The sequence below is a fragment of the Ischnura elegans genome, chromosome 9 (genome assembly GCF_921293095.1).
Source record: "Ischnura elegans chromosome 9, ioIscEleg1.1, whole genome shotgun sequence".
Classification (NCBI taxonomy): Eukaryota; Metazoa; Arthropoda; class Insecta; order Odonata; family Coenagrionidae; genus Ischnura; species Ischnura elegans.
The window spans coordinates 104,630,823-104,702,911 of record NC_060254.1 but is presented as its reverse complement, the minus strand read 5'-3'; the positions used below and the strand labels follow the sequence as shown (position 1 = coordinate 104,702,911).

At 39.7% G+C, this 72,089-nt stretch overlaps 2 protein-coding genes and 3 long non-coding RNA genes across 5 annotated transcripts; all 5 read left to right on the top strand.

Annotated features, from left to right (window-relative positions):
• The first annotated feature begins 9,457 nt into the window (after positions 1–9,457).
• Positions 9,458–16,940, top strand: LOC124165178. The gene is made up of 3 exons (XR_006866146.1): positions 9,458–9,704; positions 10,785–10,837; positions 16,859–16,940. It is a non-coding gene; the product is annotated as an uncharacterized LOC124165178 (long non-coding RNA).
• Positions 16,941–17,491: 551 nt separating this feature from the next.
• Positions 17,492–20,396, top strand: LOC124165025 (anoctamin-7-like). Its single transcript, XM_046542263.1, has 3 exons — positions 17,492–17,498; positions 19,584–19,804; positions 20,221–20,396. Exons 1-3 carry the CDS (start codon positions 17,492–17,494, stop codon positions 20,380–20,382), a joined length of 390 nt encoding a protein of 129 aa, XP_046398219.1. The 3' UTR covers positions 20,383–20,396.
• A 9,313-nt stretch (positions 20,397–29,709) lies between these two features.
• LOC124165177 lies at positions 29,710–32,832 on the top strand. Its single transcript, XR_006866145.1, has 3 exons — positions 29,710–29,779; positions 31,192–31,271; positions 32,755–32,832. It is a non-coding gene; the product is annotated as an uncharacterized LOC124165177 (long non-coding RNA).
• A 12,465-nt stretch (positions 32,833–45,297) lies between these two features.
• LOC124165024 (anoctamin-7-like) lies at positions 45,298–48,202 on the top strand. Its single transcript, XM_046542262.1, has 3 exons — positions 45,298–45,304; positions 47,390–47,610; positions 48,027–48,202. The coding sequence occupies exons 1-3, from the start codon at positions 45,298–45,300 to the stop codon at positions 48,186–48,188; spliced, it is 390 nt and encodes a 129-aa protein (XP_046398218.1). The 3' UTR covers positions 48,189–48,202.
• A 9,313-nt stretch (positions 48,203–57,515) lies between these two features.
• Positions 57,516–60,638, top strand: LOC124165176. The gene is made up of 3 exons (XR_006866144.1): positions 57,516–57,585; positions 58,998–59,077; positions 60,561–60,638. It is a non-coding gene; the product is annotated as an uncharacterized LOC124165176 (long non-coding RNA).
• Positions 60,639–72,089: the final 11,451 nt, after the last annotated feature.

Genomic DNA, 72,089 nt, shown 5'->3' with positions numbered 1-72,089 from the left:
CTTAATTAATGAGGTTCATGGATCAATGTTTTGGCAATGCCCAAGTTTGCTGTAAAATAATCTAACGATAATTTTTGTCGATGCCATAATTTGAGCCATTAGCATTTGTAACAACCCATCAGAATCACCTACTTCATTTTAGAAAATTAAATGTATAACAATATTTTAATAATAAATAAAGTGAAAACATCAGCCACTACGGAGGAGCAGCAGAAAGAGTGAAGAGGTAAAGAAAAAGCAGTTCTATCAAGTCAGTATTTGTGGTAAGTATTCATTGTTATGGCGGCTTGTCATACCCTCCGAAGAACAGAGGGATGTGTTCCAAACGCCGTCCTCAAAGTGCTACGGCAAGCAAGGTGCAATATTTGAAAAATCTCCGCCTCCACTAGCATTTGTACCCGGTTACACAGGGAGCAATTAGTTATGACTGATATAAATGTATAACTCTGGTTATCACAGCAACTAGACCCCAGAGTGTTACCTTAAGAAACAATTACATACATTCTCTTTTTCCTATTTTAAAATTCATTAAATGAATGCAAGTCAAATAGCTCTTAAAGAAATTCGCCGTTAGTGCAGGTTTCTAATTGTGAAATTTGTTTAAAAACGTAGCTCACGAAAAGAAGGGTTCGTGTCTAATTATAGATTTTATATCAATCGCCTGGTTTAAAAGATTCACTTTCCAACATCCGTTGAGTACGGTGATCCCCGCAGCCAGCAGCCGTCTCCGGACTGCTGGACTGGCGGATTCAATTTTATCTCCCTTTTTTTATTTTATCATAGGCGGTCGCTATTTATCTCTAAGCATCACGCCCGAAAGAATTCCATATATATCTGGGTAAATATTTCGGGGTAAGTCGATGATCATTTTGTATAATTGGGTAGTTTCCTTCATCAAAGAAAACGAAAGGCGTCGATTGCGATGCCTTACCCACCATTACTGTATTCATAATATACAAATTATTTGGTTTTAGAAATACCGGTTTAGACGAATGGCAAGGGTCAATTTTATCCTCATTTGAAAGAGGCCAGATTGGCGCCCATACGATGCCACTCCACGTAACGTCACAGTTTCTATACGAGTAGATAGGAGTTTTACAGCGTCTGAGGTTACAAATGCATGCATGAGGCACAGAGATCAGGGAAACATGTCTTAATAATCACCTTTTAAAACTGGCTAAGGTAGGACAGTTTTCCCCGTTTGATTAAGTATTAATAATCCTTATTTAAGCCAAGCGCCATCACCTAGCATGGTACTCTGCTACATGCTAGCATCCTGCGTCGTATCAGCGCTCAGAGCCTCGCCCCAAGGTCACCTCACTTGCGGCAGCGGGAACCAGAACGACGTCACACGGGAGTTTTCCCGGCATTCATGCTTACCCGTCGCGTTTTCGCGCGCTTGAAATTTTTCAATTTTCATTTAATCGCGAAAAATAGGTATCGTAATTTAAAAATCTAAAAGCGTGAAATACGGACTCAAGGAGTAATAATCTGAATAAAAAAACAATAGCAAACCACCCTATTTCTCATGGGAAGGACGTCGAAATTTGTGGAGTATATATGACAAGATTGTGTGAGGGTGCTTCCGTATAGTTGTTACCGTGGCTGTTCCCGTTATGCTTGAACTAACATCTCATATTAAAACGAATATTTAGGATGTGCTCTATAGAATCAACTGTATTACGCACGTTACCACGCCTAATTCCGATGTAACTGCGATGTCAATGGTCATGCACACAATCATATCAAACTAGACAAATTGTTATACTTTCAACCCCACGGACACATTTCCAATGCATAATGCTACCTACATCTTTGAAAGTCATTACGCCATGCATTCCAACTTGTTTGACGTTCTTTTTGCCAAATTACTCGTCCAAATAACAACGCAAATGTACTTGCACCGACAGTGATACAGTCTGCGCATTTATTGTCTAATTTACACGAGAATTAAAGTCACTTACACCGATATTACTCTATCAGAATATCCACATGCATCAGCACTCATGAAATAAAGTGGTATTATTTTATTAGAACCAAATACTTAATAAAAACCAACAGTATAACATATCACCATTCCCAACCGGAATGAGCTTCCTTCACCTATAGCCCACTCGACTTCTATCCTATCGGAAAGCCGTCCTTTAGTCGATAGGAAGCCAGTCTGAAACGCACGGATTGCCTGGCCGCTAGCAAGTGACGTAGAATCCGCGTCAAGTCTCCCGATTCGCTCGGAAGGGGAGACTCTGAAACATCCCCCAGCAGTTTTTTTCTATCATCCGAAGCCCAGTGTTGAGTTGCGAGGGTGTGCTTGGAACGGGGCGAGCGCGAGTTTTCAAGTTTTCTGTTCTTCTGCATGGAAAGTGAAAGGAAATCAAAGAGGAAAAAGAATATGAAGACCAATTTCTGAGAAAAGATAAAGCATATCTTTTGAGGGATGGTGGAAATGAAGTACTAGGAATAATGGTGAGTATATAAATCCGTTTTAAATGTGCTACATTATTAACAGTTTAAATATCTTTCGACACGTATTTTCATCCTCGTAAAATCTTTAAAAATGTAATGAAGCTAATAAATAGACTATCAAATTATTTTAACCATTTTGGTCATTTCAAACCTGCTACAAAAGATGTAATTTACACGGTAGAAGGAGAAACTGCTTTAAAGTAAGTACCTCTCGATAATGTATCGGCTATGACTATAATATATTAATTTTTTGGAACCAAGCATTGAAAATAAGATGAATATAGAGAATATACTGCACATTATCAGTTGGGTTCTAGGTTACACCATTTCCTTTTAAATTCTTGCTGACACTAACCAAGAATAAATATTTCACCGAGTAGGTAATATAACGTGCATATCTTCATTTCGTGTCTAAATATTTTCAAAAGTAACCGCTGTGTCATCAAAACACGATACGAAAAGTATCACGTTGGTTAATTTTTCTCGCATTTCCGGAAAATGTGTTCCTCGATAAATTACAACCGAGGGAAAAAACTACGGGAAGTTATTTTCTTATAAAAGATATTCTAACTATTGAAATTTACTATTACTAATTATTGCTTGAGTCACCGAAAATAAAGAATTTTAACTTGAAATTATATCACTGCAATATCATTAAGCAGGGGAAGATTTTTGGTCGCTGTAATACAGCGATGACGTCTTGATTACCAAATTTAATCGTTACATATCTCCTATTTGCGTAAATATGCTTGTTGTGTGCAAAAAATATATACATGAAATACATTAAACCTGCGAATCATTTTTACAAGTATAAGACAAGAAGACTTTAAGAAGTATAAGAAAATTTCATTTACATTTAATCTGGTATACTCCTCCACAGATGTCTTTAGGGTGTGTTCTTTCATTTTGACGAGGATATTCGAATCTGGTCATGATGCTGTGTTTTTGGAGGGCTGCCACTCCTCCACAATGCAGCGGCGGTGATTCCTACGTCGACCAAACATCACGAGCACTGAAATGCCGAGTCCAACCCTGTACAAAATAAACTCCTCCATTGTGGGGAGGTCTACCCTCCAATGAGGGTAAGGGAAGGATAGGTGTACCCTTCCTATAACTTTCAGCAACGGTACACGAAGGGTATTTTAGAACATTGGTGGGTAGGCCCTCTCCTTCCTGGAGTGTAAGGGAAGGGTTCTGCCAGCCTCAACGAAGGGTACAGGAAGGGTAGGACTAATATAAAAACTAAAAATCCATAAATTAACATGAAAATTTAAAAAAAATCGCTAAGCAACTAAATTAAACTAATGGGGATGAATTATAACAGTGATTTCTTAAATTATAAGACAGTAAACCTACATATTGGAGGCTGAAGAAGTAGTTCCTTAAGAACCTCGGCTATTGAAGTACTAGTTAGGAAAGGCTTCTCAACGGATCTTATACTACAAAATCTTAAGATGAGATTCGCACCCGAGTCTATGTGGAAGAAAGCTGTGACTTTTTCGTTTCAGAAAATAAGATCGGCATACGAATACCGAACATCACTCCCCCTATGTCCCATTGTCAGCCACACAAATAGGTTACATCCTAAAAATGTGAATGAAAGAACTTCTAACTGAGTGGCGTAACCAGGAATTTCGTTCGGGGGGGGGGGGTGTCCAAAACCGGGTGGGGAAATTTTTGAAAAACAGGATACTAAGTATTGGGTTTTCAACTAATTCAAACACTTTTCATAATTGAAAAAACTTCAATAGTTAAAGAAATATTTTTAAATTCATTATTTTTCAATATTTTGTTTTCTTTTATGAAGGAAAATGATTGTGTTTTTATATTTCGGGGGGCGGAGGGTACGATTCAAAGACTGCTTACGTTCTTGTACAGAACTCAATGCTCTTTAGCAGGTGAAAGTAGCTGAGGAGGCAATGTCGATATGTTTTCCTCAGTTATAAATGCTAAGTCCCAAGGAAGGGTAGACGAAGGATTTTTCTATCCTTCCCTTCCCCTTAATAGTGGGTAGGGCGTGTGTTGTGCAAGGGTAATTACCCACCATGAAGGCTACTACCCTTCCTTAACCCACCATGGTGGAGTTTATTTTTATCAGGGAAGAGCACAGAAGGCACGTAAAAAATAGACATTTCACCCAGTCAGCGGCGGCGGAACACCAATGGAGTGGACCGACGCACAATATTGGCTTTGACGATGCCTCTCTTTTGTACAAAGAAGGCCGCTACTACCCGAGAATAATCAGGGAGGCAATTGAGATCGCCAAAACAACGAAGAACTTCAACCGTGAAGACGGCTACAATCTCGCCAGCGCGTGGAAAAGGGTCTTCAAAGATCCTGACCAATCAGGGCACACCTCCACAAAAAAGGCGGCAAACGGGGTGTTTATAAGATGAACAACTTTCTGCATCGACAGTTCAGTGGACCTGAGGAAGCCAACTGGAACGTTGGCGAAATATTGTCCTACAAAATGGATAAACGCGGAAGAATACCCGAAAAAATCACTAAATATCATCACAATCTCCACGGAAGCCTACTTGAAAACATCAGGTAGACTCATTAAGTGTAACTCTAGAAGGTTTTCTGCATAATGATGCTTCTAGAAGTTTATGACAACAAAATGTAATTTCATTAAAAATTCTTCAATACTAACATCACCGCCTTGGGAAGAAGTTAAAATTTCTGAGGAGCATTACAAGATCAATTTTTCTCTACCACTCAGGCCACCGTATGACCCTTCCGGGGATTTACCTTGCACTGAAGTCAGGTCTCGTACTTGACATGTTGCTCATTTCTTTTTAATTTCGAAGGGAATTTTAGTTCTTATACACCACTATTATTTAACATGAATGAGGACACATATATACCAAGACTGTTAATTGCCACGAAACAAACATTTCGCTTAACCGGGATTCGAACCCAGATCCTCCCGTTTGCCGGTCAGTTATGTTACACAAGCTACATTACCAAGTAATTTTTTTTCTAGGCGAATCTTAGTCACAAGGAAAAAGAGATTCTCATATTCAAGTAAAAAGGTGGCTTTGTGGTATAATTGGTAACATATTTGACCGGTCATCGGGGATATCCGGGTTCGAATCCCAGGTTAACCAAATGATTTTTTCATGCCGAATATCATACTTGGTGTATTTAACTATGCACTCGCGCGCGTGACTGCATACAAAGTTAATTGTTGGATGCAGTACTTTGTATGAGTAAGAGCACAAAACCTTTTGAATGTGACGCTGGAATATACTCTTTCACAAATTACTCTAACCACTGTAAGGTAGATGATAATATTTAGTTTCCGTTCCATGCTTAACAACTTAATTTGATAGAATGATTAATGATTTTCAAACGCTCTACATAAAAGCATATACTTAATTCAACTTACAAATAAAATCCGAAGATTCAAACGCGATTGAGCGGAATTTTTCCATATTGAATGAAACACTTGCAATACGATTATAAGAAAAGTTATTGTGACCTAGATTTCAATGTTATAACAACATCTTCGACGTACAAATGGTGTGTGATTCATTCGATGTATCTTCTTGGGACTAAGCTATGTCTGATTACGAACTAATGAATTCGACTTTGCCAACATTTGGCCTGCTTTAATATCGTAGGGGATAATTTATTTATAAGACCTTTACTAATTTCTTTGAAAAACTACGAGAAATATTCCTCCTTCCATTAATTATGTAAGAGATAAGGGGCATACGATCGAAATTTAGGGAAAAAGGTCCCGTCCGAAATAAAAGGAAAATTATGGTAAAGCTAGAGACTAAGCCGGTAGATTCCGTAGTGGTACACGTTAACGCATACCTACGACGGACTACTATAGGATGAAGAAGTTTAAGGCGTCTATGAAGATAGCAGTAATCAAACAGGTAAGGGGTGAAGAAAACCTTATAATTTTAGGTGATTAGAAGGAGAAGGCTTTGAGTGTCAATATTAACGGAGAAAAAAACTATGCTATGATTCGCTGACGGCATAGCAGTCATAGCCGAGACAGAGAAGAATATTAGTATGCAGAAAAAGAGAGGAGGCTAGGACAAACATTAAGCTAAGAAATAAAAAACTATGAGATGTGAAATCGTATTCTTACCTGGGAAGCCGAACTACGAACGATGGACGAAGCAAGACAGAAATGGTCAGTAGATTAACGCTGCCGAAGATGGCTTACTACAAAAAGGTGGATCTTCTTACATCTGATAATGCAAGCATAGATGTAAGGAAACAATACATCATATGCTACATAGGGAGTATGATTCTCTAAGGAAGTGAGGCTTGGACGTTGATAGCAGCAGAGAAGTCAAAGAGTGGAAGCATTCGAAATGTGTTGCTACCGAAGAATGATGAAAATAAAATTGATCGAACGTGTAAGTAATGAAGGAGTGCTAAGAAAGTGGGAATAAAAATAAGTCTTCTAAAAGCCTTAAGCAGAAGACGGGAATAGTTCCTAGTCCACATTATGAGACATGATGGCCTGATGAACACGATCATAGAAGGACAGGTGGGAGGGAAGAATGGCAAGGTACGGTCCCGAATGAGTTACATTGGACTGGTTATAAAGGATGCAAAACGGTAGAAATATGTATGGCGCTATGAAGAGGCTAGCGGATAGGAGAGAGGAATTGAGAGCTGCGTCAAATCAATCTTAGGATTGTTGAATAATAGTTATGATTTCATACCTATAATCCCTTGGTACCTAGAAGAGCAGAAATATTCAGAAGCTCCAACAACGTTAACTATTGCCCAAACGTAGCAGGATGGATTTTGTCAACACATTGGCATTAATATCTACAATTGGAATAAGAGAGAGATTCTTCTGTGGGACAATATTGGATGTAATTTTTTATTCAACGTCCAAGAGACGGCGGAAGAAATTTATTCGAAGGTCACAATTGCTCATATCAATGACGAAACGGCGACACTGATTGAAAGATAGAGCACTAATCCGACGTAAATATATCCGTGTGAAAAGGATAGATATTATTGGACACTTAAATACGCCGATGTAATCTGCAATTAAGATTTTATTCGGTTATAAACAGTTTGATATTTAATCAGAATAAATAGCTTATATTCATATATTTACCGAGAGGAATTTACATGATTTCTATGCTCAGATTTAATTTTTTTAAATAACACGCGTAAATTTTCCATGTTTTTTTTCTGCCGCGTAAAATATCCTCCTTGAACTATAGAAGGGGTGAAGTAAATAGAGGGCGTGAACAAACAAATTGGAAATCCGAAAATTATTACAGCCAAAACTGGCAGCGCACTAATATTTAGACGACGGATATTTATATGTGTATAAATTAACCCCGCTAAATCAACAAGGATCGAAACAATCAATTCTAATCCGTGGCAATAAAAATTCACGCAGAAAAAAAAATACCCGCATGAAAATTACCGGCCACCGCCACTCCATGTAGATAATTTCAGTGAAAATACTTGTACTAATTTGAAAATACGGCACTTTATTGATTCTTAGAGCAGTATACATATTTGCAATGAAATGAATTATAATATATATATATATGCACAGCCGCATGCTTTTCCTCACAACAATGCCTTCTGAAGACGATAGCCGCACGTTGCTAGGAGTGCGTTAATATGCCTTTAATCCTTGTAAAAGGTACTCGTAGCAACAGTGCATACGCATAAAAACGCCAGTTTTTTGAGGAAACAGTTTTCAATATGGGTAATACCATACGTAAGTAACAAAACAACTTCTAAACTTTATTATATCGTGTAATACGCTCTTAAGAATATATATTTTTCCCATTTTTTGTTCAAATACATCCCACAGAGATAGCTGCTTAGCAACCAGGATCTGGTTCTCTCAAAAATAATTTTATGTCCAGGAAATTCGCATTTTCCTTGGTTTTCGGGTAAATTTACTCAAGGAAGAGATTGCTAGAGCCCCGTATGAAGGTGTTATTTCCCAGCCTCAATTTTCCTGGCGGAAATTTATCGTAGTCATGAATTATTTAATCGATTTCCTTTCCGGTAAGTCTCCAGCAATTCCGTTGCATTGTATTACTCCTTCAAAGTCAAAAACCGGACATGAAGATCATATTTATCATGAATCGAACATGTAATCGATGCATATAATGATTTTTTGTGGCGTTTGCTGGGAATTTTTTCTCCGGTCGATGAGATATCTAGATAAACACATTCCTTTGCAAACATCTTCCCAATAATTTCTTTGTGAAGGCATATTAATGAACGACTTGCTAGAATAACGGATACAAATAGTTTTTTAAACTCACACTGACAATAAGCCATATTAGCCCCTCTTTAGGAAAACACTGAAGTAGTACTCTAGTAGTAGTATTTTAGAGCTATGGAATTTTTGTAAGTTAGTACGGATTCGTAACTGGATTGATTCCCAAGTGAAGTAGATGGGTCCTTGGCATTGCAAGGGTGCAATAGAGCCTTGATAACCTCACTAGGTGTTACACATATAAGACACTTAGGGTCCCTAATGCCCAACTGTTCACTTAGATTCCCCATGAGGAACCCAGGTGAATGCTTCTTCTCCAATTCTTCTAATTATACAATCAAATTAAACGATCTTTCTCTATCCTGCATAGTCTACAAGTGTCATTAACTAATCCATTTTGATAGCAAAATCTATGGGGTGGGAATGAAATGGGCCCAAATTTATGTGTGATCAAGAAGGATTCCTCTCTATAATAGGCAGATGCCTAGGACGCAAAGAGGTGGAGGAATTGGCTGCCGAGGGCCCTATCCCGGAGGAGTTGGAGACTTCAGGGGCTGACGTGGCATTACCGCAAACAGCGACGTCAGATGAAACTGCAGAGATGCCGATAGCCACGTCCCCATTGCCCCCGGAGGAGGGCCGCCCTTCACCAACCGCCTCTCCTCCTCCGGGAGAAGAAGGCCTAGTAGAAGACCCATGGGAAGACCTCAATGTTGAACAACAGGGCCCTGCCGGGGGGGTGGAAGACTTTCCAGGGCCCCACCTCCACCGTCCCTCAGTTGAAGAATTCATGCAACAGTATAACAACATAATTCTGGATATAGCGTCTATTACAAACGAAATTGACTGGATGGTGGGGGTTATAGAGAGACGGATTGAAGATCTTGTCCGCCAGGCCCTGGGACAGAGAGCGTCGCGGAACCATCCCGATGGGGACGGGAGGTTTTACCGCCATCAAGACCACCTGTGACCCGCGGCGAGGCCCAAAGTCCCACCTCAAGAGGTAAGTGAATGTATCATATGTTTGTATGCCTAGAAGTATTGGTGTGGACGTAAGCTAGAGAGATTTCCACCTCATGCAAATGCCAACAGGATTGAAATGGTAGACTCCCAGATGTTTTGATTCCTCTCAATGTAAAGGAGTGCCTCCCCCTGCAATCTGGATCCATTCCTGCCACCATTCAAACATGAGTGATATTCTGCCTCTGAACTTGCCTAATAGGATAGGAGAATCACGGATCATTGGACTGCTTTCCTTTTTCCATAGCTGGGAAGATTGCTCATTAACTGATTCTGGAAGTAACATTCATTTGGATGCACTTTATTTCCATTGAAAATTCAATTTCCATGGCACTTATCACTTTTAAACAAGGAGAAGTAACAGGATTTTAATCAAATTAATTCATAATTAATTAAATTACATTTCTATTGCCACACTGATATTGAAGCTGAGGTTAACGACACTGTACATAGTTTCAGGCTGCTGCAAAGCTCCTTCAAGCACTCAGAGTAGTCTGTGCAAACTCACATTTGAATATAATTAGTTATGAATCAATGATGATAGCAATAGTATCAGCTACGAGACTACGTGCTCGTTTCCAGACTTTGCTCACATCGCATATACTTTGACTCCAATTTTGCTAGTTCCGTCACATCCTTGACCTTGGGTGCAATTAGCCTTGTATGCCAGCTATCCAAGTTTTACTGGTCTGGCCCTGATAGGAAAATTGGATGTGTGGTTTTCAACAAATTATTGAAAACAATAGTACCTTGCTGTGGGATAATCTATTCCCATGGTGGTATTGATATTGGCAAACACTGACCCCTATGTAATTATCACTTATGTCTCCCATAGTACATTTCTGAATACAAGAATTCTCCCCTATGAACACCCTTATTCTGAAAAATGTAAAGTTCTCTTGGAAAAACTTGTAATAATCTTGGATAATAGTGGTTATTACATTAAAAACACACAACGTTAGGTCTAGAATAACATTTTTTCTGTTATCTTAAGATGTCACACAGTTCTAATTTTCATCAATAAATGAGGTTTATCTACAATTATATGCCTTCACTATTTCAGGGCCATAACATCAAGGACAACTCCCTGGCATGTCGGCGGCCAACCACCCAGAGGTATATGACATTTTCAAGGTTTTCCATTGGAATTGCTGTACCTTAATTCCTAGAATAAGTATTGATCCCTCACTCTTAGATTGTAACAAGATTGAAATACTTTCTACCATTCAAATCGTTCCACCGCAATTCAATTGAGAATTAAACTCAATACTCAATTGAGCATCCCCTATTCCAGTGGCGCAGCGTGGGGGATAAAACCCCTCCAGAGCTCAGAGAAATTTTTAAGTTTAATCCATTTTACTTAATGGATTTGTATTACTTATGGAATAGTATTAGGATTAATCACATATCCCTCAGAAAACCGTAATGGTCGCCATTTTACACCATTAATCTTAAGGCGGATATGCAATACCCCCACACCCCAAAGTATTATAGTTGCGCCTAAACCCACCCCCCAGCCTTTGTCCTTAGCTGCGCCCCTGCCCTATTCCTCCTATAAAAGGTAAGAAGGGATTTTATAAATCTAGCTAACCATCTTCTACATATATTTAGAAGTGGATGTCTATTTGTCTGTCTGCTATGCGCATTACCATGGCTGCACAGATTGCTACCCAAGTTAGTACACAAGTACTTCTCATCCTACCAAAACGCCTTAGTTCCTCTTCTTGTTGTATCCCACCTGTCCTTTTTCTTGTTGTTTTTGCATTAGCTTGTTTTATGTCACATGTACGACATCATGCAATTTCTGTGGCTGGTCATCCTGCCGCGTAGGCACACCTCTTGACACGCCCTAAGTGAAAACATAACACAAAGGATACTATAATAAACCCATTTAAATGCACTCGGCGCAAACCTTTTAGCTGAGCTATGCGTTCACAAGACATTTTTTGCCTACTCATGTACATAAATGCATTACAATCAACATTGTGGAGTGGGATAAAAGCAGATCCGATAAGGGGAGGGTCGGGCTTAATTACGGTGCAGTGGCCCTAAGGTCTCCCTAAGTTGGGTCTCTGGCAGGGCCAGAATGCATACGACCACAGCTATCTCACCAGTCACCTTCCTTCCCCCATGTCAGCTATAGCCGGCATCAGGTCGTTTGCGTATGAAAATGCTCGTCGATTCAACCCGACGTTTGGCATCAAAGGAAATAGGGATGGGTGAACACAAGGAAACTAGCGAACACAACTATATAAAGCCTGTAGATCCAGACTTTGAGACTTTGAGGCTTGTATGCTTTATAATCTGCAAACACCCTAAAATCCATCAAATCCCCAAAATTCGAGCACTCAAATGTAATGCGGAATTGATTGGATTCGGAAAAGAACAAGAATGCTTGTGGATAGCACTCTTATCTTTATTACGGTCAAAATATAAATGACTTGTACATCAATACCAGGGCCCACTCAAGGGAAAACACAGAGCAAACTGCTGTTGTGTTGCCCTACTAAGGGGGGTTTGGTATGGAATACCCCTCAATTATGTATACCAATTAAGTGGTCCGGGGAAAGGGGTACAGCTAGGAATTAAGGACAGGGGAATTTTAGAGGGGACAATCAATGCTGTGGGATCTGGATGGTATGGAATGCCTGCCATTGTAAGCCGGTGGTGCTGGGACTTCCCCCAGAAAATTTTAAGATATGTAAATGGTTCAAAATGGTGAGGTTTACAGCTTTCTCAGGGATATTCTATCGATCCTTACACTTTTCCATAATTAATATCAATGCAATTAAGTAAGTAAAATGAAATGAATTAAAAAATTTCTCTGAATTCGGGGCGGAAGTGGTCTATCCTCCAAAGCCTGACCCCTCCCTGAGCCATTGTGTAGCATCACCTCTTTTGCGTGTAATGCAGTGTACATTTTTTGTTAAAAAGAAATACCAGAGAGCATTTTCGGAGGTAATAAGAACATTTTAATCCAAATAGTTTAATAGACTTATATTTTTCAAGAACCAACATAATATGAGTGGCAGTGATATATTTTTATTATATACATGGATAATAGCCATGAAACTTTATGAGTTTTTTTTCACAAAGTCTACCTTTTCTTCCGCAAAAATAAAAAATAAATTTGCACCATGAGATAGAATAAAAAATAAAAAATTTTAAAATTGGAAAACAATTTAATTTTGCTGTTTGGGCGTTTGGTTGCCCCCTAGCTACGCCACTCTGGGTAGTTGCCTGGGAAGCCCAGGGTGACGTAGGTCCTGGTAAATGCCACTGTTTAATCTTGTCACTAAAATCTAGGAGAGCAAGTTACATGCAACCATTCCCTGTGAGCGTTATAAAACATACTAGTATATTAGCATATTAGTGCATTGTAGTTTTTGAAGTGAACTTTATTTAAATATTTCCCTGAGATTTTAATACCTCATCTTTAGATACCTATATTTGTAAAACCCGTAATGTGACATTCAAAAAGACATTCCAGCCCTCATACTAAGACATAGTTTAGGGATAAGAAATGAATAGTTTGAAGTTCAAGATGATTGTGAGTTTTGAAATCTGACCCAAATAAGGTGCTCATAATAAAAAATATCTGCATAGAGTTCCCATCAAGAGTAATTGTGAATGGTCTAGTTGGATAATACATGAGGGGAGCCAAAAATAACAGGAATTGCGCAGTAACTTTTTCAATAATCAATATTATCTCTATAAATTTTTATCACCTTCCAAGTAATCCTCATTGACTGCAACACATTAATTCATCTAATCGTTACTTTGACACTTCAAAACAATTTTTTAATTCACTAAAATCAATGTTCTTTCGGCCTTTCACCGATTTTTGTTTTACTTCACCTACCGTCCCAAAACCTTTTCCGTTAATATCCCTTTTCAGTCTAGGAAGTAGAGAGAGTAACAGGTGGCAATATCTGGTGAAAAGTGTGGGTGAACGATTGGCGTGATGCCTTTTTTTGTCAAAAACCACTTCATGGACATTGCGGTGTGGGCGGCTACATTGTCATGGTGGAAGAACCAATCACCTGTGTGCCAAAGATCAGCCCTTTTTCTCCGGATAGTTTCCCTTAACCTCTGCAAAATACCTATAAAGTTCTTCTATGGTTCGGCAACGATCTTCTTGAATGAGGGAGTGGATTTTGCAACATTGCCGTCCGTTCTTGATGTTGACGGGTGCCCTTAATGAGGATGGTCATCAATCGACATCTGTCCATTGTTGAGATGCGAAAACCAGTCGTAGACACGTGCTTTACTTAGATTACTATTCCCAAAAGCAGTTTTAAGCATCGCTAGAGTTTCTGCGGGAGTTTTCCCCTACAAAGAAAAATAAATAAAATAAATTTCACTGCCGCATGTCCACCCCGCCAGTCAGCTATCACACCTTTTCGCTAAATCAGAAAAAGTTGATTAACCAAAAAAATCCCAAAGACAAACAGATGCACTCAGAGGCGACCAGGATTCTCACACTGACTCAGAAAATATCACTGCTTGGAACCCTTTACGGGAAAAGCAGATCCCTCTCTCAACCGTTAGGTCCCCTCTCGTAATGTAAACATGCACTAATATGAGAAACACTAACAGGGAAATTTATGCTGTTTTGTTTAACTTGATTTGAATGCAGAAAAAATAACTCCAAATATTGGTATTAACATAGTATAGTTTTTATGTGCTTTGAAATAACACTGATAATATCTGCAGGGAAATTATTGATTGCAAAGAGTCATTTCTTCAGAAAGCGGCCTCTCTGTAGCACTGCCTGTATTTCACGGTGTGAACGGCTCACTGCTGGGCCACATTGAAATGGGTGTCGTGGTGACCAAGGCGACCGTTAACGGTGCCATCCCGTCAACTGAGCGATTCGATTCATTAAAAGACATCCATACACACGGATAGTTATTTGAAGGCACAAAGTGCTAGCATTTGGGGAAGGGAAGGTAGGAACAAAAAGGACAGGAGGAGAGGGGTTCTCCTTATAAGCGGTCTGATATTCGGATCTCCACTGAGCTTCAATGCAAAAAGAAAGCATTTTGACATTGGCCAAATCTAACATCTATTTCTTCGGGTGAGAAAGCCTCATTCTACATGTTTTAGGATTGATAAATGGGAAATAATTTTTCCCGTTTCTATGAATCCAATTCTTTTGAGTTACATGTACTTATTTCACTGCCTTTCCTGGCCGACTGGCAACAGCTGTAATCAAAACTAAGCGATTTTGTTGTATCTAGCTGCATGTCCTACCTTCCCTCAACACCTGGGTGAGGGGTATCGAAAGGGAACCCACGACATGAAATATTTTGGCCAATTTGTAAGTTATACAGTACTACGGTAATACCGTAATTACCCAGCACTCTGTTTGAAAACACCATTATGAGAGGTTGTGTTTTGCGGTTGGACTGTTATTTATCGTGGTTCCAGCTTTAAATATCGAACGATGGAAACGAATTTTAAAATTCCAAAAGCTAGTGCTACTGCTCATACCAGGGTAAGTGAATTCAACTCGGAAGGATTTTTTGTGAAAGACAGAGCACATTTTACTGTGCTAAGTTTGCAATTAAAGAATTTGAACACACAGTCACTCAGTCAAAGAAAGCGAAGGAGGAACTCGTTGTCGCTACTGCTGAAGCATTTTTAAAGGCTTTATTTAGTGTAGAGAAACTTGACAATCCAAACATTCTGGAATGGCTCTCCAAGTATAGACATATATTAGGGAGTGGGGATTTGCCATTAGCTGATCGTATATGCCAATACTACATACTTGAACCATTTCCTTCATTTAGTTTTATCAGAAATTTTGTACAATCGAAATTGTGTTAAATGTTATGTAAAATGCTTAATAAAAGTATTAGTGTTCATGAAACGTGTTCCATAAAATAAATGGCTATAAATGTGGAAAAATAATAGCATTATAAAAAACTGCCAAGATTTTCTATAACACAAAAATCACATGGTTTAAAAATGAATTTTAGCAAAAAATAAAACGTCTTCCACGGACCTCTATTTATAGGCCATTTGGCATAAGCAATTTTTCATACTATTTATAAAAAATTCCAGGAGCAATAATATAAGTTATAATGACCCAGTGAGAAATGGGTGGTGGAGTCCACGTGGAACCCACGTGGAATCCACGTAGAGTGGTGGATATTTGGTGGTGGTGGATATTGAGTGGTTGGACCCACGTGGAATCCACGTTGATTTCAAGTGGATTTGTGGTGATTAGCATAAAATGGTAAACAGAATTTCTAATTTGTGGAACTTAACTCTCTGGTGTGACATTGCGTCATTTATCATCCTGAAACCACGCTAGTTATGTGAAAATGTATCGCACATTCTATTTTTATATAATTCGTGGAAAGGCAGCCATGAGAGCACATGAAAAATCGTAGACACATATAGGTTTAGCTATAGAGTGGTTGAGGTTTTCATGGTTTAAGGACATCACCTACTGCTGTTTTAATTTTTCCACCAAATTTCCACGTGGGTTCCACGTTGATTCCACGACCAAAAACACGTGGTATCCACGTTACATCTCCACGTGGGTTCCACGTGGATTCCACCACCCATTTCTCACTGGGGAGGGCCCAGTGAGAAATGGGTGGTGGAATCCACGTGGAACCCACGTTGACTCGTGGATATATGGTGGTGGTGGATATTGAGAGGTTGGACCCACGTGGAATCCACGTTGATTTCAAGTGGATTTGTGGTGATTAGCATAAAATGTTAAACAGAATTTCTAATTTGTGGAACTTAACTCTCTAGTGACATTGCGTCATTTATCATCCTGAAACCACGCTAGTTATGTGAAAATGTATCGCACATTCTATTTTTATATAATTCGTGGAAAGGCAGCCATGAGAGCACATGAAAAATCATAGACACATATATAGAAGGTTTAGATATAGAGTGGTTGAGGTTTTAATGGTTTTAGGACAGCACCAACTGCTGTTTTAATTTTTCCACCAAATTTCCACGTGGGTTCCACGTTGATTCCACGACCAAAAACACGTGGTATCCACGTTAATTCTCCACGTGGGTTCCACGTGGATTCCACCACCCATTTCTCACTGGGATAGTTCAATTTAAGCTGATTTCTAAATAATATCATGTAAATTGATTTTCCAGCCATAACACGTGACTGGAACGAGTCCACTGCATAATTTGGGGAATGACCCCTGCCCCCAGCCTCTGGCAGATCGTCAAAATGGTATGTGATCTGTTTTTGTTATCATTTTTCTAGGTACACTTTTTTTGTAAATCGGTCTCATTTCATGAAAAAAACAAATGCATACACTTTCAAAATCATACACCTTTATGGTAGACAAATTCCTCCAGAAACTGATTAATGCTATGATAGCTTTTGTTTACGGGAAAGAGTTTCTAGTTAGAGGTTTTGTAACTCTGAATAACTTAATGACCACCATGCCCCCCTTCTTAGCTTACCCGCCGTGGCCAGCTTTCTTCCTCTAATAACTCATTGTATATATAAGGCCATGCTCTTCCTGTATCCTTTATTAATAAATTTTGCATTTTAAATATTTTTAAATATAGATTTTGTGAATATGGATCCGAGATTTTTATTCAAATTGGTGAAAGATTCATTTTGTATTTGAATTTCTTAAAATTGTGGATTTGACCAATCACCCATTTTTACCTTTTTTGAGATGATAGAAGATGTCGTATCACAACAATTTCATAGATTGCAGGGCAGATTGTTAATGATTTTTTTTTATTTACTGCAACAAATTACTTGCAACCATGCCCTGTGAGCGTTAGAAAATGTATTAGTACACTCAAATTTTTAATGAGAACTTAATTTAAACAATAGCCAAAACATTTCAATATTTCATCTTTAAATATATGTATGTTTGTCAAACCTGTGATTTAACATTAAAAAGACATTTCAGCCAAGATATGTACTAAGAAACTTTTGGGACAAGTAATGAATGATTTTGAATTTCGAGATGATAATGAATTTTGAAATCTGAACAAAAAAAAGATACTCGTATAAAAATATTTCTGCATACCTTGAGAACCTATCAAAAGTAATTGTACATGGTCTAGTTGGATAATAGTGTAAATATGTACTAAATATGCAGGGGCAGATCCAGGATTTCTCTCTGGGGGGCACAAGAAAAGGATTTTGATCTGGGGGGGCATTAGGCTACCTCGTAATACAAAATGAATGCAATGATAATGGGACATTATTAAAAATCTTGTATATTTTTTAAGGGTCTAAGGGTGCACATGCCCCTGTGCTCCCCCCCCCCTCCTAAATCCGCCAATGCTAATATGAGAAACACTAACAGGGAAATACATACATGCTGTTTTGCTTGGAGTAACATTTTATTTCAATGCAGTAAAAAAACCCAGATATTGTTATTAACAAAGTACATATATTTTTTATGTGCTTTAAAATAACACTGATAATATCTGCAAGGAAATTTGTGATTGCATCACTATTGATTTTAATTTATGTAAATTTGAAATAAAAAAATAATGAAATAAAATGAATTGAAATGAGAAACAACAACACAAATGATTTGGAAAAAAAAATGTTTCCTCAAGGTACTAATAAATTTCCAAGAGTAGGTACCTATTGTCTTTATTTAAGGGTCATTGGTGTTGTATTTTTAGCCCAGGAGGGTGATAGAGATTAAATGAGCAAGCTGGCACTGGATGGCTACGTATTTATTTGATAGTTCCTACCATACGAGGCATTAATTTGACATTACATATCACTTTCCCGTAATGGGGAATACCGGAAGTAACCACCAGTACCAACCTTCCCAGTGAGAAATGGGTGGTGGAGTCCACGTGGAACCCACGTGGAATCCACGTTGAGTGGTGGATATTTGGTGGTGGTGGATATTGAGTGGTTGGACCCACGTGGAATCAACGTTGATTTCAAGTGGATTTGTGGTGATTAGCATAAAATGGTAAACAGAATTTCTAATTTGTGGAACTTAACTCTCTGGTGTGACATTGCGTCATTTATCATCCTGAAACCACGCTAGTTATGTGAAAATGTATCGCACATTCTATTTTTATATAATTCGTGGAAAGGCAGCCATGAGAGCACATGAAAAATCGTAGACACATATATAGAAGGTTTAGCTATAGAGTGGTTGAGGTTTTAATGGTTTTAGGACAGCACCTACTGCTGTTTTAATTTTTCCACCAAATTTCCACGTGGGTTCCACGTTGATTCCACGACCAAAAACACGTGGTATCCACGTTACATTTCTACGTGGGTTCCACATGGATTCCACCACCCATTTCTCACTGGGTTGGTGAAAGCGATTCATAATTAAATTAAAAAAGAAGAATTTTGTGCTTTCACATTAATATTTATTCACGACCATGGTTTTAACGTTAGACGTCATCATCAGGTGATGACCTGATGATCTTCTTTTTTAATTTAACTTATTTTGCTTTCAACTTACAACCCAATGCTCTACCAATGAGGGCAGCAATCAGTGGCATAGGCAGGGGGGTCTTCCCCCCCCCAAAATATAAAAACAAAATTATTTTCCTTCATAAAAGAAAACAAAATATTGAAACATCATGAATTTACAAAATATTTCTTTAACTATTGACGTTTTTTTGATTATGAAAAGTGTTAAAATTAGTTAAAGACAATCTACTTCGTACCCTGTTTTTTAAAAAATTTCCCCCCTGATTTTTGGCACCCCCCCCCCCCCCAAACAAAATTCCTGGCTACTCCACTGGCAAAAATTTTCTTCTTTGCATATTTGATCCTTAGCATGTGAATTTAAAATATGTATTTCACATTGCACTGTGTGAGACTTCCTTTTATTTAAAGTTTTCTATTTTTTTATTTTCATAGCGGTGACATTTCTGGAGTACTGGAAAAGGAAGTCAGCCAGTTTAGCCCACCATTGGGACTGCACTGGTTTCCAGGAGGAAGAGCAGAGGCCAAGGCCTGAATTTGCTGCCAGGGCACCATTCTTGGAGAGAAATCCAATCACAGGGGTTCGCGAACCATCATTCCCATCTCGGTTGAGGCACAAGAGAATAGCAGCTGGAATTGGAATCATCTTCCTCATGGTAAGTCGTCAAGGTTGTATGGTCACATATATTGACTGTTTCTAAGAACCAGTAAAGTAAATGTATTTAAAAGCCTTTGAAATTTTTGCAATAATTTTTTCCATTTCAATGAATGCCCATCAGTACATTTTCAAAGAGCATAGTTGCTAGCATAATTTCACTGGTGAAGTGAAAAATTTCATAGTTTTTTATGTTTGAGCTCCTGGATTTCCTGAAGCCAATGGAGCCAATTTTTTTTTATTATCATTTTATTGTGGTATTTATAAAAATGTATTAAATTATTGTTGCAAATTTAGCAATTATGATGTCTTTTAATATAAAACAATATCTTTCATTTGATTTTTCATAACAAATTTTTGATAATTTCTTCACCAATATTTATACATATTTTTCTTTGTTGTTACATTTCTTTCTAGATGAGCCTCGTGATGATATTTATTGTGGCAGTTATCATCTATCGAGTATTGGTCTCCCCTCTTCCAGAATGCAACATTCCGTTCTCAGGCTCAATCAATAGCCAATATCACTGGAGCATGTGTCAACTTATGTCTTATTATGGCTATGAGTCGTGTTTATGAGAACTTAGCACTCAGGCTCACAACTTGGGGTAAGTCATGAATCACTTACCTGGAAAATATTTTGGGGTGGTGAAGGATTGATGCAGATGTTAGAGCATAAATATGGCGTGGAGGATGGATGTTCGTCCAACCATGTGCACCTTATGGGATAGCTGATACTTATATCAATCATGAAAACCTTTATGGACCATAACTATTGTGTGGCGTACAGGTTTTCAGAGAATACATATATCCATAGATGGATTTAGGAAGGGGCACGGGGGCATGTGCCCCAGACGCTTAAAAAAATTGACAAAATCTTTTTACGGTTATCATTACATTTGTTTTGCTTAGTGTATTATGGAGCCTCAATCATTTAATTTCGTATTAATAATTTACACATCAAATTCAAGAGAATATTTTGTACGGAAATAGTTTTCTCTTGTTTTTAATCTCAAATATGGGAAGATCCATTGTTTGCCTGTCAGACCCTTGGGCCCCTCCTGTCTCCCCCGAAAAAATCCTGGATGAATGAATGAACCCCTCAATGAACCATAATGAATCCCTCTTTCCAGCTTCTTATCCCTAAACTTCTCATTATATCGATAAAATGCAAATTTGATTGCAATGTGTATGAATTTCACGTATTTAATCTGCAGTGTGAGGTCCTCCTTAACCCATGTATTTTATTTATTCCACCATTTTTGGTGTTGCATATCTTGGAAGTGCCATGAAAGGATACTCCTAAAACACTTATCTCCTTATCAAAACTTATCTCACGTCATTTTTTGTGTTACCAGAAGCAAAGACCATGCAGGTCAGTGGTGTCAGGGGCGGATCCAGGATTTCTTTCTGGGAGGGGCACAAGCAAGGCCGTATCCAGGGTTTTGTTCAGGGGGGGGCACAAGGATACCTTTTTATACAAAACAAACGAAATTATAATGGGACCGTATTAAAAATCTATCATATTTTTAAGGGTCTGGGGGGGGCACGTGCCCCCGTGCCCCCCCCCTGGATCCGCCTATGAGTGGTGTCATGGTGCCGAAATGCCTTTCCAGCACTGGTTAACAAAATACATATTAGTCAAATAACACTTTTATCAGTTTTGTTGCCTCAAAGCTTCTAGTACATACATTTGTAATCAAAATAAAAAATTTTGTAATAAAATGTGTATAATAACTTGTAATAAAAAAACAGACAGAGTAATATTTCTCTTCTAAAAAAAGTTGATGTAAGTGCATTCCAGCACTGCTAAGTTTGCCATGACATCAGTGATGCAGGTTTTTCCTTGTTCCATTCAAGTGTTCTACTGGTTAAAGTACTGGTTTACATGGTTCATTTGAGAATCACTCTCCTTCACTTTCCTTCCTTGTGAAACTTTTCCATTTCTTCAACCCGTCTTTGCCACCAAACCTCTGTTGCCTTCTTGATTTCTTGTCATAATCTATTATTTTTTAACCCTTATACATTCTATGGTCTTGCTCAGTGACCATGTTCTTTCATTTCTTACTCTCCACCATTTTCTTTACCATTTCCTCTCTGATTCACGGTTTCTCTACTCCTTAATCTAATTATCCAATGGAATTCTCTGCTACATTCACTATTCCATTTTTATCTTACCCCACCCTTATACCAGTGGCGGATACAGATGGGGGGTGCGGGGGGCGCGCGCCCCTCCCTTGCGGGTCCGGCCGTATTGGCAAACATGGCAGAACCACGATTGTGACTTTTTTATATCATAAGATGGCATTGTCTAATATATGTGTATAATTACATTAATTAAAATTTTATTTTACTCTGCCTGTGACTTGATTATTTTTTATTGCGATATCGCGATAAAAAGTAAAGGCAACTCAATATATCTTTTGCGCCCCCCCCTTGAGTGTTTTCTGTATCCGCCCCTGGTGGGTACTCTAGAGTCTATATGTCACCCATCTTCTGGACACTATTCTCCACTAGTTCCTGGTATTCCTTTCTCTTGGTCCCTTTCAGGACTTCCATTTTCTTGCCTCACTAATTTTCCTTAGTCTTTTGAATTTTACCTCGCATTTCATAAGCACTAGGTTGTGGTCTGAATCAGCTGAGGCAGAAGTAGAGAAGTTGTGGAAGTGAGTTTTTCACTCCAACTCTAAATCTCTGCCTTACCATAATGTAGTAGTATGTAATATATTCTAATGTAGTATAATGTAGTCTATGTGAGTTCTCCTCATATCCCCTGGAGTCTTCCACATGATCTCTGCCCATAATTATGTTTAAACCATGTGCTTGTGATGAATAACTTGTCCCTCCTACAAAATACTACTATTTTCTCCCTCCAGTTGTTTTGTTTTCCAAATTCTCCTGTTTAATTTCCATTGCTAGTGCTCCAGTCCCTCTATACTGCCGTGGGACGCTTAACCCTCTCACTGCTGTGAACGTTCCTAGTACGTTCGCATGGCAGACTGCTGTGAATGTACTTTTTCTCCCTCCCTGCCATGCAGTTTCGCAAAAGCACTTTGAAGGGTCCCTAATCCAGGACCCTTTCCTCGAGGACCTCACCCACGCAGGACCGTCACATCGACCCTACGTCTTTGAACCATGTTTCTGCGATGAAAAATAACGATTTTGTTAACTTTGCTAAAATGGCCATTTTCCGGTGGTCTGCAGCCACGTTTTTAGCAAAGTTAACAAAATCGTTATTTTTCATCGCAGAAACATGGTTCAAAGACATACTTGATTGCTTGATTGGCTGGAGTTTGATGAAAACAATCATTATTTGATGATCAGATTGATTGATTGATTTTAAAATTGCAGTCAGGACGGTCACTTTTCGGGAGGGAGGCCCCAGCTGGTTGGGTCGATGAGACGGTCCTGCGTGGGTGAGCTCATCGAAGATAGGGTCCCGGATTAGCGACCCTTTGGAGGGTTTACCTCGCCCATTATATAAGTACCTGATCCATGGGCCCACGAAACACATTTTAACCTTTTCACCGCATTGGAGGAGAAGGTTTTCGGAGATTGAACAGCAGCGAATGGGTTAAAAAATAGGCAAGATTCTTAATACAGTTAGCATTACCTTTGTTTCATTTTCTATATTACATAGCCTCAATCATTTAATTTCATATTAACAACTTTCATATTATAATAAAGAGAATGTTTCATGCAGTAATTATTGTATGTTGTTTTTAATCTCAAATATGAGAAGACTGTATGTCTGTCAGACCCTTGTGACCCCCACCCCTCAGAAAAAATTCTGGATCCACCCTAATTTATCAGTGGCGTATTATACTAGCATGTACTCATTCCTGAAAACCTTACATCTCTCACCCCTCTCTTCAATAGTCACCTCCTAAAGTGGCCACTTTTCTGCTATGCTCTCACAGGGTCACTATTCAAAAGTTCCCTTTTTCCTTTCCATTCATGTTTTCCTTTCCTTCACCTCACTGAGGAGGGCCACTTTGTGTGTCTGAATATGCATTTGACTTGTTCCTCATCTCATTATGACCATCAACTTAGCTTTTCTTGGAGCTAATTTCTCCTGAAGTGTTGAAGTCATCTGTGAATCTGTGTGTGACTGTTTTCTGAATGCTTGTGAGTGCACATCTGCCTACAACTCAGCATCCGTTGCAGTCTCTCTATAGCCCTGCGGAGAATCTCAGTATGTCAACCAGGAACAGTGGCATAACCAGGAGGGAGCACAGGGGGCACGTGCCCTCCAAACCAAATGCATTTATTTTTTACCCTAGATTACCCTAAATTAACTTATGTATTTTATGTAGCCTAGCTTACTAGCAAAACAGCTTCCCGTCGACCCATCAATTGAGTAATTTTAAGTGCCAAAATAGGATAAAATTTGATTTATAGAGATAAAAATGTTCACATTTTCTCCAGAGGGGGTACAATTCACTGGCCCCCTGGGTTGTGCCACCCACAACACATCATCCTGGCTGCGTCCCTGACTAGGAGACCATAGTTTAGGTCCCTTAAGCCCTCACAAAGGATCTTGTTTTGGTTTCATATATGCATGAGTTTGTGTGTTTGTAAGTGAATTTGGCTATTCCATTCAGTGGTGCCGCAAGGGGGGGTTTTTGGGGTTAAACCCCCCCCCCCCCCCCACAGAGCTCATAGAAATTTTTAAGTTTAATAAATTTTACCTAATTGAATTATTATTATTACTCATAGACAAGTGTAAGGAAAACTAAAATATCCCTCAGAAAGCCATAAAACTCACCATTTTCTACCATTTATCTTAAAAATTATCTGGGGGAGAGCACCTGCATCTCCCACTTACCCTGGCTGGTATTACCTATTTATTTTAATTATAATACATACCCCCAGTATTATTTGCACCTAAAACCCCCCTAGCATTGATTGGTAACTGCACGTCTGATTCCAGTTGAGAGGCTAATGGTTTGGCCCCATGCTGTGAAACTCTCATCTTATCGCATACCTTCACAGTTATTCATTTATGCAAGGTGGATGAGCATTGCACGTTACAACTATTTGGCCATTTGAGTTATTGCATACCATATTGTAATCTAGAGGCCATAGAGCTCAATTCCCCCCATTTCACAATCAAAATATCGATGGCTAAGTTCTAACAACACGTATCTCAAATTTTGGCTGGTTTGACATAGGTATCTTAAACAATGTGTAATGACATTAAAAAATAAAATTCAAACAAAAAATAACTTTTTGTTGGCAAATGCATGCTCCTTTTTCAGTCTTATGACTTTTTGGTGCTTGATTTTAGTGTACAATTAGAAAAAATTAATATTTTTTTTGCTTTCCTGAAAAGTTGCTATTTTTGAGTCACGTGTTGTTAGAACTTAGTCATCGATTTGTAAAAATCAATCCTACTCCTTTTCAGTTTTGTTTCAATTCTGATCTCCTGCACATGCCCAGTGAGAAATGGGTGGTGGAATCCACGTGGAACCCACGTGGAATCCACGTTGAGTGGTGGATATTTGGTGGTGGTGGATATTGAGTGGTTGGACCCACGTGGAATCCACGTTGATTTCAAGTGGATTTGTGGTGATTATCATAAAATGTTAAACAGAATTTCTAATTTGTGGAACTTAACTCTCTGGTGACATTGCGTCATTTATCATCCTGAAACCACGCTAGTTACGTGAAAATGTATCGCACATTCTATTTTTATATAATTCGTGGAAAGGCAGCCATGAGAGCACATGAAAAATCGTAGACACATATATAGAAGGTTTAGATATAGAGTGGTTGAGGTTTTAATGGTTTTAGGACAGCACCAACTGCTGTTTTAATTTTTCCACCAAATTTCCACGTGGGTTCCACGTTGATTCCACGACCAAAAACACGTGGTATCCACGTTAATTCTCCACGTGGGTTCCACGTGGATTCCACCACCCATTTCTCACTGGGTTGGGTCTTTCACCATTTCCCATCGACGGAAAGTCCTTAGATACCAACCCAAGGTTAGGTACTTTCTGCTACAATAGGGAAGTGCACTAATTTTTTTTTATTGCTGAATTTGAAAGTTTAGCCTAAAAAAGAAACATTAGTATAGTCACTTTTATTTTCTGCATCTGGGGTATGCACTTTAAAACGTTTTGAAAGTCGGAAAATTTCATGTTGCGCTGAAACACAGTGCCTCCATCTTGATTGAGATGTGACGTCACAAGGCAGTAGTCACCAGTGGAGTATCGCTGTATTCCGTCGCCTTCTTTAGCGCGGCGAGAGTTTCCGGGAATCGGTGGAGTTTGCTTCCTAAAAATGTCGTCTAGTACCGAAAACATGAATTCAAAATAGAATTATAAATGATTTTTTGTTCCAAATTTCATCTCGACGTCGAAACAAAAGCCTGGAGAAGATATTCATTCCCGTGCCTTAAGCACAAGCTATACGGAATAAATGGTTCAAGGCTGCTCCTGACTCTTACCTATCGATGATATTCTGTTTTGAAGATCATTTGAAGGTATTGTAAGATCAAATTGATATTTATATTATAATAATTTACTTAATAGGTACCTCAGTCACATCAGAAAGTGTGTTGAGTCAAAATATAGCATCTTCCGCGTAGACCTACGTAATTTATAAACTGAAAGTAGTTTGGTTAAAGAATTATGGCGCGACTGTTTTTTTACACGACCGGGCAAAATGCATACTTTGCCCATGACATGTGCATATATGATAACAAACGATTTTTGTTAAAGTTAATCTTTATTTGTTGAAATTAGTACATTTATAGGTGATACAGATATGAAGGTACACGGCAGGTCGCGCGGCGTAATTTGTACTCCACTGGTCCCAGTGAGAAATGGATCATCGAATCTACGTCGAATCTTCGTCGATTCGACGACTATAGATCGATATGTGGTCGACGTCGATTTTATTTGTTCAATCGACGTTTTTTTCGACGTGTTATTCTCATTGGCCAGCGGGGTCAGCGTGTTGATTGGCTGAGGGGAGAACTTAGTGATGTAGTTTTAATGTCTTAAAAATAACGGTGAGACGCTATTACAACATATGTGTCTTACATAAGAAATATAAAATTAAATAATTATTTTATTTATCCATAAACATTAGTTTTAATCTCCGAGAACAATCTTTGATTCCTTTTAATACTTTAACTTGACCGTTGAAGTTCGATTGCGTGTATCAGTTGAGCTACGGTTGAGCTGTTAGTCGTCATGCTGTTAGTTCTTCGCAGTAAACTCGGAACAGAGACATTCGGCGCCGTATAGAAAATTTATTGTCGCATTTATTTTGAGCGACAAACTTTGCTAGCTCTAAATCCTGTTATTGGTATTTAAAATCCTTCTGAAACTTAATGAGCTTTAGGATTCGTATTAATCAAAAAAGGCATTCCGTCGCTTAGTAAAGACAAGCTTCACTACGTCTTCCATACTTCGGAATCGGTCTGCTTTTGGACCGCTGTATGACAGGTAGGATTAGCTTCCCCTATTTAATGTGTTCAAGATTTCCATTTTCACACATTTGCCACATACGCCGGACCTTCTATTTGCGTCCAAGTTCTTACTTCTTTCCTGCATGGTATGTGATATGCACAAGCTTGGCTTTGTGACTACGTTTACCTCATTTCGATACCTATATACTCGCGTCATAGATGTCAACACCTCACATTTTTTCTCAAGGATTTCTTATTATTATTGAAGATGAATACGAAGGACTTAAGATTACAAATCACCATTATAAATTTACTTCAGCCTCCATTTGTTTAGACTTTATGTGCTCGATTGAAATACGTCGTTGGCGCAGCAATAGATGCTCTTTATTAGCCGAAAAGATGTATATTTCCGCAATTATTAGTAGGAATCGCAGGTAAAAAGACGATATCTCGTCGACATAGAAAACTCGTCGATGGCGTCGACGTCGAAAACACGTCGATGGCTTCGACGTCGAAAACACGTCGATTTTCGGACCATATAGACATCGATCGATGTGTTACCATCGACGTTTTATCGATGAGTACTTCGACGTCGAATCGACGTAGATTCGATGATCCATTTCTCACTGGGGGTGACGGGTTCATCTTGCTGATCTAAAAAATTAGCTACAATACCTCGAACTTTGAAAACTCGCAATATAGGCAGTCAAAGTACGTTGTAAGAATACACGAGACCATTATAGCCCAGAATGTACGTACAATGTCGAAATCCTTGGTTTTCAAAGATTGACGTATTTTATACGCCAGCGCGCCCGGTCCAGGGTTATCAACTTTTATTTCATCCTATTTGTTAGTTGAAATTATATTTCAGAATGGTTCTTTTAGCACTGCTACTGAGGTAAACTGGTAGGTACTGAGTACAAGGTACTGAGGTATGTACTGAGTAAGTAAACTCCCTTTGGAGTAATGTGAATTACAAGTGTTCGAGATGTATGGCATTTTATATTCGCTTTGTGTTCTTATTAATTATGCCTGTACGCATATTGTTGCTTGCCGCGAGCCTTTAATGGTATGTGCTCTTGCAAGAGTGGTTTTCATTTTTAATGTGGAAGTTGGTCAGTATAAGCAAAGAAAAAATTAACATTTTAGCGCAACCAACCCCTGTAGTCATCGTATCTCGGCGTTTGTAATGACACTGCTAAAATACCTAAACGCCATAATGACGATAAAATAATTGTCTCATGTCAATGATTGCTGCAATTATAATTAATGATAAACTAGACGCCGTATGATCACAATGAAGGCAATAAAACATAATGCCATCACGTAGACTTGAACCACGGTCCTTCGGGTTACATCTTTCCTTTGATGCGTGCACTCTACCACTACCCCAACCGACCCATTAGCAGATTTGGGATATTTTGGATTTATATATATAACTTGTAAAAAGTAACGCATGAAAATTAATTAATTACAGACTAACTAACGCCCTAATTGAAAAAGATGCAGCAAGGTACGCGGTCTCCCCTTGTTAGCCTTAACGTCTCGCATTTCTATGGAGCGTTGAACCTGTCCTCCTTATTCAAAAATTCAGTAACCATAAATACATCAAAGTTTGGTATACCATTTATAAATCGTTGGAATTTTCCTTCTCCCAACCAAGATTATCTTTTCTTGAACCCATCCTGGACAGCGAACCATTGCAACAACCAGCCAGCTCGGAAATAAGGCTAACATCCCATGATTCTAGTAGCGAAGGGCGAACGTTCCGGCCGGCGTGAATACATACGCAACGAATAAGTCTTGCAGCAAACGTCTGAAATAGGTTTATTAGTTTGACTCGGTTCTTACAAAAAACGTTTTGGCATGATAAACGGCATTGTGCCAAAATATACCCAGCGAAAAATAAATGCCATCATGCATTTATTAAAGATTCAATGTGCTATTCGTACTACTCTTTCCAAACTTGAAGTTGACAAATAAATGAATATTAATATATTACGCAATGATGAAGTCGTTTACTCAAAAGAGAAGCAGCCACATATATAATCTGAAGATATTTTATGACAGCAAAAAACGGATACCCTCAAATTCTGTAATTTTTCTATGCAATAATAGTGGTAGAACTAAACTGTGTAGATGCTGCCTTCTGCTACTGCCTTGTGACGTCACGGCCAATATTCAACATGGACACCCGTTTTCGCGGCCTTTGAATTTTTCCATATTTCAGACGGTCATCTCGAATCAACTATTCACTATTAGGATTTAAACTGTGGTTTTACGACATTATGTTATTCTGAACTCTAATTTAAAAAATGTGTTTGGTGCATTTGAAACACTAGTGCACTTCCCTATTGGCACTTTCAATTTATCATACTTATTATAACAAATTCCAGGAGCAACAACATACATAATGATAAGGGTGGATCATTCAAATAACATTTTAAGATGGTTCCTAATGAATATCATGTAAATTGTTTTTCAGCCATTACACCTATGTGTGAAATTTGGGCTATGACAGCTGCCCCAAGCCTCCAGATGATCATCAAAATGGTATGAGATCTATTTTTGTTTTGATTTCTCTGAATATAAATTTTTTATGTATTAGTGTCATTTCATTCAAAAAACATTTCCTCAATGCACATGTTAATTTCCAAGAATACCTATCATCTTCATTTAACCCTTTCGCACTGGCCGCTAGAATAGGAAAATGTTTTCGTGCTACAAGTAGCATTAGAATATTTCAAACCTCTCTGTATTGAGCTCTGTTTTGGGGGTGAGTTGCCTGGGTATTTTCATCCCTCTGTTTTGGCACCCAGCTCAACGCCCAGCGATTAGCGTCCATCCCTTACCCCACCTACTGGACCACACCCTCTATCCCTATCATAGCACGAATCCATGGTCAACTTACTGCGTTACCAGTGTTTTTTCAACCAAACACTGTATTTGATTTTCAATAATTTACTCTTACAAAAGAATATCTAGTATTTTTTAAGCATTGTGGAATTTTAAACGTGTTTCTTGTGTTAATAACTACAAAGTTAGTAAATATGTATAAGGTGATAAGGCTCTAAGTATGTAAGTCTGTTATTTTTAACGCTTAAATTTGGTTTACAAATTACTTAATCTCAGATCAATACGAAGAATTCATTTCAAAGCATTAAAAAAATTGTAGTATGCACAAAATATATCATTGAAAAAACTACTGACAATATAACCACCTCGCTACGGATTCCTACAGTGAGGATGATCATAAATGAGTATTCGGCTTATAATTGCTAAGGAGTGGCCCTAAGGACTCGCTAAGCTGGGTCTCAGGCCGGGCCTGAATGCATCCAACAATTGCTACCTCATTGGTCACTTACCATCCCTCGCATCGGCCAGAGCCAATATATCCGGTCGTCTGCATTGAAAAATCTGTGATAGCTATACCTGACGTCAGGTCTTCTGCGTATGAAAATGCCCGTCGGCCACACACGACGTCTGGTGTGAAAGGGTTAAAGGCAGGCCTGTGCTGGGCGCCATCTTACGACAGTGGATGGCCATGGCCAGAGGGTGCCAGGAGTATTCAGGGGGAGGACTGGTGGGGAGTGTGGGGGTGTGGAATATAATAATTAACTTTGAAATTTATATCCTCACCCTCTTGAGATTGAATTGAATCTTACGAGATTGAATCATACTATATTAAATTATTATTTTTTTTACTCAAGATGGTGTTAATTATGCTGTTGAATGGGACATGATTGACATCAAGGGACTGGTCAATATTGGTATTCTGACTGTAAAATTCGTCAATTTCGGTATAGGAGGGTGTTTTGGCGGCCCAACACAGGCCAGGTTAAGGGCCAATGGCATATACAATTTATCATACTATGATACATGCAAGGAGCATGAACATACGTAATAATAAGGGTAGATCATATGTAAGCTGGCTCCTAATGAATATCATTTAAATTGTTTTTCAGCCATAACTGCTGACTATGCGTCTACACGCGACATTCGGGGAATGACACCTGCCCCTGGCCTTCAACAGATCATCAAAATGGTATGGGATCTGTTTTTGTAATCATTTTTCTAGATATACATTTTTTATATATTAGCCTCACTACCAACCGTAAACAAACACGTACACATTCAAAATCATACACTTCTGTGGTAGACAAATGCCACCAGAAACTGTTTTGTGCTATGATGGCTCAAATAATAGCATGCGTAATAATTGAGCAATAGGTTATATACGTAATAATAAGGTAGAAAATCCAATGTGCAATTCAAGATGGATTCTAAATAATATCATGTAAATTAATTTTACAGCCATAACACCTGACTATGTGTGAAATTTGGGGAACTTTTGGGACAAGGAATGAATGATTTTTAATTTTGAGATGAAAATGTATTTTGAAATCTGAACAAAAAAAAGATACTCGTAATAAAAATTTCTACATATGTACTTTGAATGCCTACTACTAATTATTGTGCATGGTATAGCTGGATAATAGTGTTAATCAGTGGCGTTACTAGGAATATGCTTTGGGGGCGCAGGGGGAATGGGTGAGATGGCGTGGGGTGGCAACACCCCTCCCTGGCAACTGGGAAAATTTTAAAAATCGTACATGCCTAGGAATACATTTTACAACATTTAGGCACTAAAGATTTAACTTTAAGTAGTTGCAGTTATTCCATGTCAATGCTGGGTAATAGTTTTAAATATTTTCTTTTTAATTGCTCTGAGTCTTAGTGGTTTGAGTATGGGGAGGAGGATGAGGGGATGTATTCGTCCCAAAGCACCAGGGAAATAAAAATATTATTTAAAACCATTGTCTGGTTTGGACACATAACAAATGCATCCGCACAAAGTTAAATTTAAATTGCCAAAATGACGTAAAATGCATTTTCGGGCATTTTATTTTATTTTTTAATTTACCTTAACTTCCCATTTTCTGGGGGTTATCCCCCACTACCCAACCTAATCCCCCCTCTCAAAGCCCCCCAATTCCCCTAAAAGCATATTCCTAGTTATTCCACTTCTGAGTCTTATTAGGGTATCTATTCCCTCATAGTTGCACCACTGGTGTAAATACTAATATGAGAAATACTAACAGGGAAATACATGCTGTTTTGTTTGGAGTAACATCTAAATTGAACACAGTAAAAATAACCCAAAATTAGTTGATAACAAAGTATAGGTTTTTTGGCTTACCTTATTATCATACTGATAGTTTTGGCTGGGAATTTCATGATTATATTTACGTTATTTTCACTTTTGCGCAAAGTTGAAATAAAAAACGATGAGATGAAAACAACTACTGACATATGATTTCATGCACAAAGGATTCCCTCAAGGCATGCGTTAATTGCCAAGAGTACGTATTAATTTCAGTTAAGGTCAATTGTGCATGAAATTTATCGCACTAATAATAAATAATATAAGGACAATAACATACATATTGAAAAGGATACAACATCCCAAATATATTTCAAGGTGGTTTCTAATGAATAGCATTTAAATTGTTTTTCACCCATAACAGCTGACGACGTGTCCCACCGCAACATTTGGGGAATGACACCTGCCCCAGGCCTCTAGCAGATCATCAAAATGGTATGAGATCCGTTTTTGCTATCATATTTCTACATATACGTATGTACATAAAATTCTAGATATAGAGAAGAAACCCTGCTACTTAGCCTGTTTTGTCAATTAATAGAGATAAATTAAGCATCCAAGGTTATATTGACCAAGTTTAAAGTTTATCTAAAGAATTTTATGATTTCATGATGAGTGGGAATGAACAACAAATGTAGAGAGTATGCAACCCGCGTGCCACCCAAATTTTCTGGCTGGGGTGCCTGGCGCTCACTCTCGGTGCGATATCTCGGAATCCAAAGGGCAGAAATGAAAGAAATTTGAGGTGATACTCTGCGAGTGTCTAATGAGTAAACACCCAAATGTCCGAAAAACACCCAAACTAGGTACACTACTTTGACACTAGGTAAATTATTGTTTAACTCTATTGGTGAATATTGTAATGATGATAAAAGTGGAGTGTATGAAATGATTTGTGACGATTGTGAAACCAATTACATATATTGGCCAGAAAGGGAGGAGTTTTAAAACGAGAATGAAAGAACATAGACTAAGTTTTTTGAATAATGACGACTCATCAGGAATTGCAAGACATTTGAATGACCAACACCACTGGTGCAATTTTGATGCAAAAATTTTACATGTACATGACGAGGGGTGGAAACTGTATTTCTTAGAACAGATTGAAATAGTTAATTGCTCTGCTAATTTTAAATTATCTATTGACCATATGTTCCCATTCCACTCAACGCTACCTCTTACCAATCGCCCATTGACGTCATCATTAACCTTGGAATGAACACATCCCAATAACCCTCCCCCCTCCTGAAAAACTCTACCACCATAAAAAGGCTGTCATCCAAGGCTATGTACCTTGATAATGGCACGAGTTGTCGAAACCATGGTGGGTTTAAATAAAAGTGTGTTAAGTCTCTCGGGTCCGCCGGAGGTCGCAGAGGGAACGCGAGGAAGGGAATTAAGGAATTAATAACCAATTCCCAGTCCTTTCCATAACTCCTCTTTATTCGAGTTAAGATACAACCATTCCACAAGGCGTCTACAAACCAACTCCACACGTCGTGTCTCCTTCCCACCGACGCATCAGCCAGCTTGCAGTTCCCACCGCTCTTCTCACCGGTGCAGGGAGAGGTGGGAGGAAGGCATTAGGTATCTGCTTGCTCTACAGGTAAGTATGGTGGGAATGCAAGTCAGCGTGAGACTCACACCATTCCCCCCTCCAAAAGAAAAATTGAACATAGTGAAATTTTTCTGTCAGCCGACCACTTGCATTCCCACACCACCTAGAGATTTATACCACTTAACATTGACAGCTCCATAAAAATTGCAAACAATCGATTATACTGAAGAGTCAAAATAAAAAATAAGACATTGGTCACCACCGACAGGAGAACAGGATAAAATGTTGAAAAAACAAGACAAGAATACAACACCACAATGAACCCAAAACCCAATATAACGCTATGAAGAAAATCACAATCCCACACTACATTGATTACGGTAACCCCTTCAAAGTCAGCACAAGTCATTTAGAAAGAGATTTGAACAATTTGCGTGCTTCGTAGTAAACCCAATAACCCCCCTTGAATCAACACAAACACTGTACTTATCATACAATCAACTGGGCAAAGATGATACCATTGCCAACTCAAAATTCCAGAACATACAAAATCACTGTTCGAATCATGAAAAGACATAATGCAATCACCAATTTTAAATATTTTTCTCAACCAGTACTCCATCATCCAAATGGAAAACACTCTGTCCCGTCGCACTTACATAGATGCTACATTCGTAGACTTACATACACTCAAAAACACTCAACGCCCCTCGGGCAAACACTCGGCCAACACCATAATGGCCTCATCACTCACTTTTTAACATGGCCGTGGCCTCAAATCATATGGGCAAACGGCTAGCGTCGTACTTTCACAATTACTCTCGCTGCTTTGCTCATCATATGCACCGGGACACACTTCGGGGGAATTTGCACTGAGGGATGGGAGAGCTTCAGGGGGCATGGTGGTCAAAGGAGTCTCCGCCGCTGTCTGCGTTATCTTCGCGCGGTCCGCGCTATCTTCAAAATGGGGTGGGGACAGGGAGGGAGGCAAGGTCATAACGGGCAAGGTCGCCGCCGACGTGTCAACAATCTCCACGGGGTCTTCCTTGTCTTTATCAGAAACTCGCCGCCTACTTCGCAGCGGGTACGGCGAACGCTGAGGTAACGGCTGCTCTGCTCGGAGTGGGCGTGGTCGGTCGGCTTTCCATTCGTCTGCGCGCTCGTCCTCCGAATGATCGGAAACCGCCGACCAAGATGCCTCGCTCTCCAAATCGGAAACGGCATCAATTTTCGAAGAAGGGACAGGGAGGGAAACTGTCACTATTTCTTTCTTCCTCGTTGTTGCATTTGGAGTGGAAGAAGGGGAGGTGGAAACGATTTCCGGAGACGTTGATGCTTCCTCAACTCCTTTCCCACTCGCCATCAGTAATCTCGGACGCCCACGCCTTTTCTCGCCCCTGATTGCGTCTGCGAATTCATGTTCCTTATTTCTCACACCCCTATGTGCTTTAACGCGGTCTTTATGCACCACGATAGTCCTAAAACATAGCTGCAAACGTAGATTAGAGTCATTGAGCACCTCAAGGATTTTATAAGGCCCCGAAAACGGTTTGTGGAACTTGCGGATTCTGCCGGGCTTTATACAGGGGTCGTTTAGGTAAACGTATTGACCCGGCTGGTAGTTCACATCCCTGCTCCTCTTGTTGTATTGCCTTGCCTGCGACTCAAGGGCCCTCTCACTGTTCCCCAAACATTCTTTCCAAATCTGCTTGAGTTGATCACTTAGTTCGTCCACATATGAATCTCTCGTACTAGTCTCTACGGTCTCTAAGCAATGGAAGGACGTCTTCATTTCGCGACCGAAAATCACCTTGAACGGAGTCACTCGCGTGCTACTATGATAGGATGAATTATATCCGGCCACCGAAAACGCTAACCACATATCCCAGCTATTGTCTCTTCCATTAACATAGTGGCTTAGCATTTGCGAGATGGTTCGATGCACTCTCTCACACCTTCCGTTACAGCTGGGGTGAAAGGGTGATGTACGTAATTTAGATACCCCTAGAAATTTACACAAATTCTGGAACAAAGCCGACTCAAAGTTAGGGCCCTGATCCGACAGTATATAATCAGGAACACCGAATTTCAAAATCCAACGCCTAAGTAGAGCGTCGGCCACCACTTCCGCTGTCTGTGAGGGAATGGCCACCATCTCTAAATACCGTGAAAAATGATCGAGAATGGTAAGTATAAACCGGTTGCCGTTCGAGGTGCGCGGTAGGGGCCCAACAATATCTATGCTGATGAAGGAAAATGGGGAGGTACTTACTGGAAGTTTCTTCAAGGGTGCCCTCGTCTTGCCGTAAGGGCTACGTTGATTACAAGGAACACAGCTAGCAATCATCTCTCTCACATCTTTATCAAGGGAGGGCCACCAGTACATCTGTCGTATTCGTCTAATAGTCGGCTTTACTCCTAGGTGTCCTGACAGAGCGTGGTCGTGATGTTGGCGGAACACAGTTTCCCGTCGGCTCACAGGAACCACCACCTTTAATCCCTCACTTGTCGATCGGAACAGCAGTCCATTTTTCTCTTCAAAACTCTCGCACGACTTCCACTCCTGGCATTCCATATCTTCGGCTTGGTACTTCTTCCAATCTTCATCATCCATTACCTCCACCACTCGTATCTTTCGGCTTAACCCGTCGGCGTTAAGGTGGAGTTTTCCTGGCTTGTGAATAACCTCATACTCATATTCGGCTATTTCAGCGCCCATCTGGTTAATCTACTACTGGGATCGCGAAGACTAAAAAGCCATCGGAGGGCGGCGTGATCCGTGATTATTTTGAATGGGCGACCCCACACATAAGGGCGAAAATACTGAACCGCGAATACGACCGCGCACAGCTCCTTCTCCGTGGTCGTGTAGTTTATTTCCGCTGCTTGAAGTTGCCGCGATGCATACGCGATGGGATGCTCCTCGCCGTCTATCTCTTGCGACAACACCGCGCCCACCGCAAAGTTGCTGGCGTCAGTGGAGATAACGAATGGCCTTGCGAAGTCAGGATAGGCGAGCACCGGAGTGCTTACCAAGGCCGCCTTCAAGGATTCCATCGCCGCGTCACAGTCAGGTGTCCATATGAATTTAGTTCCCTTCTTGAGGAGCCGCGTTAGCGGTCTTGCGACCACAGCGTAATTATTTATGAAGCGCCTATAATAATTGGCGAGTCCCAAAAACGATTGCACTTCCTTGGTATTACTTGGTGAAGGAAAATTCATAACCGCGTTTATTTTCTCAGGGTCCGGACGAACACCCTCCCGGTCGATCACATGTCCCAAATACCTTACCCTTTCTCTAGCAAAGTGACACTTTTCAATTTTTAACGACAAACCTGACTCTTGCAGCCGATCGAACACGCTTCTCAGCCTTTCAACATGCTCATCCATGGAGGAACTAAATACAATGACGTCATCCAAATAGACGAGACACTGTGTGGGCTTTAGTCCTCTCAAAACGCCGTCCATCATGCGTTGAAACGTGCTAGGGGCGTTGCGTAATCCGAAAGGCATGCGGTTGTATTCAAAATGTCCGCCCTCTACATTAAAGGCAGTCTTCTCTCTGGAGTCAGGATGCATAGGGATCTGATAATAACCACTCGTTAGATCTAACGTGGAAAAGTAACGGCTCCTCCCTAAATAGTCTAACGTTTCTGTTATATTTGGCAGGGGATACACGTCTGGGGTAGTCACTGCATTAAGGCCACGGAAATCAACACAAGATCCATTCCTGCCACCATTCAAACATGAGTGATATTCTGCCTCTGAACTTGCCTAATAGGATAGGAGAATCACGGATCATTGGACTGCTTTCCTTTTTCCATAGCTGGGAAGATTGCTCATTAACTGATTCTGGAAGTAACATTCATTTGGATGCACTTTATTTCCATTGAAAATTCAATTTCCATGGCACTTATCACTTTTAAACAAGGAGAAGTAACAGGATTTTAATCAAATTAATTCATAATTAATTAAATTACATTTCTATTGCCACACTGATATTGAAGCTGAGGTTAACGACACTGTACATAGTTTCAGGCTGCTGCAAAGCTCCTTCAAGCACTCAGAGTAGTCTGTGCAAACTCACATTTGAATATAATTAGTTATGAATCAATGATGATAGCAATAGTATCAGCTACGAGACTACGTGCTCGTTTCCAGACTTTGCTCACATCGCATATACTTTGACTCCAATTTTGCTAGTTCCGTCACATCCTTGACCTTGGGTGCAATTAGCCTTGTATGCCAGCTATCCAAGTTTTACTGGTCTGGCCCTGATAGGAAAATTGGATGTGTGGTTTTCAACAAATTATTGAAAACAATAGTACCTTGCTGTGGGATAATCTATTCCCATGGTGGTATTGATATTGGCAAACACTGACCCCTATGTAATTATCACTTATGTCTCCCATAGTACATTTCTGAATACAAGAATTCTCCCCTATGAACACCCTTATTCTGAAAAATGTAAAGTTCTCTTGGAAAAACTTGTAATAATCTTGGATAATAGTGGTTATTACATTAAAAACACACAACGTTAGGTCTAGAATAACATTTTTTCTGTTATCTTAAGATGTCACACAGTTCTAATTTTCATCAATAAATGAGGTTTATCTACAATTATATGCCTTCACTATTTCAGGGCCATAACATCAAGGACAACTCCCTGGCATGTCGGCGGCCAACCACCCAGAGGTATATGACATTTTCAAGGTTTTCCATTGGAATTGCTGTACCTTAATTCCTAGAATAAGTATTGATCCCTCACTCTTAGATTGTAACAAGATTGAAATACTTTCTACCATTCAAATCGTTCCACCGCAATTCAATTGAGAATTAAACTCAATACTCAATTGAGCATCCCCTATTCCAGTGGCGCAGCGTGGGGGATAAAACCCCTCCAGAGCTCAGAGAAATTTTTAAGTTTAATCCATTTTACTTAATGGATTTGTATTACTTATGGAATAGTATTAGGATTAATCACATATCCCTCAGAAAACCGTAATGGTCGCCATTTTACACCATTAATCTTAAGGCGGATATGCAATACCCCCACACCCCAAAGTATTATAGTTGCGCCTAAACCCACCCCCCAGCCTTTGTCCTTAGCTGCGCCCCTGCCCTATTCCTCCTATAAAAGGTAAGAAGGGATTTTATAAATCTAGCTAACCATCTTCTACATATATTTAGAAGTGGATGTCTATTTGTCTGTCTGCTATGCGCATTACCATGGCTGCACAGATTGCTACCCAAGTTAGTACACAAGTACTTCTCATCCTACCAAAACGCCTTAGTTCCTCTTCTTGTTGTATCCCACCTGTCCTTTTTCTTGTTGTTTTTGCATTAGCTTGTTTTATGTCACATGTACGACATCATGCAATTTCTGTGGCTGGTCATCCTGCCGCGTAGGCACACCTCTTGACACGCCCTAAGTGAAAACATAACACAAAGGATACTATAATAAACCCATTTAAATGCACTCGGCGCAAACCTTTTAGCTGAGCTATGCGTTCACAAGACATTTTTTGCCTACTCATGTACATAAATGCATTACAATCAACATTGTGGAGTGGGATAAAAGCAGATCCGATAAGGGGAGGGTCGGGCTTAATTACGGTGCAGTGGCCCTAAGGTCTCCCTAAGTTGGGTCTCTGGCAGGGCCAGAATGCATACGACCACAGCTATCTCACCAGTCACCTTCCTTCCCCCATGTCAGCTATAGCCGGCATCAGGTCGTTTGCGTATGAAAATGCTCGTCGATTCAACCCGACGTTTGGCATCAAAGGAAATAGGGATGGGTGAACACAAGGAAACTAGCGAACACAACTATATAAAGCCTGTAGATCCAGACTTTGAGACTTTGAGGCTTGTATGCTTTATAATCTGCAAACACCCTAAAATCCATCAAATCCCCAAAATTCGAGCACTCAAATGTAATGCGGAATTGATTGGATTCGGAAAAGAACAAGAATGCTTGTGGATAGCACTCTTATCTTTATTACGGTCAAAATATAAATGACTTGTACATCAATACCAGGGCCCACTCAAGGGAAAACACAGAGCAAACTGCTGTTGTGTTGCCCTACTAAGGGGGGTTTGGTATGGAATACCCCTCAATTATGTATACCAATTAAGTGGTCCGGGGAAAGGGGTACAGCTAGGAATTAAGGACAGGGGAATTTTAGAGGGGACAATCAATGCTGTGGGATCTGGATGGTATGGAATGCCTGCCATTGTAAGCCGGTGGTGCTGGGACTTCCCCCAGAAAATTTTAAGATATGTAAATGGTTCAAAATGGTGAGGTTTACAGCTTTCTCAGGGATATTCTATCGATCCTTACACTTTTCCATAATTAATATCAATGCAATTAAGTAAGTAAAATGAAATGAATTAAAAAATTTCTCTGAATTCGGGGCGGAAGTGGTCTATCCTCCAAAGCCTGACCCCTCCCTGAGCCATTGTGTAGCATCACCTCTTTTGCGTGTAATGCAGTGTACATTTTTTGTTAAAAAGAAATACCAGAGAGCATTTTCGGAGGTAATAAGAACATTTTAATCCAAATAGTTTAATAGACTTATATTTTTCAAGAACCAACATAATATGAGTGGCAGTGATATATTTTTATTATATACATGGATAATAGCCATGAAACTTTATGAGTTTTTTTTCACAAAGTCTACCTTTTCTTCCGCAAAAATAAAAAATAAATTTGCACCATGAGATAGAATAAAAAATAAAAAATTTTAAAATTGGAAAACAATTTAATTTTGCTGTTTGGGCGTTTGGTTGCCCCCTAGCTACGCCACTCTGGGTAGTTGCCTGGGAAGCCCAGGGTGACGTAGGTCCTGGTAAATGCCACTGTTTAATCTTGTCACTAAAATCTAGGAGAGCAAGTTACATGCAACCATTCCCTGTGAGCGTTATAAAACATACTAGTATATTAGCATATTAGTGCATTGTAGTTTTTGAAGTGAACTTTATTTAAATATTTCCCTGAGATTTTAATACCTCATCTTTAGATACCTATATTTGTAAAACCCGTAATGTGACATTCAAAAAGACATTCCAGCCCTCATACTAAGACATAGTTTAGGGATAAGAAATGAATAGTTTGAAGTTCAAGATGATTGTGAGTTTTGAAATCTGACCCAAATAAGGTGCTCATAATAAAAAATATCTGCATAGAGTTCCCATCAAGAGTAATTGTGAATGGTCTAGTTGGATAATACATGAGGGGAGCCAAAAATAACAGGAATTGCGCAGTAACTTTTTCAATAATCAATATTATCTCTATAAATTTTTATCACCTTCCAAGTAATCCTCATTGACTGCAACACATTAATTCATCTAATCGTTACTTTGACACTTCAAAACAATTTTTTAATTCACTAAAATCAATGTTCTTTCGGCCTTTCACCGATTTTTGTTTTACTTCACCTACCGTCCCAAAACCTTTTCCGTTAATATCCCTTTTCAGTCTAGGAAGTAGAGAGAGTAACAGGTGGCAATATCTGGTGAAAAGTGTGGGTGAACGATTGGCGTGATGCCTTTTTTTGTCAAAAACCACTTCATGGACATTGCGGTGTGGGCGGCTACATTGTCATGGTGGAAGAACCAATCACCTGTGTGCCAAAGATCAGCCCTTTTTCTCCGGATAGTTTCCCTTAACCTCTGCAAAATACCTATAAAGTTCTTCTATGGTTCGGCAACGATCTTCTTGAATGAGGGAGTGGATTTTGCAACATTGCCGTCCGTTCTTGATGTTGACGGGTGCCCTTAATGAGGATGGTCATCAATCGACATCTGTCCATTGTTGAGATGCGAAAACCAGTCGTAGACACGTGCTTTACTTAGATTACTATTCCCAAAAGCAGTTTTAAGCATCGCTAGAGTTTCTGCGGGAGTTTTCCCCTACAAAGAAAAATAAATAAAATAAATTTCACTGCCGCATGTCCACCCCGCCAGTCAGCTATCACACCTTTTCGCTAAATCAGAAAAAGTTGATTAACCAAAAAAATCCCAAAGACAAACAGATGCACTCAGAGGCGACCAGGATTCTCACACTGACTCAGAAAATATCACTGCTTGGAACCCTTTACGGGAAAAGCAGATCCCTCTCTCAACCGTTAGGTCCCCTCTCGTAATGTAAACATGCACTAATATGAGAAACACTAACAGGGAAATTTATGCTGTTTTGTTTAACTTGATTTGAATGCAGAAAAAATAACTCCAAATATTGGTATTAACATAGTATAGTTTTTATGTGCTTTGAAATAACACTGATAATATCTGCAGGGAAATTATTGATTGCAAAGAGTCATTTCTTCAGAAAGCGGCCTCTCTGTAGCACTGCCTGTATTTCACGGTGTGAACGGCTCACTGCTGGGCCACATTGAAATGGGTGTCGTGGTGACCAAGGCGACCGTTAACGGTGCCATCCCGTCAACTGAGCGATTCGATTCATTAAAAGACATCCATACACACGGATAGTTATTTGAAGGCACAAAGTGCTAGCATTTGGGGAAGGGAAGGTAGGAACAAAAAGGACAGGAGGAGAGGGGTTCTCCTTATAAGCGGTCTGATATTCGGATCTCCACTGAGCTTCAATGCAAAAAGAAAGCATTTTGACATTGGCCAAATCTAACATCTATTTCTTCGGGTGAGAAAGCCTCATTCTACATGTTTTAGGATTGATAAATGGGAAATAATTTTTCCCGTTTCTATGAATCCAATTCTTTTGAGTTACATGTACTTATTTCACTGCCTTTCCTGGCCGACTGGCAACAGCTGTAATCAAAACTAAGCGATTTTGTTGTATCTAGCTGCATGTCCTACCTTCCCTCAACACCTGGGTGAGGGGTATCGAAAGGGAACCCACGACATGAAATATTTTGGCCAATTTGTAAGTTATACAGTACTACGGTAATACCGTAATTACCCAGCACTCTGTTTGAAAACACCATTATGAGAGGTTGTGTTTTGCGGTTGGACTGTTATTTATCGTGGTTCCAGCTTTAAATATCGAACGATGGAAACGAATTTTAAAATTCCAAAAGCTAGTGCTACTGCTCATACCAGGGTAAGTGAATTCAACTCGGAAGGATTTTTTGTGAAAGACAGAGCACATTTTACTGTGCTAAGTTTGCAATTAAAGAATTTGAACACACAGTCACTCAGTCAAAGAAAGCGAAGGAGGAACTCGTTGTCGCTACTGCTGAAGCATTTTTAAAGGCTTTATTTAGTGTAGAGAAACTTGACAATCCAAACATTCTGGAATGGCTCTCCAAGTATAGACATATATTAGGGAGTGGGGATTTGCCATTAGCTGATCGTATATGCCAATACTACATACTTGAACCATTTCCTTCATTTAGTTTTATCAGAAATTTTGTACAATCGAAATTGTGTTAAATGTTATGTAAAATGCTTAATAAAAGTATTAGTGTTCATGAAACGTGTTCCATAAAATAAATGGCTATAAATGTGGAAAAATAATAGCATTATAAAAAACTGCCAAGATTTTCTATAACACAAAAATCACATGGTTTAAAAATGAATTTTAGCAAAAAATAAAACGTCTTCCACGGACCTCTATTTATAGGCCATTTGGCATAAGCAATTTTTCATACTATTTATAAAAAATTCCAGGAGCAATAATATAAGTTATAATGACCCAGTGAGAAATGGGTGGTGGAGTCCACGTGGAACCCACGTGGAATCCACGTAGAGTGGTGGATATTTGGTGGTGGTGGATATTGAGTGGTTGGACCCACGTGGAATCCACGTTGATTTCAAGTGGATTTGTGGTGATTAGCATAAAATGGTAAACAGAATTTCTAATTTGTGGAACTTAACTCTCTGGTGTGACATTGCGTCATTTATCATCCTGAAACCACGCTAGTTATGTGAAAATGTATCGCACATTCTATTTTTATATAATTCGTGGAAAGGCAGCCATGAGAGCACATGAAAAATCGTAGACACATATAGGTTTAGCTATAGAGTGGTTGAGGTTTTCATGGTTTAAGGACATCACCTACTGCTGTTTTAATTTTTCCACCAAATTTCCACGTGGGTTCCACGTTGATTCCACGACCAAAAACACGTGGTATCCACGTTACATCTCCACGTGGGTTCCACGTGGATTCCACCACCCATTTCTCACTGGGGAGGGCCCAGTGAGAAATGGGTGGTGGAATCCACGTGGAACCCACGTTGACTCGTGGATATATGGTGGTGGTGGATATTGAGAGGTTGGACCCACGTGGAATCCACGTTGATTTCAAGTGGATTTGTGGTGATTAGCATAAAATGTTAAACAGAATTTCTAATTTGTGGAACTTAACTCTCTAGTGACATTGCGTCATTTATCATCCTGAAACCACGCTAGTTATGTGAAAATGTATCGCACATTCTATTTTTATATAATTCGTGGAAAGGCAGCCATGAGAGCACATGAAAAATCATAGACACATATATAGAAGGTTTAGATATAGAGTGGTTGAGGTTTTAATGGTTTTAGGACAGCACCAACTGCTGTTTTAATTTTTCCACCAAATTTCCACGTGGGTTCCACGTTGATTCCACGACCAAAAACACGTGGTATCCACGTTAATTCTCCACGTGGGTTCCACGTGGATTCCACCACCCATTTCTCACTGGGATAGTTCAATTTAAGCTGATTTCTAAATAATATCATGTAAATTGATTTTCCAGCCATAACACGTGACTGGAACGAGTCCACTGCATAATTTGGGGAATGACCCCTGCCCCCAGCCTCTGGCAGATCGTCAAAATGGTATGTGATCTGTTTTTGTTATCATTTTTCTAGGTACACTTTTTTTGTAAATCGGTCTCATTTCATGAAAAAAACAAATGCATACACTTTCAAAATCATACACCTTTATGGTAGACAAATTCCTCCAGAAACTGATTAATGCTATGATAGCTTTTGTTTACGGGAAAGAGTTTCTAGTTAGAGGTTTTGTAACTCTGAATAACTTAATGACCACCATGCCCCCCTTCTTAGCTTACCCGCCGTGGCCAGCTTTCTTCCTCTAATAACTCATTGTATATATAAGGCCATGCTCTTCCTGTATCCTTTATTAATAAATTTTGCATTTTAAATATTTTTAAATATAGATTTTGTGAATATGGATCCGAGATTTTTATTCAAATTGGTGAAAGATTCATTTTGTATTTGAATTTCTTAAAATTGTGGATTTGACCAATCACCCATTTTTACCTTTTTTGAGATGATAGAAGATGTCGTATCACAACAATTTCATAGATTGCAGGGCAGATTGTTAATGATTTTTTTTTATTTACTGCAACAAATTACTTGCAACCATGCCCTGTGAGCGTTAGAAAATGTATTAGTACACTCAAATTTTTAATGAGAACTTAATTTAAACAATAGCCAAAACATTTCAATATTTCATCTTTAAATATATGTATGTTTGTCAAACCTGTGATTTAACATTAAAAAGACATTTCAGCCAAGATATGTACTAAGAAACTTTTGGGACAAGTAATGAATGATTTTGAATTTCGAGATGATAATGAATTTTGAAATCTGAACAAAAAAAAGATACTCGTATAAAAATATTTCTGCATACCTTGAGAACCTATCAAAAGTAATTGTACATGGTCTAGTTGGATAATAGTGTAAATATGTACTAAATATGCAGGGGCAGATCCAGGATTTCTCTCTGGGGGGCACAAGAAAAGGATTTTGATCTGGGGGGGCATTAGGCTACCTCGTAATACAAAATGAATGCAATGATAATGGGACATTATTAAAAATCTTGTATATTTTTTAAGGGTCTAAGGGTGCACATGCCCCTGTGCTCCCCCCCCCCTCCTAAATCCGCCAATGCTAATATGAGAAACACTAACAGGGAAATACATACATGCTGTTTTGCTTGGAGTAACATTTTATTTCAATGCAGTAAAAAAACCCAGATATTGTTATTAACAAAGTACATATATTTTTTATGTGCTTTAAAATAACACTGATAATATCTGCAAGGAAATTTGTGATTGCATCACTATTGATTTTAATTTATGTAAATTTGAAATAAAAAAATAATGAAATAAAATGAATTGAAATGAGAAACAACAACACAAATGATTTGGAAAAAAAAATGTTTCCTCAAGGTACTAATAAATTTCCAAGAGTAGGTACCTATTGTCTTTATTTAAGGGTCATTGGTGTTGTATTTTTAGCCCAGGAGGGTGATAGAGATTAAATGAGCAAGCTGGCACTGGATGGCTACGTATTTATTTGATAGTTCCTACCATACGAGGCATTAATTTGACATTACATATCACTTTCCCGTAATGGGGAATACCGGAAGTAACCACCAGTACCAACCTTCCCAGTGAGAAATGGGTGGTGGAGTCCACGTGGAACCCACGTGGAATCCACGTTGAGTGGTGGATATTTGGTGGTGGTGGATATTGAGTGGTTGGACCCACGTGGAATCAACGTTGATTTCAAGTGGATTTGTGGTGATTAGCATAAAATGGTAAACAGAATTTCTAATTTGTGGAACTTAACTCTCTGGTGTGACATTGCGTCATTTATCATCCTGAAACCACGCTAGTTATGTGAAAATGTATCGCACATTCTATTTTTATATAATTCGTGGAAAGGCAGCCATGAGAGCACATGAAAAATCGTAGACACATATATAGAAGGTTTAGCTATAGAGTGGTTGAGGTTTTAATGGTTTTAGGACAGCACCTACTGCTGTTTTAATTTTTCCACCAAATTTCCACGTGGGTTCCACGTTGATTCCACGACCAAAAACACGTGGTATCCACGTTACATTTCTACGTGGGTTCCACATGGATTCCACCACCCATTTCTCACTGGGTTGGTGAAAGCGATTCATAATTAAATTAAAAAAGAAGAATTTTGTGCTTTCACATTAATATTTATTCACGACCATGGTTTTAACGTTAGACGTCATCATCAGGTGATGACCTGATGATCTTCTTTTTTAATTTAACTTATTTTGCTTTCAACTTACAACCCAATGCTCTACCAATGAGGGCAGCAATCAGTGGCATAGGCAGGGGGGTCTTCCCCCCCCCAAAATATAAAAACAAAATTATTTTCCTTCATAAAAGAAAACAAAATATTGAAACATCATGAATTTACAAAATATTTCTTTAACTATTGACGTTTTTTTGATTATGAAAAGTGTTAAAATTAGTTAAAGACAATCTACTTCGTACCCTGTTTTTTAAAAAATTTCCCCCCTGATTTTTGGCACCCCCCCCCCCCCCAAACAAAATTCCTGGCTACTCCACTGGCAAAAATTTTCTTCTTTGCATATTTGATCCTTAGCATGTGAATTTAAAATATGTATTTCACATTGCACTGTGTGAGACTTCCTTTTATTTAAAGTTTTCTATTTTTTTATTTTCATAGCGGTGACATTTCTGGAGTACTGGAAAAGGAAGTCAGCCAGTTTAGCCCACCATTGGGACTGCACTGGTTTCCAGGAGGAAGAGCAGAGGCCAAGGCCTGAATTTGCTGCCAGGGCACCATTCTTGGAGAGAAATCCAATCACAGGGGTTCGCGAACCATCATTCCCATCTCGGTTGAGGCACAAGAGAATAGCAGCTGGAATTGGAATCATCTTCCTCATGGTAAGTCGTCAAGGTTGTATGGTCACATATATTGACTGTTTCTAAGAACCAGTAAAGTAAATGTATTTAAAAGCCTTTGAAATTTTTGCAATAATTTTTTCCATTTCAATGAATGCCCATCAGTACATTTTCAAAGAGCATAGTTGCTAGCATAATTTCACTGGTGAAGTGAAAAATTTCATAGTTTTTTATGTTTGAGCTCCTGGATTTCCTGAAGCCAATGGAGCCAATTTTTTTTTATTATCATTTTATTGTGGTATTTATAAAAATGTATTAAATTATTGTTGCAAATTTAGCAATTATGATGTCTTTTAATATAAAACAATATCTTTCATTTGATTTTTCATAACAAATTTTTGATAATTTCTTCACCAATATTTATACATATTTTTCTTTGTTGTTACATTTCTTTCTAGATGAGCCTCGTGATGATATTTATTGTGGCAGTTATCATCTATCGAGTATTGGTCTCCCCTCTTCCAGAATGCAACATTCCGTTCTCAGGCTCAATCAATAGCCAATATCACTGGAGCATGTGTCAACTTATGTCTTATTATGGCTATGAGTCGTGTTTATGAGAACTTAGCACTCAGGCTCACAACTTGGGGTAAGTCATGAATCACTTACCTGGAAAATATTTTGGGGTGGTGAAGGATTGATGCAGATGTTAGAGCATAAATATGGCGTGGAGGATGGATGTTCGTCCAACCATGTGCACCTTATGGGATAGCTGATACTTATATCAATCATGAAAACCTTTATGGACCATAACTATTGTGTGGCGTACAGGTTTTCAGAGAATACATATATCCATAGATGGATTTAGGAAGGGGCACGGGGGCATGTGCCCCAGACGCTTAAAAAAATTGACAAAATCTTTTTACGGTTATCATTACATTTGTTTTGCTTAGTGTATTATGGAGCCTCAATCATTTAATTTCGTATTAATAATTTACACATCAAATTCAAGAGAATATTTTGTACGGAAATAGTTTTCTCTTGTTTTTAATCTCAAATATGGGAAGATCCATTGTTTGCCTGTCAGACCCTTGGGCCCCTCCTGTCTCCCCCGAAAAAATCCTGGATGAATGAATGAACCCCTCAATGAACCATAATGAATCCCTCTTTCCAGCTTCTTATCCCTAAACTTCTCATTATATCGATAAAATGCAAATTTGATTGCAATGTGTATGAATTTCACGTATTTAATCTGCAGTGTGAGGTCCTCCTTAACCCATGTATTTTATTTATTCCACCATTTTTGGTGTTGCATATCTTGGAAGTGCCATGAAAGGATACTCCTAAAACACTTATCTCCTTATCAAAACTTATCTCACGTCATTTTTTGTGTTACCAGAAGCAAAGACCATGCAGGTCAGTGGTGTCAGGGGCGGATCCAGGATTTCTTTCTGGGAGGGGCACAAGCAAGGCCGTATCCAGGGTTTTGTTCAGGGGGGGGCACAAGGATACCTTTTTATACAAAACAAACGAAATTATAATGGGACCGTATTAAAAATCTATCATATTTTTAAGGGTCTGGGGGGGGCACGTGCCCCCGTGCCCCCCCCCTGGATCCGCCTATGAGTGGTGTCATGGTGCCGAAATGCCTTTCCAGCACTGGTTAACAAAATACATATTAGTCAAATAACACTTTTATCAGTTTTGTTGCCTCAAAGCTTCTAGTACATACATTTGTAATCAAAATAAAAAATTTTGTAATAAAATGTGTATAATAACTTGTAATAAAAAAACAGACAGAGTAATATTTCTCTTCTAAAAAAAGTTGATGTAAGTGCATTCCAGCACTGCTAAGTTTGCCATGACATCAGTGATGCAGGTTTTTCCTTGTTCCATTCAAGTGTTCTACTGGTTAAAGTACTGGTTTACATGGTTCATTTGAGAATCACTCTCCTTCACTTTCCTTCCTTGTGAAACTTTTCCATTTCTTCAACCCGTCTTTGCCACCAAACCTCTGTTGCCTTCTTGATTTCTTGTCATAATCTATTATTTTTTAACCCTTATACATTCTATGGTCTTGCTCAGTGACCATGTTCTTTCATTTCTTACTCTCCACCATTTTCTTTACCATTTCCTCTCTGATTCACGGTTTCTCTACTCCTTAATCTAATTATCCAATGGAATTCTCTGCTACATTCACTATTCCATTTTTATCTTACCCCACCCTTATACCAGTGGCGGATACAGATGGGGGGTGCGGGGGGCGCGCGCCCCTCCCTTGCGGGTCCGGCCGTATTGGCAAACATGGCAGAACCACGATTGTGACTTTTTTATATCATAAGATGGCATTGTCTAATATATGTGTATAATTACATTAATTAAAATTTTATTTTACTCTGCCTGTGACTTGATTATTTTTTATTGCGATATCGCGATAAAAAGTAAAGGCAACTCAATATATCTTTTGCGCCCCCCCCTTGAGTGTTTTCTGTATCCGCCCCTGGTGGGTACTCTAGAGTCTATATGTCACCCATCTTCTGGACACTATTCTCCACTAGTTCCTGGTATTCCTTTCTCTTGGTCCCTTTCAGGACTTCCATTTTCTTGCCTCACTAATTTTCCTTAGTCTTTTGAATTTTACCTCGCATTTCATAAGCACTAGGTTGTGGTCTGAATCAGCTGAGGCAGAAGTAGAGAAGTTGTGGAAGTGAGTTTTTCACTCCAACTCTAAATCTCTGCCTTACCATAATGTAGTAGTATGTAATATATTCTAATGTAGTATAATGTAGTCTATGTGAGTTCTCCTCATATCCCCTGGAGTCTTCCACATGATCTCTGCCCATAATTATGTTTAAACCATGTGCTTGTGATGAATAACTTGTCCCTCCTACAAAATACTACTATTTTCTCCCTCCAGTTGTTTTGTTTTCCAAATTCTCCTGTTTAATTTCCATTGCTAGTGCTCCAGTCCCTCTATACTGCCGTGGGACGCTTAACCCTCTCACTGCTGTGAACGTTCCTAGTACGTTCGCATGGCAGACTGCTGTGAATGTACTTTTTCTCCCTCCCTGCCATGCAGTTTCGCAAAAGCACTTTGAAGGGTCCCTAATCCAGGACCCTTTCCTCGAGGACCTCACCCACGCAGGACCGTCACATCGACCCTACGTCTTTGAACCATGTTTCTGCGATGAAAAATAACGATTTTGTTAACTTTGCTAAAATGGCCATTTTCCGGTGGTCTGCAGCCACGTTTTTAGCAAAGTTAACAAAATCGTTATTTTTCATCGCAGAAACATGGTTCAAAGACATACTTGATTGCTTGATTGGCTGGAGTTTGATGAAAACAATCATTATTTGATGATCAGATTGATTGATTGATTTTAAAATTGCAGTCAGGACGGTCACTTTTCGGGAGGGAGGCCCCAGCTGGTTGGGTCGATGAGACGGTCCTGCGTGGGTGAGCTCATCGAAGATAGGGTCCCGGATTAGCGACCCTTTGGAGGGTTTACCTCGCCCATTATATAAGTACCTGATCCATGGGCCCACGAAACACATTTTAACCTTTTCACCGCATTGGAGGAGAAGGTTTTCGGAGATTGAACAGCAGCGAATGGGTTAAAAAATAGGCAAGATTCTTAATACAGTTAGCATTACCTTTGTTTCATTTTCTATATTACATAGCCTCAATCATTTAATTTCATATTAACAACTTTCATATTATAATAAAGAGAATGTTTCATGCAGTAATTATTGTATGTTGTTTTTAATCTCAAATATGAGAAGACTGTATGTCTGTCAGACCCTTGTGACCCCCACCCCTCAGAAAAAATTCTGGATCCACCCTAATTTATCAGTGGCGTATTATACTAGCATGTACTCATTCCTGAAAACCTTACATCTCTCACCCCTCTCTTCAATAGTCACCTCCTAAAGTGGCCACTTTTCTGCTATGCTCTCACAGGGTCACTATTCAAAAGTTCCCTTTTTCCTTTCCATTCATGTTTTCCTTTCCTTCACCTCACTGAGGAGGGCCACTTTGTGTGTCTGAATATGCATTTGACTTGTTCCTCATCTCATTATGACCATCAACTTAGCTTTTCTTGGAGCTAATTTCTCCTGAAGTGTTGAAGTCATCTGTGAATCTGTGTGTGACTGTTTTCTGAATGCTTGTGAGTGCACATCTGCCTACAACTCAGCATCCGTTGCAGTCTCTCTATAGCCCTGCGGAGAATCTCAGTATGTCAACCAGGAACAGTGGCATAACCAGGAGGGAGCACAGGGGGCACGTGCCCTCCAAACCAAATGCATTTATTTTTTACCCTAGATTACCCTAAATTAACTTATGTATTTTATGTAGCCTAGCTTACTAGCAAAACAGCTTCCCGTCGACCCATCAATTGAGTAATTTTAAGTGCCAAAATAGGATAAAATTTGATTTATAGAGATAAAAATGTTCACATTTTCTCCAGAGGGGGTACAATTCACTGGCCCCCTGGGTTGTGCCACCCACAACACATCATCCTGGCTGCGTCCCTGACTAGGAGACCATAGTTTAGGTCCCTTAAGCCCTCACAAAGGATCTTGTTTTGGTTTCATATATGCATGAGTTTGTGTGTTTGTAAGTGAATTTGGCTATTCCATTCAGTGGTGCCGCAAGGGGGGGTTTTTGGGGTTAAACCCCCCCCCCCCCCCCACAGAGCTCATAGAAATTTTTAAGTTTAATAAATTTTACCTAATTGAATTATTATTATTACTCATAGACAAGTGTAAGGAAAACTAAAATATCCCTCAGAAAGCCATAAAACTCACCATTTTCTACCATTTATCTTAAAAATTATCTGGGGGAGAGCACCTGCATCTCCCACTTACCCTGGCTGGTATTACCTATTTATTTTAATTATAATACATACCCCCAGTATTATTTGCACCTAAAACCCCCCTAGCATTGATTGGTAACTGCACGTCTGATTCCAGTTGAGAGGCTAATGGTTTGGCCCCATGCTGTGAAACTCTCATCTTATCGCATACCTTCACAGTTATTCATTTATGCAAGGTGGATGAGCATTGCACGTTACAACTATTTGGCCATTTGAGTTATTGCATACCATATTGTAATCTAGAGGCCATAGAGCTCAATTCCCCCCATTTCACAATCAAAATATCGATGGCTAAGTTCTAACAACACGTATCTCAAATTTTGGCTGGTTTGACATAGGTATCTTAAACAATGTGTAATGACATTAAAAAATAAAATTCAAACAAAAAATAACTTTTTGTTGGCAAATGCATGCTCCTTTTTCAGTCTTATGACTTTTTGGTGCTTGATTTTAGTGTACAATTAGAAAAAATTAATATTTTTTTTGCTTTCCTGAAAAGTTGCTATTTTTGAGTCACGTGTTGTTAGAACTTAGTCATCGATTTGTAAAAATCAATCCTACTCCTTTTCAGTTTTGTTTCAATTCTGATCTCCTGCACATGCCCAGTGAGAAATGGGTGGTGGAATCCACGTGGAACCCACGTGGAATCCACGTTGAGTGGTGGATATTTGGTGGTGGTGGATATTGAGTGGTTGGACCCACGTGGAATCCACGTTGATTTCAAGTGGATTTGTGGTGATTATCATAAAATGTTAAACAGAATTTCTAATTTGTGGAACTTAACTCTCTGGTGACATTGCGTCATTTATCATCCTGAAACCACGCTAGTTACGTGAAAATGTATCGCACATTCTATTTTTATATAATTCGTGGAAAGGCAGCCATGAGAGCACATGAAAAATCGTAGACACATATATAGAAGGTTTAGATATAGAGTGGTTGAGGTTTTAATGGTTTTAGGACAGCACCAACTGCTGTTTTAATTTTTCCACCAAATTTCCACGTGGGTTCCACGTTGATTCCACGACCAAAAACACGTGGTATCCACGTTAATTCTCCACGTGGGTTCCACGTGGATTCCACCACCCATTTCTCACTGGGTTGGGTCTTTCACCATTTCCCATCGACGGAAAGTCCTTAGATACCAACCCAAGGTTAGGTACTTTCTGCTACAATAGGGAAGTGCACTAATTTTTTTTTATTGCTGAATTTGAAAGTTTAGCCTAAAAAAGAAACATTAGTATAGTCACTTTTATTTTCTGCATCTGGGGTATGCACTTTAAAACGTTTTGAAAGTCGGAAAATTTCATGTTGCGCTGAAACACAGTGCCTCCATCTTGATTGAGATGTGACGTCACAAGGCAGTAGTCACCAGTGGAGTATCGCTGTATTCCGTCGCCTTCTTTAGCGCGGCGAGAGTTTCCGGGAATCGGTGGAGTTTGCTTCCTAAAAATGTCGTCTAGTACCGAAAACATGAATTCAAAATAGAATTATAAATGATTTTTTGTTCCAAATTTCATCTCGACGTCGAAACAAAAGCCTGGAGAAGATATTCATTCCCGTGCCTTAAGCACAAGCTATACGGAATAAATGGTTCAAGGCTGCTCCTGACTCTTACCTATCGATGATATTCTGTTTTGAAGATCATTTGAAGGTATTGTAAGATCAAATTGATATTTATATTATAATAATTTACTTAATAGGTACCTCAGTCACATCAGAAAGTGTGTTGAGTCAAAATATAGCATCTTCCGCGTAGACCTACGTAATTTATAAACTGAAAGTAGTTTGGTTAAAGAATTATGGCGCGACTGTTTTTTTACACGACCGGGCAAAATGCATACTTTGCCCATGACATGTGCATATATGATAACAAACGATTTTTGTTAAAGTTAATCTTTATTTGTTGAAATTAGTACATTTATAGGTGATACAGATATGAAGGTACACGGCAGGTCGCGCGGCGTAATTTGTACTCCACTGGTCCCAGTGAGAAATGGATCATCGAATCTACGTCGAATCTTCGTCGATTCGACGACTATAGATCGATATGTGGTCGACGTCGATTTTATTTGTTCAATCGACGTTTTTTTCGACGTGTTATTCTCATTGGCCAGCGGGGTCAGCGTGTTGATTGGCTGAGGGGAGAACTTAGTGATGTAGTTTTAATGTCTTAAAAATAACGGTGAGACGCTATTACAACATATGTGTCTTACATAAGAAATATAAAATTAAATAATTATTTTATTTATCCATAAACATTAGTTTTAATCTCCGAGAACAATCTTTGATTCCTTTTAATACTTTAACTTGACCGTTGAAGTTCGATTGCGTGTATCAGTTGAGCTACGGTTGAGCTGTTAGTCGTCATGCTGTTAGTTCTTCGCAGTAAACTCGGAACAGAGACATTCGGCGCCGTATAGAAAATTTATTGTCGCATTTATTTTGAGCGACAAACTTTGCTAGCTCTAAATCCTGTTATTGGTATTTAAAATCCTTCTGAAACTTAATGAGCTTTAGGATTCGTATTAATCAAAAAAGGCATTCCGTCGCTTAGTAAAGACAAGCTTCACTACGTCTTCCATACTTCGGAATCGGTCTGCTTTTGGACCGCTGTATGACAGGTAGGATTAGCTTCCCCTATTTAATGTGTTCAAGATTTCCATTTTCACACATTTGCCACATACGCCGGACCTTCTATTTGCGTCCAAGTTCTTACTTCTTTCCTGCATGGTATGTGATATGCACAAGCTTGGCTTTGTGACTACGTTTACCTCATTTCGATACCTATATACTCGCGTCATAGATGTCAACACCTCACATTTTTTCTCAAGGATTTCTTATTATTATTGAAGATGAATACGAAGGACTTAAGATTACAAATCACCATTATAAATTTACTTCAGCCTCCATTTGTTTAGACTTTATGTGCTCGATTGAAATACGTCGTTGGCGCAGCAATAGATGCTCTTTATTAGCCGAAAAGATGTATATTTCCGCAATTATTAGTAGGAATCGCAGGTAAAAAGACGATATCTCGTCGACATAGAAAACTCGTCGATGGCGTCGACGTCGAAAACACGTCGATGGCTTCGACGTCGAAAACACGTCGATTTTCGGACCATATAGACATCGATCGATGTGTTACCATCGACGTTTTATCGATGAGTACTTCGACGTCGAATCGACGTAGATTCGATGATCCATTTCTCACTGGGGGTGACGGGTTCATCTTGCTGATCTAAAAAATTAGCTACAATACCTCGAACTTTGAAAACTCGCAATATAGGCAGTCAAAGTACGTTGTAAGAATACACGAGACCATTATAGCCCAGAATGTACGTACAATGTCGAAATCCTTGGTTTTCAAAGATTGACGTATTTTATACGCCAGCGCGCCCGGTCCAGGGTTATCAACTTTTATTTCATCCTATTTGTTAGTTGAAATTATATTTCAGAATGGTTCTTTTAGCACTGCTACTGAGGTAAACTGGTAGGTACTGAGTACAAGGTACTGAGGTATGTACTGAGTAAGTAAACTCCCTTTGGAGTAATGTGAATTACAAGTGTTCGAGATGTATGGCATTTTATATTCGCTTTGTGTTCTTATTAATTATGCCTGTACGCATATTGTTGCTTGCCGCGAGCCTTTAATGGTATGTGCTCTTGCAAGAGTGGTTTTCATTTTTAATGTGGAAGTTGGTCAGTATAAGCAAAGAAAAAATTAACATTTTAGCGCAACCAACCCCTGTAGTCATCGTATCTCGGCGTTTGTAATGACACTGCTAAAATACCTAAACGCCATAATGACGATAAAATAATTGTCTCATGTCAATGATTGCTGCAATTATAATTAATGATAAACTAGACGCCGTATGATCACAATGAAGGCAATAAAACATAATGCCATCACGTAGACTTGAACCACGGTCCTTCGGGTTACATCTTTCCTTTGATGCGTGCACTCTACCACTACCCCAACCGACCCATTAGCAGATTTGGGATATTTTGGATTTATATATATAACTTGTAAAAAGTAACGCATGAAAATTAATTAATTACAGACTAACTAACGCCCTAATTGAAAAAGATGCAGCAAGGTACGCGGTCTCCCCTTGTTAGCCTTAACGTCTCGCATTTCTATGGAGCGTTGAACCTGTCCTCCTTATTCAAAAATTCAGTAACCATAAATACATCAAAGTTTGGTATACCATTTATAAATCGTTGGAATTTTCCTTCTCCCAACCAAGATTATCTTTTCTTGAACCCATCCTGGACAGCGAACCATTGCAACAACCAGCCAGCTCGGAAATAAGGCTAACATCCCATGATTCTAGTAGCGAAGGGCGAACGTTCCGGCCGGCGTGAATACATACGCAACGAATAAGTCTTGCAGCAAACGTCTGAAATAGGTTTATTAGTTTGACTCGGTTCTTACAAAAAAAGTTTTGGCATGATAAACGGCATTGTGCCAAAATATACCCAGCGAAAAATAAATGCCATCATGCATTTATTAAAGATTCAATGTGCTATTCGTACTACTCTTTCCAAACTTGAAGTTGACAAATAAATGAATATTAATATATTACGCAATGATGAAGTCGTTTACTCAAAAGAGAAGCAGCCACATATATAATCTGAAGATATTTTATGACAGCAAAAAACGGATACCCTCAAATTCTGTAATTTTTCTATGCAATAATAGTGGTAGAACTAAACTGTGTAGATGCTGCCTTCTGCTACTGCCTTGTGACGTCACGGCCAATATTCAACATGGACACCCGTTTTCGCGGCCTTTGAATTTTTCCATATTTCAGACGGTCATCTCGAATCAACTATTCACTATTAGGATTTAAACTGTGGTTTTACGACATTATGTTATTCTGAACTCTAATTTAAAAAATGTGTTTGGTGCATTTGAAACACTAGTGCACTTCCCTATTGGCACTTTCAATTTATCATACTTATTATAACAAATTCCAGGAGCAACAACATACATAATGATAAGGGTGGATCATTCAAATAACATTTTAAGATGGTTCCTAATGAATATCATGTAAATTGTTTTTCAGCCATTACACCTATGTGTGAAATTTGGGCTATGACAGCTGCCCCAAGCCTCCAGATGATCATCAAAATGGTATGAGATCTATTTTTGTTTTGATTTCTCTGAATATAAATTTTTTATGTATTAGTGTCATTTCATTCAAAAAACATTTCCTCAATGCACATGTTAATTTCCAAGAATACCTATCATCTTCATTTAACCCTTTCGCACTGGCCGCTAGAATAGGAAAATGTTTTCGTGCTACAAGTAGCATTAGAATATTTCAAACCTCTCTGTATTGAGCTCTGTTTTGGGGGTGAGTTGCCTGGGTATTTTCATCCCTCTGTTTTGGCACCCAGCTCAACGCCCAGCGATTAGCGTCCATCCCTTACCCCACCTACTGGACCACACCCTCTATCCCTATCATAGCACGAATCCATGGTCAACTTACTGCGTTACCAGTGTTTTTTCAACCAAACACTGTATTTGATTTTCAATAATTTACTCTTACAAAAGAATATCTAGTATTTTTTAAGCATTGTGGAATTTTAAACGTGTTTCTTGTGTTAATAACTACAAAGTTAGTAAATATGTATAAGGTGATAAGGCTCTAAGTATGTAAGTCTGTTATTTTTAACGCTTAAATTTGGTTTACAAATTACTTAATCTCAGATCAATACGAAGAATTCATTTCAAAGCATTAAAAAAATTGTAGTATGCACAAAATATATCATTGAAAAAACTACTGACAATATAACCACCTCGCTACGGATTCCTACAGTGAGGATGATCATAAATGAGTATTCGGCTTATAATTGCTAAGGAGTGGCCCTAAGGACTCGCTAAGCTGGGTCTCAGGCCGGGCCTGAATGCATCCAACAATTGCTACCTCATTGGTCACTTACCATCCCTCGCATCGGCCAGAGCCAATATATCCGGTCGTCTGCATTGAAAAATCTGTGATAGCTATACCTGACGTCAGGTCTTCTGCGTATGAAAATGCCCGTCGGCCACACACGACGTCTGGTGTGAAAGGGTTAAAGGCAGGCCTGTGCTGGGCGCCATCTTACGACAGTGGATGGCCATGGCCAGAGGGTGCCAGGAGTATTCAGGGGGAGGACTGGTGGGGAGTGTGGGGGTGTGGAATATAATAATTAACTTTGAAATTTATATCCTCACCCTCTTGAGATTGAATTGAATCTTACGAGATTGAATCATACTATATTAAATTATTATTTTTTTTACTCAAGATGGTGTTAATTATGCTGTTGAATGGGACATGATTGACATCAAGGGACTGGTCAATATTGGTATTCTGACTGTAAAATTCGTCAATTTCGGTATAGGAGGGTGTTTTGGCGGCCCAACACAGGCCAGGTTAAGGGCCAATGGCATATACAATTTATCATACTATGATACATGCAAGGAGCATGAACATACGTAATAATAAGGGTAGATCATATGTAAGCTGGCTCCTAATGAATATCATTTAAATTGTTTTTCAGCCATAACTGCTGACTATGCGTCTACACGCGACATTCGGGGAATGACACCTGCCCCTGGCCTTCAACAGATCATCAAAATGGTATGGGATCTGTTTTTGTAATCATTTTTCTAGATATACATTTTTTATATATTAGCCTCACTACCAACCGTAAACAAACACGTACACATTCAAAATCATACACTTCTGTGGTAGACAAATGCCACCAGAAACTGTTTTGTGCTATGATGGCTCAAATAATAGCATGCGTAATAATTGAGCAATAGGTTATATACGTAATAATAAGGTAGAAAATCCAATGTGCAATTCAAGATGGATTCTAAATAATATCATGTAAATTAATTTTACAGCCATAACACCTGACTATGTGTGAAATTTGGGGAACTTTTGGGACAAGGAATGAATGATTTTTAATTTTGAGATGAAAATGTATTTTGAAATCTGAACAAAAAAAAGATACTCGTAATAAAAATTTCTACATATGTACTTTGAATGCCTACTACTAATTATTGTGCATGGTATAGCTGGATAATAGTGTTAATCAGTGGCGTTACTAGGAATATGCTTTGGGGGCGCAGGGGGAATGGGTGAGATGGCGTGGGGTGGCAACACCCCTCCCTGGCAACTGGGAAAATTTTAAAAATCGTACATGCCTAGGAATACATTTTACAACATTTAGGCACTAAAGATTTAACTTTAAGTAGTTGCAGTTATTCCATGTCAATGCTGGGTAATAGTTTTAAATATTTTCTTTTTAATTGCTCTGAGTCTTAGTGGTTTGAGTATGGGGAGGAGGATGAGGGGATGTATTCGTCCCAAAGCACCAGGGAAATAAAAATATTATTTAAAACCATTGTCTGGTTTGGACACATAACAAATGCATCCGCACAAAGTTAAATTTAAATTGCCAAAATGACGTAAAATGCATTTTCGGGCATTTTATTTTATTTTTTAATTTACCTTAACTTCCCATTTTCTGGGGGTTATCCCCCACTACCCAACCTAATCCCCCCTCTCAAAGCCCCCCAATTCCCCTAAAAGCATATTCCTAGTTATTCCACTTCTGAGTCTTATTAGGGTATCTATTCCCTCATAGTTGCACCACTGGTGTAAATACTAATATGAGAAATACTAACAGGGAAATACATGCTGTTTTGTTTGGAGTAACATCTAAATTGAACACAGTAAAAATAACCCAAAATTAGTTGATAACAAAGTATAGGTTTTTTGGCTTACCTTATTATCATACTGATAGTTTTGGCTGGGAATTTCATGATTATATTTACGTTATTTTCACTTTTGCGCAAAGTTGAAATAAAAAACGATGAGATGAAAACAACTACTGACATATGATTTCATGCACAAAGGATTCCCTCAAGGCATGCGTTAATTGCCAAGAGTACGTATTAATTTCAGTTAAGGTCAATTGTGCATGAAATTTATCGCACTAATAATAAATAATATAAGGACAATAACATACATATTGAAAAGGATACAACATCCCAAATATATTTCAAGGTGGTTTCTAATGAATAGCATTTAAATTGTTTTTCACCCATAACAGCTGACGACGTGTCCCACCGCAACATTTGGGGAATGACACCTGCCCCAGGCCTCTAGCAGATCATCAAAATGGTATGAGATCCGTTTTTGCTATCATATTTCTACATATACGTATGTACATAAAATTCTAGATATAGAGAAGAAACCCTGCTACTTAGCCTGTTTTGTCAATTAATAGAGATAAATTAAGCATCCAAGGTTATATTGACCAAGTTTAAAGTTTATCTAAAGAATTTTATGATTTCATGATGAGTGGGAATGAACAACAAATGTAGAGAGTATGCAACCCGCGTGCCACCCAAATTTTCTGGCTGGGGTGCCTGGCGCTCACTCTCGGTGCGATATCTCGGAATCCAAAGGGCAGAAATGAAAGAAATTTGAGGTGATACTCTGCGAGTGTCTAATGAGTAAACACCCAAATGTCCGAAAAACACCCAAACTAGGTACACTACTTTGACACTAGGTAAATTATTGTTTAACTCTATTGGTGAATATTGTAATGATGATAAAAGTGGAGTGTATGAAATGATTTGTGACGATTGTGAAACCAATTACATATATTGGCCAGAAAGGGAGGAGTTTTAAAACGAGAATGAAAGAACATAGACTAAGTTTTTTGAATAATGACGACTCATCAGGAATTGCAAGACATTTGAATGACCAACACCACTGGTGCAATTTTGATGCAAAAATTTTACATGTACATGACGAGGGGTGGAAACTGTATTTCTTAGAACAGATTGAAATAGTTAATTGCTCTGCTAATTTTAAATTATCTATTGACCATATGTTCCCATTCCACTCAACGCTACCTCTTACCAATCGCCCATTGACGTCATCATTAACCTTGGAATGAACACATCCCAATAACCCTCCCCCCTCCTGAAAAACTCTACCACCATAAAAAGGCTGTCATCCAAGGCTATGTACCTTGATAATGGCACGAGTTGTCGAAACCATGGTGGGTTTAAATAAAAGTGTGTTAAGTCTCTCGGGTCCGCCGGAGGTCGCAGAGGGAACGCGAGGAAGGGAATTAAGGAATTAATAACCAATTCCCAGTCCTTTCCATAACTCCTCTTTATTCGAGTTAAGATACAACCATTCCACAAGGCGTCTACAAACCAACTCCACACGTCGTGTCTCCTTCCCACCGACGCATCAGCCAGCTTGCAGTTCCCACCGCTCTTCTCACCGGTGCAGGGAGAGGTGGGAGGAAGGCATTAGGTATCTGCTTGCTCTACAGGTAAGTATGGTGGGAATGCAAGTCAGCGTGAGACTCACACCATTCCCCCCTCCAAAAGAAAAATTGAACATAGTGAAATTTTTCTGTCAGCCGACCACTTGCATTCCCACACCACCTAGAGATTTATACCACTTAACATTGACAGCTCCATAAAAATTGCAAACAATCGATTATACTGAAGAGTCAAAATAAAAAATAAGACATTGGTCACCACCGACAGGAGAACAGGATAAAATGTTGAAAAAACAAGACAAGAATACAACACCACAATGAACCCAAAACCCAATATAACGCTATGAAGAAAATCACAATCCCACACTACATTGATTACGGTAACCCCTTCAAAGTCAGCACAAGTCATTTAGAAAGAGATTTGAACAATTTGCGTGCTTCGTAGTAAACCCAATAACCCCCCTTGAATCAACACAAACACTGTACTTATCATACAATCAACTGGGCAAAGATGATACCATTGCCAACTCAAAATTCCAGAACATACAAAATCACTGTTCGAATCATGAAAAGACATAATGCAATCACCAATTTTAAATATTTTTCTCAACCAGTACTCCATCATCCAAATGGAAAACACTCTGTCCCGTCGCACTTACATAGATGCTACATTCGTAGACTTACATACACTCAAAAACACTCAACGCCCCTCGGGCAAACACTCGGCCAACACCATAATGGCCTCATCACTCACTTTTTAACATGGCCGTGGCCTCAAATCATATGGGCAAACGGCTAGCGTCGTACTTTCACAATTACTCTCGCTGCTTTGCTCATCATATGCACCGGGACACACTTCGGGGGAATTTGCACTGAGGGATGGGAGAGCTTCAGGGGGCATGGTGGTCAAAGGAGTCTCCGCCGCTGTCTGCGTTATCTTCGCGCGGTCCGCGCTATCTTCAAAATGGGGTGGGGACAGGGAGGGAGGCAAGGTCATAACGGGCAAGGTCGCCGCCGACGTGTCAACAATCTCCACGGGGTCTTCCTTGTCTTTATCAGAAACTCGCCGCCTACTTCGCAGCGGGTACGGCGAACGCTGAGGTAACGGCTGCTCTGCTCGGAGTGGGCGTGGTCGGTCGGCTTTCCATTCGTCTGCGCGCTCGTCCTCCGAATGATCGGAAACCGCCGACCAAGATGCCTCGCTCTCCAAATCGGAAACGGCATCAATTTTCGAAGAAGGGACAGGGAGGGAAACTGTCACTATTTCTTTCTTCCTCGTTGTTGCATTTGGAGTGGAAGAAGGGGAGGTGGAAACGATTTCCGGAGACGTTGATGCTTCCTCAACTCCTTTCCCACTCGCCATCAGTAATCTCGGACGCCCACGCCTTTTCTCGCCCCTGATTGCGTCTGCGAATTCATGTTCCTTATTTCTCACACCCCTATGTGCTTTAACGCGGTCTTTATGCACCACGATAGTCCTAAAACATAGCTGCAAACGTAGATTAGAGTCATTGAGCACCTCAAGGATTTTATAAGGCCCCGAAAACGGTTTGTGGAACTTGCGGATTCTGCCGGGCTTTATACAGGGGTCGTTTAGGTAAACGTATTGACCCGGCTGGTAGTTCACATCCCTGCTCCTCTTGTTGTATTGCCTTGCCTGCGACTCAAGGGCCCTCTCACTGTTCCCCAAACATTCTTTCCAAATCTGCTTGAGTTGATCACTTAGTTCGTCCACATATGAATCTCTCGTACTAGTCTCTACGGTCTCTAAGCAATGGAAGGGCGTCTTCATTTCGCGACCGAAAATCACCTTGAACGGAGTCACTCGCGTGCTACTATGATAGGATGAATTATATCCGGCCACCGAAAACGCTAACCACATATCCCAGCTATTGTCTCTTCCATTAACATAGTGGCTTAGCATTTGCGAGATGGTTCGATGCACTCTCTCACACCTTCCGTTACAGCTGGGGTGAAAGGGTGATGTACGTAATTTAGATACCCCTAGAAATTTACACAAATTCTGGAACAAAGCCGACTCAAAGTTAGGGCCCTGATCCGACAGTATATAATCAGGAACACCGAATTTCAAAATCCAACGCCTAAGTAGAGCGTCGGCCACCACTTCCGCTGTCTGTGAGGGAATGGCCACCATCTCTAAATACCGTGAAAAATGATCGAGAATGGTAAGTATAAACCGGTTGCCGTTCGAGGTGCGCGGTAGGGGCCCAACAATATCTATGCTGATGAAGGAAAATGGGGAGGTACTTACTGGAAGTTTCTTCAAGGGTGCCCTCGTCTTGCCGTAAGGGCTACGTTGATTACAAGGAACACAGCTAGCAATCATCTCTCTCACATCTTTATCAAGGGAGGGCCACCAGTACATCTGTCGTATTCGTCTAATAGTCGGCTTTACTCCTAGGTGTCCTGACAGAGCGTGGTCGTGATGTTGGCGGAACACAGTTTCCCGTCGGCTCACAGGAACCACCACCTTTAATCCCTCACTTGTCGATCGGAACAGCAGTCCATTTTTCTCTTCAAAACTCTCGCACGACTTCCACTCCTGGCATTCCATATCTTCGGCTTGGTACTTCTTCCAATCTTCATCATCCATTACCTCCACCACTCGTATCTTTCGGCTTAACCCGTCGGCGTTAAGGTGGAGTTTTCCTGGCTTGTGAATAACCTCATACTCATATTCGGCTATTTCAGCGCCCATCTGGTTAATCTACTACTGGGATCGCGAAGACTAAAAAGCCATCGGAGGGCGGCGTGATCCGTGATTATTTTGAATGGGCGACCCCACACATAAGGGCGAAAATACTGAACCGCGAATACGACCGCGCACAGCTCCTTCTCCGTGGTCGTGTAGTTTATTTCCGCTGCTTGAAGTTGCCGCGATGCATACGCGATGGGATGCTCCTCGCCGTCTATCTCTTGCGACAACACCGCGCCCACCGCAAAGTTGCTGGCGTCAGTGGAGATAACGAATGGCCTTGCGAAGTCAGGATAGGCGAGCACCGGAGTGCTTACCAAGGCCGCCTTCAAGGATTCCATCGCCGCGTCACAGTCAGGTGTCCATATGAATTTAGTTCCCTTCTTGAGGAGCCGCGTTAGCGGTCTTGCGACCACAGCGTAATTATTTATGAAGCGCCTATAATAATTGGCGAGTCCCAAAAACGATTGCACTTCCTTGGTATTACTTGGTGAAGGAAAATTCATAACCGCGTTTATTTTCTCAGGGTCCGGACGAACACCCTCCCGGTCGATCACATGTCCCAAATACCTTACCCTTTCTCTAGCAAAGTGACACTTTTCAATTTTTAACGACAAACCTGACTCTTGCAGCCGATCGAACACGCTTCTCAGCCTTTCAACATGCTCATCCATGGAGGAACTAAATACAATGACGTCATCCAAATAGACGAGACACTGTGTGGGCTTTAGTCCTCTCAAAACGCCGTCCATCATGCGTTGAAACGTGCTAGGGGCGTTGCGTAATCCGAAAGGCATGCGGTTGTATTCAAAATGTCCGCCCTCTACATTAAAGGCAGTCTTCTCTCTGGAGTCAGGATGCATAGGGATCTGATAATAACCACTCGTTAGATCTAACGTGGAAAAGTAACGGCTCCTCCCTAAATAGTCTAACGTTTCTGTTATATTTGGCAGGGGATACACGTCTGGGGTAGTCACTGCATTAAGGCCACGGAAATCAACACAAAATCTATAAGATGGGGTGCCGTCAGCTGATTTTTTTGGCACAATGACGACTGGTGAAGCCCAGGGGCTACTGCTAGGGACAATTATCCCGGCCCGTAACTGCTCGTCCACAAGGGTTTGAATCACTTCCTTCTGGTGATATGGCACTCTATAGGGGCGGCGATAAATGGGTGGAGAGTTGCCCGTGGGGATTCTGTGAGAGGTAATTGTTGTGGCCGGAGGTATTTTTCCTTCAGTGAATAAACTCTGGTACTCCTTCAACAGGGGTAGCAACGCCTTCCTTTCCGGTTCATCCAGATCCGCTAACTTCTCCCGGAAATCTATCTTTCGCTCTTCGGTAGTCGTTGCTCGGACGTGCCTTATGCCTGTGAAGTTACCTTTAAAAATTTTCTCCACTTCATGGAGAGTTGCCACTTTTGTTCCCCGTCTCAAAACAACCTCATCCAGTCCGAAATTCCCTACTTTTACCATAACCTCCCGTCCTCTCTCAAACTTAAACACACCCCGCGCTACAGCACAACTGTGTGCGTCCGTTATCACCTCTGGCTCTGTAATGTATTCTCCTTCAAGAGGGGCGTCATCTGACAGTCTGCAACACACTAATTTTTCGCTCCTGGGCGGAATCACTGTCTCATCAGTTAATTTAATAGGAACTTCAACGTCCACTCCAACGACCCTTGCACTCTTTTTTTTCCTCTCCTCGCATCCTTCATGCGCGCTGCACTTGCCTCTCAACGAAACGTAAACGTCACCTAATTTCATCGTCTTTTTACTCACATCAATTAGTCCACCGTATTTTTCCAAGAAATCTAACCCTAAAAGCCCCTGATATTCTCCCACCGAATCTACCACTATCATATCTATACTATAAGAACACTTTCCCAGCACTAATTTCACCGTTTCTACACCATGGTTATACACAGTCTCCCCCGAAATGCCCTTTATACGATATGGGGATCTTCTAATTCGTTCGCCCCCGTTCACACCACGCGCAACCAAGGAAACTTGGGCACCGGTATCCACCAAAAATCTGCAGTCTTTTCCCACGACGCTAACTGCCACCACTAAATCCTCTGTCCGCTTAGCGGCCTCTAACCGTGGAAGGAACAGGGTTACAGGGGTCCGGCCTGGGTGGCGCCTCCGGACCCGCCGCCATTTAAAGGCTTCTCTGAGGGTTTCCGCTGGCACTGATAAGCGATATGGCCGGAAGCTCCGCAAGCATAACACCTCCGGCGGGGGCACCTTCGCGCGAGATGGTCTGGAGAGTCGCACTCATAGCACCTCCGCCCCGCCTCCGCTGGGGAACGGAAAACACGGCGGACCGGCGAGGGGGCTCGCGGACTGCGATCAGCTTCGCGGATCCGAATAGCCGTCTCAAGGGCCGCGTCGAACGACGCCGGCACGGCCAAGCGGCACAGACGACCGAGCTCACCGGGAAGACCACGAAGGAATGCGTCCAGGGCCCTTTGGTCGGCTTCATGCTTGATCGCGGCAGCCATGTCAGCGTGGGTCGAAAGTTCATACGTGTGAGAGTTAATCGATCTCACCCGGTCCGCGAAGGACTCTAAGTCCTCTCCCTGCCCTAGTCTCACCGATCCTAACTGCTCGCGATAGAATCGAGCCGTTAATTTCGGGCGATATCGATCAAGGAGGTACTTCTTAAAAACTGAAAAATCAGCCGCCTGGTAGCACTCCTCCTTGATACGACAGAACTCTGCTGCGTCACCGCCCAAACGCACTCTCGCTGCCTTCAGGGTCTCTTCGCTGGTCCAGCCACTCAATTCTGCCACGCTTTCCACTCGCTCGATGAAAGCTACAACACTCTCCCCGGGGCGGCCAGTGAATACATCGATGCCGCTGATGAGCGAGAATTTGTTTCCCCGCGAAGGAGCAGAGCTCTGAGTCGCGCTGCAGAGTCGTTCCTTTAGCTCCTCGTTTTCCTTAGCCAGGATGCTGATCTTCTCCCCGAAGTCATCAATGACACTCTGCAGCGGCACTTCATGCCCCCCAAAACTCACGCGACTCGCCATTCTTGCTGCTTCCTCGCGATATCTACGATCTCCGGTTTGATCGCGCTTCTGACACCACTGTTAAGTCTCTCGGGTCCGCCGGAGGTCGCAGAGGGAACGCGAGGAAGGGAATTAAGGAATTAATAACCAATTCCCAGTCCTTTCCATAACTCCTCTTTATTCGAGTTAAGATACAACCATTCCACAAGGCGTCTACAAACCAACTCCACACGTCGTGTCTCCTTCCCACCGACGCATCAGCCAGCTTGCAGTTCCCACCGCTCTTCTCACCGGATGCAGGGAGAGGTGGGAGGAAGGCATTAGGTATCTGCTTGCTCTACAGGTAAGTATGGTGGGAATGCAAGTCAGCGTGAGACTCACAAGTGTGTGGAAACAGACAAGTGGTTTTACTAAGCTGAAAAATACCAAAATTTCAAAACTTTGAGTGCGATGCGGCATGTTTTCCTGGTATCCAATTGAAAATATAATTTTCATGATTTGTTTTCTCACCAAATGGGATAAAACTGGGGGGGGGGGGGCATCCCAAAATAAATTCGAAAACTTTTAAAATAAGGACCACCCTAATGTGCATGAAAGCATCCAAGTGCAACCTGCTGTTGCATGACTGTTGAATACTCATCCCTTGCCTCACGCAATTGCGTTAACTCACAAGGGATTATGTAGATGTATATTTAAATTTTCCAAAATATGCTTGTTAGAAGGAAATGTTTTAGAATTTATATTAACCTTCCAATGATGTGTAACTAATCACGTACGTTAAGTGTCCAATGGACCAAGCTCACCTGGTTACACTAGGAAGAGTTTAAATTTACCATAAACAAGGAAGCAATACCTATGTCAAAAAAAAACATTTCCTGGATATAGACAGTTACTTATACCACTTATAAGTGGTATAAGTAACTGTCTATATAACTTATAAGTGGTATAAGTAACTGTCTATATCCAGGAAATAATGGAATACCACATAGTTAACCAAGAGATAGTGAATTTTGTTCGTGAAAAAAAACATTTTTCTTATGCCATTTTTTCAAACGAAGTTATGGAAGCTCACATAAGAGGAACATTTTCTTGTGTTATAAACTGAAATAAAGAGTTTTTTGATTCTACTTGAAGCTATTTCACCTAGTGATGCCTCAAGCTATCCATTTCAAAGTCTCTATTATTCACGTTGGCTTACCAAAGTTTCCTGATTTGGGGTTTGAAACCGTGGGTGGACTTGGTGCTTTCTTTAACAAAAGGGAGAGATCAAGGGGCTGGATACTTACGGCATTCATTCGCCTGTGTTGGAAATTCTCCATTGAATATTTCTGGCTTTCATCTCCTGAGTCAAGAAACGTACTGTCGGATATTTATGGCATCAGTAGCAAAATGGTAAAAGGAATACATAATAAATGCAACTGAGAAATTTATGGAGTACATGGAAAGGCATACGATAGGGAAACTGCGGATTGCTGAAGAAATCATTAAGATAATTTAAGAGCAAAAGATGGATGGGTAGATGAGAAAAGACAGCAGAAGGTTTGAGTAGATTAATAATAATAATAATAATAATAATAAATTTATTGTTCTAGGACCTTGTCCTATGGAACATATCAAATTTAACAGTTAAGTCTCTGCAGTGAACAACAAAGAAAAAGTCAAAATACAATTTAACAGTATCAATGACAAATATATTACAGTATTTTAATTACAATCATATTTTTCGAGTAAATAATCATAATTCATAATCATAATTACAATCATATTTTAATTACAATCATATTTTTCGAGTTAATAAACAAACATTTTCATTTTGAATTGATTAACTAATTCATTAATTAATTCATTTCTCAGTTTTTTATACTTCCAGAAAAAGTTTTTTAGATTTACTCCTTGTGTAACTGCGGCGAATTATGTCCCTTTTATTGATAATATTTTTTATTTCCGGGGTTATCCATGGAAGTTGGTTTCGTTTCGGAGTAAATCTTTTTAGTGGGGCATGAATATCTAATAATTGATTTAAATTAATCATAAGGGTTGATACCTTGGTATCTACAGAATAGGGAAGTGCACTAGTGTTTCAAATGCACCAAACACATCTTTTAAATTAGAGTTCAGAATAACATAATGTCGTAAAACCACAGTTTAAATCCTAATAGTGAATACTTGATTCGAGATGACCGTCTGAAATATGGAAAAATTCAAAGGCCGCTAAAACGGGTGTCCATGTTGAATATTGGCCGTGACGTCACAAGGCAGTAGCAGAAGGCAGCTTTTTACGCCGTTTAGTTCTACCACTATTATTGCATAGAAAAATTACAGAATTTGAGGGTATCCGTTTTTTGCTGTCATAAAATATTTTCATAATATATATGTGGCTGCTTCTCTTTTGAGTAAATGACTTCATCATTGCGTAATATATTAATATTCATTTACGTGTCAAATTCAAGTTTGGACAGAGTGGTACGAATAGCATATTGAATCTTTAATAAATAGATGAAGGTATTTATTTTTCGCTGGGTAAATTTTGGCACAATGCCGTTTATCATGCCAAAACTTTTTTTGTAAGAACCGAGTCAAACTAATAAACCTATTTCAGACGTTTGCTGCAAGACTTATTCGTTGCGTATGTATTCACGCCGGCCGGAAAGTTCGCCCTTCGCAACTAGAATCATGGGATGTTAGCCTTATTTCCGAGCTGGCTGGTTGTTGCAATGGTTCGCTGTCCAGGATGGGTTCAAGAAAAGATAATCTTGGTTGGGAGAAGGAAAATTCCAACGATTTATAAATGGTATACCAAACTTTGATGTATTTATGGTTACTGAATTTTTGAATAAGGAGGACAGGTTCAACGCTCCATAGAAATGCGAGACGTTAAGGCTAACAAGGGGAGACCGCGTACCTTGCTGCATCTTTTTCAATTAGGGCGTTAGTTAGGCTGTAATTAATTAATTTTCATGCGTTACTTTTTACAAGTTATATATATTTATATTACAAGTTATATCCACCAGTTGGTCGGTCGGTAGGGGTAGTGGTAGTGTGCACGATGCAAAGGAAATATCTCACCCGAAGGACCATGGTTCAAGACTACGTCATGTCATTATTTTTTGTTGTCTTCATTGTGATCATACGGCATCAAGTTTATCATTAATTATAATTGCAGCAATCATTGACATGAGGCAATTTTTTTATCATCATTATGGCGTTTAGGTATTTTAGCAGTGTCATTACAAACGCAGAGATACGATGACTACAAGGGTTGGTGTGCGCTAAAATGTTAATTTTTTCTTTGCTTATACTGACCAACTTCCACATTAAAAATGAAAACCACTCTTGCAAGAGCACATACCATTAAAGGCTCGCGGCAAGCAACAATATGCGTACAGGCATAATTAATAAGAACACAAAGCGAATATAAAATGCCATATATCTCGAACACTTGTCATTCACATTACTCCAAAGGGAGTTTACTTACTCAGTACATACCTCAGTACCTTGTACTCAGTACCTACCAGTTCACCTCAGTAGCAGTGCTAAAAGAACCATTCTGAAATATAATTTCAACTAACAAATAGGATGAAATAAAAGTTGATAACCCGGGACCGGGCGCGCTGGCGTATAAAATAAGTCAATCTTTGAAAACCAAGGATTTCGACATTGTAGGGGAGACCGGGGCACGTTGGCCCGATTTTTTTACATTTTTAAATATTTTTTATTTATGCATAGTTAACTTTATGAAATTATTGATAAATTATAGAAAAGTCTTTCTAAATCAGGATGGCAATAATTAAACTTGCATATATGAGTTATAAATTTAAAAAAATAAATAAATACTGGGCATATGACAGGTGGGCCAATCTGCCCCTACATCGGGGCAAGTTGGCCCAGCGGCTGGGGCACGTTGGCCCATGTATTTTTTGATAAGCTGAACTAGTATGATTTTAGGAAATCAAGATAAAACTAATAGTTATCAAGAAATATATTTCAATATATGTAACCATTTTACTAAAACAACGGGAAAGCTTTAAATTATTAGGATTTCTGGCGTGCTAATACAAACCAGTTGACTTTTGTGACTGTCCAGATACAAAGGATCAGCACAATTATTGCTCTTGTGAAATAGTACGCGGATTTCATTGTTCACACATGTCTAATGAGCACAACGCTTGCAATTTGTGCACTGAAAACATTGTGCTCCAGGCTAACCGTCGAAAAAGGTACACTTTAGGCACAGTAAATTTTCATCTTCCTATATCGGACCCGCGTATTTTATTTCTTTTTAGCTCCAATTGACATGCGTTACATTGTGATACTATGTTACGTTCAAATAGATGTCAGTCTTCACCACTTTTTTCACCTATATTTTAGTAGCCTCTGTGAATTTAATTGAGCCTTTGTGTCTAATCAGTTCAGACGCAACCCAACGCTCCCAAGACGACTAATCGCAGACCCAGCGGAACCTCTGGAGTTGACTATTGATGCAACCTTACCCTCAAATGTAACAGAAAATAATCCGTGTAAGTGAGGAAAGGGTAATCCAGCTTTAGAGCTCAATGTAAATTGTTATCCAATTCTTCCTACTGAAGAGGTAATCAAATGCGTAAGT

Bases quoted from the DNA above. Each gene is read 5' to 3' on its own strand.
- LOC124165025 (XM_046542263.1), top strand. The intron at 19,805-20,220 runs GTAAGTCGTCAA...ATTTCTTTCTAG, and splicing joins TTGGAATCATCTTCCTCATG to ATGAGCCTCGTGATGATATT.
- LOC124165024 (XM_046542262.1), top strand. The intron at 47,611-48,026 runs GTAAGTCGTCAA...ATTTCTTTCTAG, and splicing joins TTGGAATCATCTTCCTCATG to ATGAGCCTCGTGATGATATT.